Below are 72,089 nucleotides of genomic sequence, written 5' to 3'. Positions count from 1 at the left end.
CAGCAGTAAGGATGTCCAACTGATGACTTAGGCCTGCTCCCTGTCAGTGGGACATCCCCTGAGGGCTCCTGGACTGCAAGAGGGCACAGGTCAGGCTGAGAGACCTCCCCCCCAAGTGCATGAATGTCATGCACCAGGCCTCTAGTATTTAATAAAGTAAAATATATTTATAATGAAAATCAACAGCAAAAATTTCACTTGATGATTCAAAATAATTTTTATATGTTTTCAAAAAACAAGTTGATTAAAGAAAATAATAAGAGGTGTGTATATGGATGGATGAATGGATGAACAAGTAGATGGAGACAGAAAAATAGATGTTTCAGGAATATGATGAAAATTTGAAATTGAGAATAAATATATTTTCTATTGACACAGCTAGAATATTAAAAATTGGAATAGACAAGTAACACAAAGAAATTAAAATCTATAAATAAAAGTATGGTAAGCTAATTAGATCAGACAGCCGAATGACCTTCTGGATGTCATTCCAGACGTCCTTCCAAATGAAACCACAGCGGCAGGGGCCAAGGTAGAGGTGGTTAGGGGCGATCAGGCAGGCAAGCAGGCAGGAGAGCAGTTAATGGTGATCAAGCAGGCAGGCAGAGTGGTTAGGGGTGCTCAGGCAGGCAGGTAAGTGGTTAGAGATGATGAGACAGGCAGGCAGAGTGGTTAGGGGCAATTAGGTAGGCAGGCAGGCGAGTGGTTAGGAGCCAGGGGTCTCGGATTGTGAGAGGGATGTCCCTGCAGGATTGGGCCTAAACTGGCAGTCAGACATCCCCTGAGGGGTCCCAGATTGCGACAGGGTGCAGGCCAGGCTGAGGTACCCCTCCCCCCCATGCATGATTTCATGCACCGGGCCTCTGGTAGTAAATAAAATGCCTCAGCAAACAAAATAATAACCACACAATTTTATCAGAAAGTTTTATCAAACTCTCAAAGAACAATAACTATTTTATATTTTTTCCAGAAAATGGTGCTCATTAGAGGAAAGAAAGAAAGAAAGAAAGAAAGAAAGAAAGAAAGAAAGAAAAGAAGGAAGAAAGAAAATAGAGCTCATTAATAAGAGGCTTGAATAGCCTTGGTACCAAAGTTTGATCAAGGTATTAAATAAATAAATGAATAAATAAATAAATAAATAAAAATTTACTTGTAACGAAGTTGCAAAAAATCTAAATGTAGTCAATCAAATCTTTCGATGTATTAAAACATAATTAATCATGATGAATAGAATTTATTCCAGAAATATAAAGATGGTTTAAGATAATAAAAAAATAAATTAATAAAATTTCTTCTATTTTGACCAAAGAAGAAAATTTTTATCTAACAACCAAATATATGGACAACAGAAAACTTTTGAATCTGTAGGTATGTATGATAACATTTCTTATAATATCAAAATGATGCAAGGGATCTCTTAGCCTGTGAAGAATATTTTACAAAACATTTCAGCAAACATACACTTAATATAATTATAAATTGTTGAAACATTTCCTTAAGATTGTCACTAAAATAAAAATATCTACCATGTGTTAGTTTTTCTCACAGGGGCAACTTCTAAGTACCATTTTTTAAAGCTCTTTTTCACTGAAAATAGTAGAAGTATATTATAGCAATCTACTTCAAATAATAGAGGCTTAAAACAAAGAATATTTTATAGACCTTATATATTTCTTTGTTGTCTTGGATCCACAGGGCAGTTCATTTGCTGGTCTTGCCTAGGGTTTCTCCTGCAACTGCAGACAGATGGCAACAGTGGGACTGAAGTCATTTGGAGTCTCTACTGATATGCTAGAATGGTTGTTCCATATAGTCACAAACCTTCTCCTCCAAGTTTACCACTTGATTGCTTCATATTATTTTCCAGCAGGGTAGTCATATTTCTCACATATCTGTACTCTACAGTCCAAAACAGAAGTTGTTAAGACTATTTTAAAGTTTATATTAGAACTAGAGGCCTGGTGCACGAAATTCATGCACAGGGGTGTGTGTGTCCCTCAGCCCAGTCTTCACCCTCTCTAATCTGGGACCCCACTGGGATCGGGCCTAAACGGGCAGTCGGACATCCCTCTCACAGTCCAGGACTGCTGGCTCCCAACCACTCACCTCCCTGCCTGCCTGATAACCCCCTAACCACTCCTATGCCAGCCTGATCAATACCTAACTGCTCCCCTGCTGGCCTGACTCCCCCTAACTGTCTTCCCTTGCAGGCCCGGTCACCCCCAACTGCCCTCTCCTGCTGGCCCGGTAACTCTTAACTGCCCTCCCTTGCCAGCCTGGTCCCCCCCAACTCTCCTCTCCTGCAGGCCTGGTTCCCCCCAACTGCCCTCCCCTGCTGGCCTGATCACCCATAACTGTCCTCCCCTGCAGGCCTGGGTCCCCCTCAACTGTCCTCCCTTGCAGGCCTGGTCTCCTCCAACTGCCCTCCTCTGCTGACCTGGTCACCCCGAACTGCCCTCCCCTGCTGGCCATCTTGTGGTGGCCATCTTGTGTCAACATGGAGGCAGCCATCTTTGACCACATAGGGGTGGCCATCTTGTGTCTTGGAGTGACAGTCAATTTGCTTATTACTCTTTTATTAGATTGGATGAGTACAGTATCACTTCATAGTCTTCCGTTGACTAGTCACAGGCCAGTCCAGGAAAGTAATAAGCTTTATTTCTTAACTAGAGGCCTGATGCATGAAAATTCATGTAAGAGTAGGCCTTCCTTCCCCCAGCTGCCAGCACCGGCTTCCCTCCAGCACCTGGGACCCAGGCTGCCGGCCTGGCTTCCCTCTGGCACCTGGGACCTGGGTTTACCTCCTCTGGCTGCCTGCGGTTACCTGGGACCCAAGTGGACTTCCCTCGGGCCACCCGCAGGAACCCGGGGCCCAGGCTAGCTTCCCTCTGGTCCCAGCTTCTTCAGGAAGGACATCTGGAATGACGCCCAGAAGATATCCAGTCTAATTAGCATATTACCCTTTTATTATTATAGTGGAGTGAGGCAAAATGTGTGCATATGCTTTTTAAAACATGCTTTATCTCTCAGTTCAATAGAAATTTGTATATTTCAGTGTTAAGCATATTGAGTTTTTGTGGGGGTTTTCTTGGGGGGGAGTTTAAGATTTGGGGTGAAAAGCCTTAGATTCTAGTTCCAACTCTCTCATAAGTTTTTTTTTTTTTTAAAGATTAAAACTGAGCTGTAGTTTTTGTATCTGTAAATCAGAAAAGACTATATATTCCCTATTAAAAGTGGGAAAATGTCTTTAAACAAGTTTTAAAGAGTTTTTATTTTATTTTAATTAAGCTATGGAAAATTCTAATTACTTTCATCAGTTAAGAGTTATTAGAAAGGAATAAAACATTTTTCAAATGATCATCAGTTTCTATTAATATAATAATGTTTCCTCCTTGAATGTATTAATATAATAGTTATAAATGGATACTGTTATATTGAGCCATCCTTGCATTTCTGAATTAAAATTCTACAATCAATGAATAAAATTCTTTGGTGAATTGTGCATTTTAAAAATTGTTAATGTAAGAGTTCTACATCAATAATTAAACATGAGTTCTCTCTGGAATTATGTGGTGAGTGTATGTTATCTTTCTCAAGTTTTGGTAGCACTGTTATTCTAGCTTTGTAAAAAGTATTTTGGAAGTTTCTTTTTTTTTCCTCTGACCTGGGAGAATTTAAATTATGTACTGATTTTTCCTTGAATTGTGGAAGAGATCATCTAGGAACATATCTGAGCCTGCCTAGTATTTTTTACATATTTAGAAGTCTTAAAAAATTCTAGTTTTGTTCCATAGTGATTTCTCTATTTATTTTTGAAAGTATGTACTGGATTGATTTTTCTCATTTTTATAAAAATATCCTATATAATAAAGCCTAATATGCTAAGAATCCGACCATTCATTCAACTGTTAGACCAGACACTATGACGAGCACTGACCACCAGGGGGCAGACGCTCTGACTAGTAGGTTAGCTTGCTGCTGGGGTCTGGCTGATTAGGACTGAGCAAGAAGGGCCAGACATGCCCTGGTGCCCTCCCATGATCCCTCCTGGCTGGCCAACCTCCCACATCCCTCCCTGGCCCAGATCGTGCACCTGTGTAGTACCTCGGCCTGGCCTGTGCCCTCTCACAATCTGGGACCCCTCAGGGGATGTCAGAGAGGTGGTTTCAGTCCAATCCCACAGGCCAGGCTGAGGGGCCTCACCAGTGCATGAATTCATGCACCAGGCCTCTAGTCCCAGATAATAAAGATGTAATATGCAAATTAACCCTCACGCCCTCACAAGAGGGCTGCCTACAACCAGGCTGGCAGGGGGGTTAGTGAGGGATGACCACACGACTGAACGAACAGGCTGTGTGGGGCAACTAGGCCGGCGGGGACCCATGAGGGGTGACCAGGCTGACAAGGGGGCAGTTGGGGGCGAACAGGCCAACAGGGGGGCAGTTAGGGGTGACCCGGCAGGAAGGGGGGGCAGTAAGAGGCAACCAGGCTGGTGGGGGGGGCAGTTAGGGGCAACCAGGCTGGCAGGGGAGGTGCATTTGGGAGCAATGAGGCCAGCAGGGTGGGCAGTTGGGGGTGATTAGGCTGGCCGGGGGGGGCAGTGAGGAGTGACTAGGTTGGTGGTGGGGGGGCAGTTGGGGGCAACCAGGCCAGCAGGGGGGCAGGTAGGGGTGACCAGGCCAGCAGAGGGAGGCAGTTGGGGTGACCAGGCTGGCAGGGGGTCAGTTGGGGGTGATTAGGCTGGCAGGGGGGGCAATGAGGGGTGACTAGGCCAGTGGGGGAGGGAAGTTAGGAGTGACCAGGCCAGCAGGGAGGGGACAGTTGAGGGTAACCTGGCTGGCAGCGGGGGGCAGTTAGGGGCGACCAGGCTGGCAGGGGGTGCAGTTAGGGGCAACCAGGCAGGCAGGCAGTTAAGCAATTAGGACCCAGCAGTCCAGGATTGTGAGAGGGATATCCAACTGCCGGTTTAGGCACAATCCTTGGGATCGGGCCTAAACCAGCAGTCGGACATCCCCTGAGTGGTCCTGGATTAGAGAGAGTGCAGGCTGGGCTGAGGGGACCCCACCCCATGCACGAATTTCATGCTCCGTGCCTCTAGTATAAATATAAAAAGTTTTATAAAAATGTTTATAAAATTGAGCTAAATTCTTCAAATCTCTCTGTCTATTCTAAACTATAATTTTGTATATTTTGGCTTTCTTTTTTTATTAAATTAGGAAGCAGTTTATCTATAAGAGAATCTCATTTGTAATATCATGAAGTAAAAATATGGAATGGAAAAGTTACCCTGGAAAAATACTTTGGGTATGTTTCACTGGAAGCCCCATATATCATTTCTCAATAAATCCAAGAGAGCCAATTTTCCTCAAACATTAGAAGAGATTTCTGTTTCTTTTAGTGCCAGATGAAATATTGGTTTATATTTGAGACCATGTTGTATGAAAAATAAGTACATTTAAAAACTAGAATCATAACTACATGCAATGGACCAAGATGCTCAGTTCATATTATGAAAGACAGAGGGAGGTGTGATTGAGGTAACAAATTTTTCTATCCCATCCCATGTTCATTTCAGAACATATTTATAGAGAAGAGTGTAGAAAGGGTAGAATTTCTTTAGTACTATGACACTTACAAAAGATAATTTAGCCAAATATCTTGTCTGTTGATTCTAGATAATTTTTCTCCTATTAGCCCCAATTCTATATATTTGGAACACATTTCTTATAGTTTAAGATTTGTATATTTCTTTGTTCCATTCAAAACCATATTTATCTCTCTGTTACTTATGTTTGTTTTCTATGGTTTTTAATGAGATTTAGAAGTCAAAAAAATCAAATTAAAAATTTTTTATTCCTTTACATTTAAAGGTAAGTTTGTTATTCAATTTTATTATATTTTAGGAAAATATGACATTTTATTTTATTAGAAAGTACTCTGTATTAATAAACCCAACATTTTGAATTATAGTAGCCTATTATTATGATTATGAATTTTCTAATTGTTTTTTTCTACATTTGACTTCTAAAGTTAAATTTATATCAACTTTAGAATGTCAGCAATTTAATATAATTTTGACTTTTGAAATGTTGGTATGTTAGAATTCTGTCTCAATGTAAAAGTAAATTTTAAGTGTATTATTCACAAATATTAACAACATTTAAAGTATTCAATGAAATATTCACTAAAATAGGTATGATGATTTAAATAAATAAGAGAAATATGAGAAATCCAAAGTTCAAATACCTATATTTATTCTTGAGCTTATCATTATGTGAAAATCTATTGCTGTTGGCTCAGTGGATAGATTGTCAGCCTCCAGACTAAAGGTACTGGGTTTGATTTCAGTCAAAGGCATGTACCTCGGTTGCAGGCTCCATTCTGGCCCTAGTCGGGGCAGGAGGAAACCAATTGATGTGTCTCTCTCAGATCAATGTTTCTCTCCCTGTGTCTTTCCTCTCTTCTACTCTCTCTAAAAATTAATGGAAAAATATCCTCGGGTGAGAATTAACAACAACAACAAATCTATTGCTGGTTTTGTTTAAATTACTATCATATAAACCCTTCCTTCTATCATATGCAGTCATTCTAACTTAGTTTCCTAATTAATTTCTAGATTTACTCATATTTATAATGAGAACAAGAATTTTATTATAAAAAAGATTTTTCAATATTTCCTTAAAAGTATATCTATTTCTCACTTAACATTTTCTATTATTCTCTTAGGATACTTCTCTTTTCATTTTTTTAAAATATATTTTTTATTGATTTCAGAGAGGAAGGGATAAAGAGAGAGAGACAGAAACATCAATGATGAGAATCATTGATCGGCTGCCCCCTACATACCCCACACTGTGGATCAAGCCCAAAACCCAGGCATGCGCTCTGACTTGGATTTGAACTGTAGCCTCCTGGTTCATAGGTCGAGGCTCAACCACTGAGCCAAACTGGCAGGGACTCTTTTCATTTTATAATTCACTCAGATATCCTATATAATAAAGAGGTAATATGCAAATTGACCCTCACGCCCTCACATCCCAAGATGGCCGCCCCCACGTCATCACAAGATGGTCACCCCCACATTGTCACAATATGGCCAACAGGGGAGGGCAGTTTGGGGTGATCTGGCTGGCAGGGAAGCAGTTAGGTGTCAATCATGCCAGCAGGGGAGCAATTAGGCATCAATCAGGTTGGCAGGGGAGCCATTAGGGCGCTATCAGGCTTGCAGGCAGACGAGTTGTTAGGAGCCAGCAGTCCTGGATTGTGAGAGGCAGTTGGGGGTGATCGGGCCTAAACTGGCCGTCAGACATCCCCCAAGGGGTCCCAGATTGGAGAGGGTGCAGGCTGGGCTGAGGGACACCCCCCAGTGTATGAATTTTGTGTACTGGGCCTATAGTTTATGTATAAATGAGAATTTAGTATGTGCCAAAATTTGCATTTATTTGCTATAAAAATAGTGCTGAGCAAGTTGAATACAGTCTATCCCTGTATGGAAATTAGAATAAGAAAGTTATAATAAACTTAAAATTATAATGTAGCTTGATAAATGCTACAGTAGCGGAAGTACAGTTCCTAAGATGTCATACAGAGAGAGCTGGAGTTAGATGATCATAGAAAATAAAAAATAAAGATAAGTTTATGAATAAATTATTATCTTTGCATATGAGCCATGTTAATTTTCTCTGTATAGGTCTACTTTCAGTGTAATTTCTGGCCTTCCAGGGCAGAATGTATGCTTTAATTCTGAAATCTGATGAATTATAAATTCAATAGGTACATTTTCTATTTTTTCCCATTTGCTCTTCTATTTTTTCATTATTGTTGTACCTTAAGACAATTATTTCCTCACAAAATTAGGTTAATATAAGCTGGGGTGGGAAGCATCAGCCTGCAGGATGTATAAGGAGTGTGAAATCATTTGGTCTGGCCCTGCCAAAGCATTAGGGGTGAGTTAATTAAATGTTTGACCAAATATAGCAGGCTAATTTTCAAGTTGGTAATTTTGTATGGCCCGTGAAAGATGTTATAAATATCCAAGTGGCCTTTGGCAGCAAAAGGTTCCCACCCCTGATTATAGAGACAAAGTTTAATCAAGAAACCATAACATTATAGATGGCAAAGTCACTCACTCTTTCCCCAATGGGATCTCAGTTTTAAGGTTCTGTCTTACTCATGGGAGTCTATTAGCTTTTCCAAATACTGAATGGAGAAAAAAACTGATATGCTTTCCAATAATGTGGGAAATATTGACTTTATAGACTCTCTCCAATATTAAATATATGGCTTTCTATATCTGGACCTTTTGCCAAGTTGCCTTTGGAGTTTTGATTAATGGAAAATAAGTTAATTAATTTAAATGATCAAAAATCTATTTATGTGTCACAGTGAGATGCTCAAGATACTAGAAAATATAGAATGTAGGACATTGAAAAGAAATTAATGTGGATGACTCTGGAGGTAAAAAGGTCAAGGACTACATACGAAGACAGGTAAGTCACTTAAGTGTAACCCCAAAAAATGGCAGTGCTTCTGTTCTTAACAAGTTCTGTTAAATATATGTCAAAGTCTTTACCAGATTAGAGTGAATTGTCTGGAAGCCATCACATGACAGCAACAAGGAAGGGTTAGGTAATATATATGAAAGAATAAACCAGGTTCTTGTTTTAATGATCTGGATGGATGGAGCAACATGGAGCAGGAATAACATCAATCACACCTCATGTTTTTGAGCTTTGAAATACAGCCATTTTTGAACATTTTCTGCCAAATAAATTTTCTCATGAGAGTGAGAGTTTCACTTAAGACAAGGATGTTAAAAAAAACAGTCATTGAAGTGTTTGCTAATTGAGGGAAGTTTGATAGTTATGAAGCTGTGATTCTATTGGGCACAGTGAAAAGATTTGTATGATGGAGTTGTACAAATAGGCTGGGGTTGAGTCTGGTTCAGGAACATTAACTAATTAGGTGATGATGTTTTAGAGAATCCATGATGTGAGGATTACACGTTTTTGCTGTCCTAGAAAAACAGAGATGGAGAAAATGTCTGAATTCAGTCTGAAAAGTTACCTGGAGGACAGTGGGCACTAAGCTTAGAAGCTGGTGGGCACATCTCTTCTGGCTGAAATGTTTAGAATCACAGAAGCCATATATTCCTCCTGCTAACATGTGGAGTTAGAGCCAAAATACAGATTCACATTCTGAGGGGGCAGGGGAGTGGGTGTGTTAAATTCAAATGCTACCAGCAGCATCAGTATCAATAATATAGCACATACTACCTACCACAATAATATTCTAAGTGTATTATAAATATTATCTATTTAACCCTCTCACCAACTCTAGGAGTTTGTATCTACCACCATTACTATATTATTGAGGGGAGAATTGGGGAATGAGAGATTATGTCACTTCCCTGGGACCTAAGAACTTTGGTAGGGCTGAGATTTCAAATCTGGAAGTCTGCCTATAGTTATTTTGTTTTAAGATAAAAAAGAAAAAAGAATGTTTACTGAATTTAAATGTTAGTACAAAAGATGAAGTTGTAGAGGCAGAAGAAAGAAGACATGTATATCTGGCAAGGGTGGATAGTTACAACCAATATCCCACTTCCCTTTATTCTTTCAAAGAAGTTAAATTTTATTACAGATTGTGATGTTTCCTATTTCCCAGTCCTCCTTGTCTTAGGCATGGCCATATGACTATATTCTCTCAAGGAGTAGAGTGTGGAGTAAGAAGAAATTGACATAAAGGAGCTGACTTGATTGGAAGGAAGAACACTTTTGTCTTCCCATCTGTCTCCTGCTTCTGGCCATCAATGTAGACATATAGTTGGAGTCTAGTAGCCACATTGGGACAGGAGGTGACCTTGAGAAATGAAACTGAAAAATAAAATCCTGGTTCCTCAATGATATTCTGGAGCTGTCAGACTATCCTGGACTTTTTAATACTGGAACTATTTTATATGCAAAAAAAAAAAAGTACTTCTTGTTTTAGCCATCATTTCAGAATTTTTCTATAAAATGCAATCAATTATCATGAAGCCCAGAAAGCATGGTGTCCAGAAGCCAGTAAAAGAGACTATTTTTAAAATGAGGAAATTACAAATTGGTAATAACAGAATAGTAAGAGATGTCAATTACAGCATAGGGAATATAGTCAATAGTAGCATAGTATCTATTTGTGGGTCCAGGTGGGTGTTTGAAACATTGGGTAACCACTCTTAAAGTACATGATTTTCTGACCACTGTGCTGTACATCTGAAACTGATACAGAATAGTATTGAATGTAAATAAAATGTAATTAAAACTGAAAAGTATTTAAAAAAATAAAGGAGGAAAATGTGAGCTTCTTTCTTAGCAATAAAGTAACTTGATAACTGGACTATGTTAATTAATTAAGCACGGGAGGCCATTAATTAATGAACTTAACAAAAATGCTTCAGGAGCATTGGAGTTTAAAGTGAAGATAGTAGATTGAGTAAAAAAGAGAAAGTGAGAAAAATGAAGATAATCCTATCTAATAAAAGAGTAATATGCAAATTAACCATCACTCCACTACACCCACAAGCCATGCCCACCAGCCAATCAGGAGCAAGTATGCAAATTAACCCCAACCAAGATGGCTGCGGCCATGGAGAGAGCAGGAGGCTTGGGTTTCACCGGCATTGGAGGAAGCCAAGCTTTCCACACACCCTGGCGGGCCCAGGCCTCCAATCAAGGCTACAAAGTTTCAATTATAGAAGATAAATAAATCCCAACAAAAATGGAGGCATCCACGGAGCTGGAGATAGCAGGAGTCTTGAGTTGCCCCGGCGATGGAGGAAGCCAAGTTTCCTCAGCCCTGGACTGCCTTGGCCTCCACTTAAGGCTACAAAGTTTCAATTACAGAAGATAAATAAATCCCAGGAACCAGGGCCTCCGCTTGGGTTGCCGGGGGGCGTGGCCAGCCTGCAAACCACCACAGGCCCCTCACCCAGCCCGGCCCATACCCCAAGGGAACCCCCACCCTGATCTGGGACACCCTTCAGGGCAAACCAGCCAGCCCCCACCCATGCACTAGGCCTCTATCCTATCTAATCCTATCTAATAAAAGAATAATATGCAAATTGACCATCACTCCAACACTCAAGATGGCTGCCCCCATGTGGTCATAGATGACAGCCCCCATGTGGACACAAGATGGCCACCACAAGATGGCCAGCAGGGGAGGGCAGTTGGCCTGCAGGGGAGTGCAGTTGTGGGAAATCAGGCCAGCAGGGGAGGGCAGTTGGGAGGGACCAGGCCTGCAAGGGAGGGCAGTTGGGAGTGATCAAGCCTGCAGGGGAGGGCAGTTAGGGGTGATCAGGCCAGCAGAGGAGGGAAGTTGGGGGTGACCAAGCCTGCAAGGGAGGGCAGTTAGGGGCAAACAGGCTGGCAAGGGAGCAGTTAGGCATCAATCAGGCTGGAAGGGGAGTGGTTAGGGGGTGATCAGGCTGGCAGGCAGAAGTGGTTAGGGGCAATCAGGAAGGCAGGCAGGAGAGCAGTTGGGAGCCAGCAGTCCTGGATTGTGAGAGGGATGTCTGACTGCCCGTTTAGGCCCAATCCTAACTGGATCGGGCCTAAACGGGCAGTCAGACATCCCTCCAGGGGTCCCAGATTGGAGAGGGTGCAGGCTGGGCTGAGGGACACACACCCCCATGCATGAATTTCGTGCACCGGGCCTCTAGTTTATATATATAATGTATTTGAAGCTTGTGTGTAAAGGGCAGAATAGAGGTGGGGTAGCAAATGAAGAGACATAGGGTCTAAAAAGATCACTATTTTTGGTTTGTTGGTTTTTGTTTTGTATTAAGGGGAAAATAAAGTAGAGCATGTTTGACTTGCTTTCCACATTAGAATCTGTGTTTTAGGGGGAGGAGCATCTCCTTCTTCCTCTCCCTCTCCCTTTCCCTCTCCAGAGCAGTCTGGCAGCCCAGAGAAGTATTTTTAAATGATATAAATGTTTATTTATGTGTGATGCTGTAAGTAAAATTTCTAAATAAAGCAAAAGCAACTTTAAGCTCTCTCCAATGAGATAAACATAACAAGAGAGAAAAGTGTCACACCTTATAGTACAGAATATAAAACAAGTTTGCCTCTGCATAGCCTTTATTCTATAAACTCTTCCTAGTGATTACTAATTATATCAGAATATTTATAATAATAAAACATATTTAGCCTATAATAAGACTCACTTTAAAATTTTACTTGACTTCCAACTTTAAATAAGAGTTATTGTAAGGGAATATTTTGGTAGTGAAATGTCTGAAATTGAAGCTGTGAACTTCATGGTGAATTTGAGAAGGAAGATTTCTATTGAAAACTGTTTATGCCAGAAAATTCTGTAATAGACATTTTTTTTTTATCAGACTGCTAAAGTTTCACCCGAAACAAATAGTATAGGAAATGAATTTATTTCATTTTCTGTTTCTTCTCAAAACAGTAATTACATATATATATATATATATATATATATATATATATATATATATATACATACACACACACACTAGAGGCCTGGTGCATGAAATTTTTGCACGGGGGTAGGGTGGTCCCTCAGCCCAGCCTGCACCCTCTCCAATCTGGGACATCCCTCTCACAATCCAGGACTGCTGGCTCCCAACTGCTCTCCTGCCTCTGCCTGATTGTCCCTAACTGCTTCTGCCTGCCAGCCTGATCACCCCCTAACCACTCCCCTGCCAGCCTGATCGATGCCTAACTGCTCTCCTGCCAGCCTGATTGCCCCTAACTGCCCTCCCCTACCAGCCTGGTCATTCCTAACTGCCCTCCCTGCTGGCCTGGGTCCCCCCCAACTGTCCTCCCCTGCAGGCCTGGTCCCCCCAAACTGCCCTCCCCTGCAGGCCTATTACCCCCCAACTGTTCTCCCCTGCAGGCCTGCCTCCCCCCATCTGCCCTCCCCTGCAGTCCTGTTCCCCCCAACTGCCCTCTACTGCTGACCTGGTCTCCTCCAACTGCCCACCTGTGCCAGCCCGGTCACCCCTAACTGCCTTCCCTGCTTGCCTGATTACCCACAACTGCCCTCCCCTACAGGCCTGGTACCCCCAACTGCCCTCCCTTGTAGGCCTGGTCCCCACAACTGCCCTCCCCTGCAGGCCTGTGTACCCCCCAACTGCCCTCCTCTGCTGGCCTGGTCATCCCCAACTGCTCACAACTGCCCTCCCTTACCACCCATCTTGTGGCGGCCACATGGGGGCAGCCATCTTTGACCACATGGGGGAGGCCTTCTTGTGTCTTGGAGAGATGGTCAATTTGCATATTACTCTTTTATTAGATAGGATTTTTTTTTTCATTCAGATGTTCATTAATTTATTCAAGACTTTTAAGTTCTTTTTTTGGACTTCAAAAATTTTCTTGAAAAGCTTCCAAGCTGATGGGGAGGCAGATGAGTAAAAATGTAATTACAGAACAGGAAGGTGAGTTCTAATATAAATTTATACATACATTGAGGTTGGATCAGTTAATCGTTTGGATATATGAAATCAGGAATGTCAGAGCATGTAGTCCAAACTGGAGTCAAATTGCCCTCAAAGGGTCAAATGTTGGTTCTTGGAGGGAAAACCTATCTTAGACATTACAATGGTCTGTGGCCCTCAAAGCTCAACCCTATTTGACAAAATCTTATTCCTTGGTATTTAATTTTTCTGGTTAGATAGACTTTTTTTTTATTTCTTTATTGATTAAGGTATTACAAATGTGTCCTTATTCCCCCATTACCCCCCACTTCCCACCTATATATTTTTTAAAACCTCCATTTATATCATGTGCTTCTCAGAACATATTTATACCTACAACTCTAGAAAAGTATAAAACTTTCATTGAGCAGAGACAAGAAATCTGCATACTAAGCTCTTTGCAAAATTAAATCTATATATTTATGTTTGAAAACATGAAAAATAAATTAAGTATTATATACTGAGATCCTAATAAATGCAATATGAAGGCAATAAAAAAATAACACAGTTGCTTAAAGATTATGACTAAAGTGCTTTATCGTATAAAATAATTTTGGGAAAAATAAAACCACTCTTTTTTATCACTGGTTCTATCAACCTTCCATTAACAAATCCTTCAATAAAGCTCCTAGGGACTCCACTAACCCCTAGGTGTCACTCTTAGACATAAAGCAATGTATGTGAGCATGAGGCATGAGGCCTCTTCTCTGTATGGCCTCACCAGTGCTTTTATATATATAACTAGAGGCCCAGTGCATGAAATTCATGCACTGGGTGGTGGGGGGGGGAGCGGAATCCCTCAGCCCGGCCTGCACCCTCTCTCAGTCCGGGACTCCTCCTCACTCCTTACCTGAGTGCTCGCTGCTCCTTACCACTCAGCTTCCTGCTCCCTAGCACTGCCATGGAGGCAGGAGAGGCTCCCGCCACTGCCACTGCGCTCACCAACCATGAGCCCTATCTTTCTGTGTAGTTGTCTGTGGGCTAACTGCTCTCTTCCATCTCATTTAGGGTGAGCAGCATGTGAGGGCAGAGCATGCCGTCGTGGAAGGCAGAGGGCTTCCCGGAGCTGAGGGGAGTGGCCGGGCCTACGGGGTGAGAGGTGGACACAGAGGACACTATCTCACCCAATTGTGGGGTGGGCTGGCTGGCCTTCATCTGCCTGACCCCACCCAGGGAGGGACCAAGCAGGGTGTCCCCCTCTCCATTCTCTATCCTTCCATCTGTGACACCTATCACCCTTGCCAGGCCTCCCTCAAAGTGAGTTCAGCTCAGTCCCTGAATGTAAAAGGGCATTGGAGGGGAGGGGGGGGGGGCTCAACTCCAGTGCCCCCTGATTCCCAGCAACAAGACCTGGTCTCAGGATGGTGGCCACAGCTGCAGAAAATAGATCTGTTTCAAGAAAAGTTGGGAATGCAGACTTTCGTATGAGCCCCTATTCCAAAAGGTGGCAGTTTATTCACATTGTGGCAAAGACACCTTCAAGAGTAACATAAGTGGGTAAAGTCAGGGCCAAACTGGGCCATTTCCTCATCCAATCTCTCTGAGATGCGTGGGTAGAACCAAGTCTCAGCTCTTCACAGGACACTTCTGGTTTTTTTGTTTGTTTGTTTGTTTTTAAGCCTAAAGGACAGTAGTCTGTCGCCATTCTTGTTCTTTGGGATTTTTTCATCATCAGATAAAAGGATACGTACATTGGGGTAATCCTCTAGAGATACAATATTCCAGTTGCACCCATGTGATGATGACAGCGCCCCTCAGAGGGAGGGATCCAACAGATGGGGAACAGGGAATTCTGAAAACCAAAGTGATGACAGAGATGCTAAGCCTTTCCTTCACATGTCTGACACCCCTCCTCAGGTGGCCTGCAGGCCGGGCATCTGTTGGACCTTTACCACATGATGTCCTTGCAGGCTGCCCTGGCCCTGCTAGGCAGTGTGCAAGGCCGCCTGGGCCCTGGAGGAGTCGTCCTCCCCACCCCAGCCACTCCTGGTACAGCTCCTGTACATGGGCACTGGTCTCCAGGGGCCACACCGGGATGGCAGCATAGATGCCTTCCATCTGCCACAGCAGTGCCCTGTCTGCACACCCGTTGTCCACCTGGGCCTGGCCCCTGCCACTAAGGCATGCCCGGCGCAGTCCAGGACCTCCACGAAGTGGCAGGGGAACTTGTCACCCTACAGCTTCAGGACCACTTCTGGATGTTCCGAAAGCCGTAAGCAGCCTCAAAACGTAGCAGAACCTCTCCGTCCTTTTCAAGAGTGACCTCCTGGAAGTCTTTGTTCCTCAGGGTGCAGTAGGTGAGCACTCCCACATCCTCACTGAACAGCTCCTTGGCCATGGCCTGAAGATGTGTACCAGGTACCTGTCGGAGCGGCCACCCTCTTGGAGCCTCACCTCCTTCTCCTTCATGTCTCTAAACAGAGTGTCCACGGCAGCGTCATTTGAGGCGAGGTCATTTTGCTCCATTATCTGGACAATTTCACCTGAGGTTAACAGGCAGTCAGCACCCTGGGAACTATGTAAAGCTGTGGGAACATCTTCTCAAAGGGCCTCCAGTTTCTTGTCATAACATGGGGCCACAGTGACGTGGAAAATCTTGACTGGGGACAGGTTCTGCCATCTGGTGAAGTAATCCTTCACCAGAGAGCCCATGATCTGCTGGGGAGACTTGGCCATGCAGAGGTGGGGGTGATGGGGTGACCCAGCACACACTCTGCATATTGGGCCCAGACAGGGCAGGCGGAGGTCAGCATGGGTAGCTGGGGCTCTTCCTCACGGTGCTGGCAGTACCGACACACAAATTCCTTCTGACACTCCGAGATGCTGAAGTTCACAGCTATCTTCATGTCAAAGACAGTTTGCCCCAAGGCTTTTGAGGAAGCCGCAGAGCCTTCTGAATGCATCAGTGACACTGAGGCTGAATTTAGCAGCAAAATAAGGCAGAGACTAAGGACACATGGACACTGCCAGCACCTTGTGCTGTGAGGTATCACATTTCTTCCTAAGGTTCAGAACACGGAAGAAGTCCTTGGTGTTCTGTTGAGAAACTTGGACTCCTTCCTCTGCGGTCACACAACTGTCACACGCCAGGCAGTCACTCAGAAATATCTTGGCATCAGCCAACTTATGGAATTCTCCCTTCTCTCTGTTCTCCTGAGCCGGACTCCGGACGTTGACTGCGGCATTCTCTTAGTCATCGGTTTTTGTTTTTTTACTACATTCCTTCCGGTGCAGTGATCACACTTCATCTGGAGCGGGGCGGGCAGGGGCCGGCTCCAGTGACCTGGAGGAAGCACAGGGAGAGCAGTTAGTCACCGCTGGTCGCCCCTGGAGCTGCTGGAGGTATACTTTCTTCCTTGTGGAGTGTCTAGGGAGGGGAAGTGGCCGCAGTGCCTGAGGCTGAGTTCCAGGAGGCCAGCAGCACTGTCAGGATCATGCCAGAGGCGCTGGTCCATTGGTGCCTGGCATGTCCTCTGGAGATTGAACCTACAGGACTACTAAGGAAGCCAGTCCCCAGTTCCTCCCCACCTCTGCCACTGATTGATTGGAGTCTGAGAGCCGGAGGAGGGACCAAGAGGCCTGCCTTCCAGCTGCTCACCAGTCCCTGAACCATTCACTCTGGTTCCCAGTTAACCATCCCCTGATCAATGGGAGCCTGCAGGCTGGGGGTGGGACCAACCAGTCTGCCTTTTGCCCACTCACCAGTCGCTGCTGCGATGGATTCATTGGAGCCTGAGGGACCGAGTTCTGTTAGCCATCCCATGATCAATGGAGCCTGAGGGCCAGGGGATGGACCGGTCATCTGTTCAGTCGTTATGGACTCTGGGTTTTTATATATTAGAATGGACAATGAATATATATACAGTGATTTCCAAACTTAGATTATAATTAAATTTTTGAGATAGTCACATACATTTCCACCTCCAAATAAGATTGCACTCAAACTAGTGTTTCAGTGTGAAGAAATATTTGTTTTTGTTAATCCTCACCCAAGGATATGTTTCCATTTATTTTTTAGTGATAGTGGAAGGGAGGAGGAGAGACAGAGAAAGAGAAGCATGGATGTGAGAGAGGCACATTGATTGGTTGCCTCCCACACATGCCCAGACCAGGGCTGGGGAGCTTGCAACCAAAGTATGTGCCCTTGACCAGCATAGAACCCGACACCTTTCAGACTGCAGGCAGAGTCTATCCAAACCAGCTGAACCAAACCGGCCAGAGTGTGATGAAATATTTTATGTGAAATTATGTCAATGGATTTTTCCAAAAAACGTTTTCGCCTATACCCTAAATATATTATATGAAAGTAGAAAATTTTTAAACTATTCTAATTAATGTAATAATTAAGGTCATGTTAGATTTCTAAAAGGTAGTTGCTATATATTCATTTTAATAGATAATATATGCCATGTGATTTCAAAAATACACAAATATTTTAGATGGGAGTAGAAGCAAAAATTTGTATTTTACACCCCAATCCTTCATTTTCTCAGAGACAAACTCTGTTACCAGGTGATTACTTATCTTCATAGAGTTACTTTGTAAAAATATAAATGAATCAGTATAGATCAAGATAGACATTCTGTCTTTTAATAAATGCAAGAAGTAGCATATTTTCTTACAAATTTCAATTTGTTATACTTAGCCAAAATGTTATTCCAAAGCCTTGGGTAGCTGGGCAGGAGCAGCCCGCCCACGTTTGAAGAGTATATTTTTTAAGCCTTAGATTAAAAAAAAAGTCTGCCCATCTCCACCCCACACCCACCCTCACCAAAGCAGCAACCGTACTTATTTCTGGTCACTTTCCACTGCATTAGCCTGTTTTATTTTTTCTACAGAAATTATTGTTATTTGAGATTATATTTTATGTTTTTCCACTACCTCAAATCTTTTTTTAAAATTTGTATTGAATTTATTGGGCTGACATGGGCTAATACAATTATATAGGTTTCAAGTGTACAATTTATAATACATCATCAGTTTTTGTGTTGCGTGTTCACAACCCCAAGTCAAGTCTTCTGTCACCATTTATCCCCCCTTTATCCTTTACTACCTCCCCCAACCCCTTTCCCTCTGGTAACTCTGGTAATCACCAAATGTTTCTGTGTCCATGAGGTGTTTTTTTTTTTTCCTGTTGTTTTTTATTTCTTAATCCCTTCCCTTTCACCCAACTACCTCCCCCAGCTATCAGTCTGTTCTCTGTATCTATTAGCCATTTCAATTTTGTTTGTTTATTTTGTTCATTAGATTCCACATATAGTGAAATCATATGGCATTTGTCTTGTCTGATAGGCTTGTTTCACTTAGCATAATCCTCTCCAGATCCATCCACGCTGTGGCAAAAGGTAAGATTTCCTTCTTTTTTCCCATTGTGTAAATGTACCACAGCTTTTTTATCTACTCATCTACTGATGAACACTTGGGCTATTAACAGATGTTGGCTATTGTAAATAAGGCTACAATGAGCATAGGGGTGCATATATTCTTTCAAATTAGTGTTATGAGTTTCTTCAGGTATATTCCCTGAAATGGATTCACTCAGTCATAAGGCAGTTCCATTTTTAATTTTTTAAGGACATCCCATACTGATTTTCACAGTGGCTGCACCAGTGTGCATTCCCACCAACAGTGCAGGATAATAACCTTTTCCCCACATCCTCGCCAGCACTTGTTTGTTGATTTATTGATGATAGCCATTCTGACAGGTGTGAGGTGATGTCTCACTGTGGATTTAATTTGCATTTCTCTAATGATTAGTGATGTTAGCATTTAACCATGTGTCTGTTGGCCATCTTTATGTCCTCTTTGGAGAAGTGTCTATTCAGGTCCTTTGCCCATTTTTTAATGAGATTGTTTGTTATTGTTTTTTGGGGGAGGGGTATTGAGTTGTATAAGTTCTTTATAAATTTTGGATATTAACCCCTTGTCAGATGTATCACTAGTGAATATGTTCTCCCATTCAGTAAGTTGTCCTTTTATTTTGTGGATGGTTTTCTTTGTTGTGTTCCTTTTTAGTTTGATGTACTTCCATTTGCTTATTTTTTCTTTTGTTTCAAAAAAAAACAATTACATTGAGAAATGTCCAAGGAGACATATCAGAAATAACAATTACATTGACAAATGTCTGAGATTTTACTGCCTATGTATTCTTCTAAAATGTTTATGGTTTTGAGTCTAACGTTTAAGTCTTTAATCAATTTCAGTTTATTTTTGTGTATGTTGTAAGAAGGTGGTCTAGTTTTTTGTGGGTTTTTTTTTTTTTTTTGGCACATATCTATCCAATTTTTCCAACTCACCCTTTGCCCAATTGTATGTTTATGCCTGCTTTGTCAAATTGACCATAAAGGTATTGATTTACTTCTGGGCTCTCTACTCTGTTCCATTGATCTATATGTCTGTTTTTATGCCAATACCATGATGTTTTTATTAGTATGGCCTTGTAGTATAGTTTGATATCAGAGTGTGATTCCTCTTATTTTGTTCTTATTTCTTAAGATTTCTGTGGGGTATTTTGGGGGTATATGGGGTATTTTGTGTTTCATATAAATTTTTGTAAAAAATTTTGTAGTTCTGTGAAATGTGTCAATGGTATCTTGATAGGAATTACATTGAATCTATAGATTGCTTTGGGTAGTGCAGAAATTTTAATAATATTAATTATTCCTATCCATGAACACGTTATATGCTTCCACTTACTTGTATCTTTGTCAGTTTCTTTCTTCGGTGTCTTACAATTTTCCAAGTGCAGGTCTTTCATATCCTTATTTAAATTTATTCCTAGGTATTTTATGATTTTCAAGCAACTGTGAATGGTATTGTTTTCTTAGTTTCCCTTTCTGACAGTTCACTATTGGTGTATAAGACTGCAAATTGATTTCTGAATATTTATTCTGTATCCTGCTACTTTACTGAAATAATTTATCAGTTCTAGTAGTTTTTGGTGGAATCTTGAGAGATCTCTATATGCAAAATCATGTCATCTGCAAACAACTATAGTTTTACTCTTTTCTTTCCAATTTAGATGCCATTTATTTTTTCCTTCTTGTCTGATTTCTATGACTAGGACTTTCAGTACTGCATTGACTAAGCAGTGAAAGCAGACATCACTCTCTTATTCCTGATCTTAAGGAAAACACTTTTAGATTTTGCCTGTTGAATATGATGTTGGCTATGGGCTTGTCATATATGGCCTTTATTACATTGAGGTATGTTCCCTTTATTCCCACTTTGCTGAGTGAAATAAGCCAGTCAGAGGAAATCAAGTGAAAAAGATACATGATCTCACTCATATATGGAATCTAATCAACAAAATAAACTGATGAGCAAAACAGATCCAAAGACATAGAAGCATGGAACAGACTGATCAAGCTCAGAGGGAAGGTAAGGGTGGGTGGGGAGAGATTAACCAGAGAACCTATATGCATATATGTATAATCCATGGACAGGGAGGGGGGCAGGTGTGGGATGAAGGGGGTCAATGGGGAAAAATGGGGACATCTGTAATACTTTCAATAATAAAGATAAATTTAAAATAAATAAATAAAATAAATGGGTGCTGGATTTTTTCAAATGCTTTTTCTGCATCTATTGATATCATATAATTTTTATCCTTCATTTCATTTATATAATGTATACATTTATTGATTGAAAGATATTTTACTGACCTTGCATCCCTGGAATAAATTCCACTTGATCATGATGTATGATCTTTTTAAATGTATTGCTGGATCTGTTTTGCTAATAGTTTGTTGAGTATTTCAGCATCTATGTTCATCAGGAGTATTGGCCTATAATTTTCTTTCTTTGTTTTGGACTTAGGATAATGCTCACCTTGTAAAATGAGCTTGGGACTAATTCTTCCTCTTGAATATTTTTAGAATAGTTTGAGAAGGATAGGTTTTAGTTCTTCTTGAATGTTTGATGCAATTCCCCTGTGAAGCCCTCTGGTCCAGGAATTTTGTTTGCTGGGAGTTATTTGATTATTGCTATAATTTCATCAGTTGTTATTGGTCTATTCATTTTTTCTTATTCTTCCTAATTCAGTTTTGGAAGATTGTACCTTTCTAAGAATTTATCCTTTTGATACAGATTGTCCAATGTTTTTGGCATATATTTGTTCATAATATTTTTTACAGTTCTTTGTATTTCTGTAGTATCATCAGTTGTTACTTCTCCTCTTTCATTTCTGATTTTATTTCTGAAATATTGGACCTCTTTCTTTTTTCTTGATGAGTGGTTAAAGGTTTGTTGATCTTGCTTGTCTTTACACAGAACCAGCTCTTAGTTTCATTTCCTTCTTAGGACTGCTTTTTCTGTGTCCATAAATTTTGGGTTGTTTTGTTCTCATTTTCTTTTGTTTCAAGGTATCTTTTTATTTCTTTCTTTATCTCATTGTTAACCCATTTATTGTATAGTAACGTGTTATTTAGTCTGTATGTCCTTGTGTGTGTTTTTCCCTTGTGATTGATTTCTAGTTTCATATCATTATGATCAGAGAAGATGCTTTATATGATTTCAATCTCCTTAAAATTACTGAGGCAGATAGAAAGAACAGCTGAAAGGAGTAACATCCAACCCGAATTGGCGAAGGAGACTCAGCGGGTGAGACAGTTTGCAGCCGGGAAGGGCATAGGATCCCTGGAAAAGGGTAAAATCGAGGAGCTGGGCAGGCGAGTCTGCCAGACCCCTGAGCCCGGAGGGTCGGAGGGAACCCACACAGCATCAAGCCCCATCCCTGGGGACAGGCACAGTGTCTGACTGTGGAAAGAGGGCCACAGGACTGTTGGATCGCAAGGGATTCTAGAACTGGGTCCACAGTCACAAAGGGCTGAACCCAGAGGGTGCAGCCTGAAGGGCTGGCCAGACTGCGCAGCGCTGGCAGGAGAGGAGCCTGCAGAGACCCAGTCTCTCCCCTCTCTGTGGCCTGAGCCTTTCTCCATTGAGCCTAGTTCATAGGACCTGTAGGATACAGACACTTACCCATGGCTGGGGTGAGGGAGAAGGTGCGGACCCTTGGAGTCTGGGGAGAGTTGGGGGTCCAGGAGAGGTGGCAGCAAGTCTGGTGCTGAGTCATACCTGAGCCTGGGACCTGGACAGCCATTTTGTCCTGAAGAGATAGCCCCTCCTCCCAGTTTCCAGGCAACCAATACAGCCACACCCAGATCCTGCTCTGAATCGTACAAAGGATTTGAGAAAAAAAAAAACAAATAATCCCCGACAATCCAAAGGGACTGGCCTAAAGACAGTACAGAAGACTGGGATCTTAAGCCAGCCAAAGGAACGACACTTCACTTTTTCATTTTTATTTTTTTATTATTATTTTATCTCTTTTTTCTTCTTTTTTCTTTGTTTTCCTGTTTTTATTTGTTGCTTTATTTTCTATTTCTTTTCGCATTTTTCTATCACTCTATTTTATTTAATTTTTATTTGCTATTTTTTATTTTTATGCCATTTTTGAAATCAATTTTTTGTAAATTTATTATTATTATTATTTTCTTCTCATTCTATTTTTTCTTATCCACCCATCCCCTTTCTACTTCCTCTACACTGAACCAAGGACCTCCCCATATTCATCCAATTCTTAACCTTATTTTCTGTATATAAGCTCAACCTCTACAGATTCTGCCCCCACCCTCTTTGTTGGGTGTTTGGTGTTTGTATTTTTTTGGTTTATCTATTGGTTATGTGGTGTTTTCCATATATATTTTTTTTCTCCTTTTTCTTCCTTTTTCTTTTCTCTCTTATCTTTTTCTCTCTTTGATATAATTTGTGCTCTCTTTTCTCTCCCCTAATTCTCTTTTCTCAGGTGGTTACTTATAGTGGGGACAGTGGTGTCATGAGTATATTTGTGCTTTGTTCCCTTTGTGTTGTGTCTTGTCGAGGTTAATTTTATCCTGTCTGGCCAGGAGCTAGAGAGAAAGCCACATTAACCAGACACCTGGAGAGGAAACTCCATCCACAAACGTGTCAATAACACCCAGACCCAACTACAGAGGCAGGAAGAAGGTGGCAGTGAGGGAGAGAGCGTGATTGAGGGAGAGAGCAAAAGAGGAGTGTGTGGTCATGTGGGATGTGTGTGTGTGTGTGTGTGTGTGTGTGTGTGTGTGTGTGAGTGAGGCACAGTTAGATCCCACAGTACCTTTGGGGGCAGGCTAACTGGGCTTGCCTAACTAGGCAGCCTCTGCTAACATTACAAATGGTACCAGGAGGCCGGTTTGTCCTCAGAGGCCTAGCCTTCTTGAAGGGGAGAGCTGCTGTAACTGGGAGCCTAGCCTCACCTCCCTCCACCCAGGGTGCCCTCAGAGAACACCTGGGACTCTACAGCCACCCCTGCCAGGGTTCTGCTACCTCGGCTGTGGTCCCATGGTAAAGGAGTATCCAGCCACCCTGGGCGCAGGCTCCTGTGAGTTCTGAAGCAAGCTCCCCTCTGACCAGCCCAATGCTTTAGCCCAGGGCAATGCAACCACATGAGCAGCAGCCCTGTGAGCAGCCACCCCAGGCCTAAGAGCAGAAGCCTCACATGGCCTGTCCAAGGATCAGAAGCTGTGTCAATGGCCCGCACCCTGTCCGAGGAGCAGCAGCCCCGTGAGCAGCCTGCCCCAGGCCTAAGAGCAACAGCCTCACGTGACTGGCCCCTGTTCAAGGAGCAGTAGCTGTATATGTGGCCTACTCTCCCATCTGAGGAGCAGCAACGATGTGAGCAGCCCACCCCATCTGAGGAGCAGCAGCCGCAAGAGCACCCCGCCCACGTTTGAGGAGCAGCAGCCCCTTGCAACCCGCCCCCATCAGAGGAGCAGCGGCTGTGCACAACCTGCACCCTGCCCCTGTTCGAGGAGCAGCAGCCGCATGAGTATCCCACCCCCAACTGAGGAGCAGCAGACGCACGTGCAGCTCACTCCCGCCCAAGGAGTAGCAGCCACACAAGCAGCCATTCCCCTGTCCAAGGAGCAGCAGCTGTGTGAGCAGCCCACCCCCGTATGAAGAACAGCAGCCGCCCAAGCAGCCCGCCCCAGACCAAGGAGCAGCAGCAACATGAGCAGACCGCCCACATCCGAAGAGCGGCAGTCCTGCGCAACCTGCACTGGTCCAAGGAGCAACAGCCACACACAGCCTGCACCTAGCTGACAAGCAGCAGCTGGGTGAGTGGCCCGGCCCCATCTGAGGAGCAGCAGTTCACCCCTGTCCGAGGAGCCACAGCCAAGTGAGCAGCCAGCCCCCATCCAAGGAGTAGTGGACACGAGCAACCTGTCCCCATCTGAGGAGCAGCAACCTCATAATCAGCCCACCCCCATCCAAGGAATAGCAGCTATACGAGCAGCCTCCCCCACCAGCCAGAGGAGGCACCACTGCTGTGAACAGCACCCACCAGAGGAGCCGCTGCAACTGAGGAGCAGCCACTTCAATGACAACCTAAGGAGCAACCGCAGCCCGAGGAGCCACTGCCACCCAAGGAGCAGACCCTGCACAGCTCGACACCTAGATCAGTCGGTAAGACCAAAAATGGGTAGACAAAGAAACCCCCAAAGAAAAGAAAAGGAGGTATTGCCAGAAAAGCAGCTAAGCGATACAGAGGCAAGCAATATGTCAGAAAAAGAATTCAGAATAAGGGTCATACAGTTCATAAACCAGATGGAGGAAAAAATCAACAACTTATGTAAGCATCAAGAAGAAATGGATGAAAAAATCAATAATTTATGTAAAAATCAAGATGAAATGAAAAGTGATATAGCTAAAAAAAAAAACATGGAAAGTTTCAACAGTAGACTAGGAGAAGCAGAGGACCAAATTAGCGAATTAGAAGACAGGGAAGCAAAACACACCCAAACTGAACTGCAATTGGAGAAAAAAATTAAAATACAGGAGGAGAGCCTAAGGGAGTTATGGGACAACATGAAACAAAGCAATATACAAATAATAGGGGTGCCAGAACAACAGGAAGAGGGACAAAGGTTAGAAAACCTATTTGAAGAAATAATGTCAGAAAACTTCCCTGATGTGGGGAAGAAAAAAGTCACACAAGTGCAGAGAGTTCCAAACAAGATGAACCCAAAAAGACCCACACCAAGACACATCATAATTATGATGGCAAATGTTCAGGACAAAGAGAGAATCTTAAAGGCTGCAAGAGAGAGACAGAAAGTTACATACAAGGGAGCTCCCATTAGATTATCAAATGATTTCTCAACAAAAACACATCAGGCCAGAAAAGAATGGAAGGAAATTTACAAAGTGATGCAAACCAAGGGACTGAATCCAAGAATACTCTATCCAGCAAGGCTATCATTCAAAATTGAAGGGGAAATAAGGAGCTTCACTGACAAAAAAAAGGCTAAGAGAATTTATCACTACCAAGCCAGTAATGCAAGAAATGCTAAAGGGAATGGTGTGAAAAGAAGAAATAAAAAGGTAAGAAAGAACACAGTCACGAAAAATAAAAATGGCTACAAACAATTACCTCTCAATAATAACTTTAAACGTAAATGGACTGAATGCTCCAATCAAAAGACATCGAGTGAGTGAATGGATAAAAAAACATGACCCATATATATGCTGTCTACAAGAGACCCACCTCAGAACAAGGGACTCACACAGACTGAAAGTGAAGAGATGGAAAAATATCTTTCAGGCAAATGGAAATGAAAAAAACGCTGGGGTAGCAATACTTATATCTGACAAAATAGACCTCAAAGTGAAGGCCATAACAAGAGATATGGAAGGCCATTTCATAATACTAAAGGGATTGATACAAAAAGAAGATATAACCCTGATAAACATATATGCACCCAATGCAGGAGCAGCCAAACACATAAAAAAACTCCTGGAAGATATCAAGGGAGAGATCGACAATAATACAATCATAGTAGGGGACTTTGATACACCATTGACATCCCTGGATAAATCTTCTAGACAAAATATCAGCAAAGAAACAGCAATCCTAAATGACTCACTGATCAGATGGACTTAACTGGTATCTTCAGAACATTTGACCCCAAAGCCATAGAATACATGTTCTTCTCAAGTGCACATGGGACATTTTCAAAAATAGACCATATATTGGATCACAAGCAATGTCTCCCCAAATTCAAGAAGATTGAAATCATATCAAGCATTTTCTCAGACCACAATGGCATAATATTAGAAATAAACTACAATAAAAACAGCCCAAAAAATTTAAATACTTGGAAGCTGAATAACATGTTATTAAACAGTGATTGGGTTACCAAAGAGATCAAAGAAGAAATTTAAAACATCCTGGAAAATAATGACAATAAAAACACAACAATCCAAAATCTATGGGACACAATGAAAGCAGTCCTGAAAAGGAAGTTTATAGCGCTACAGGCCTACCTCAAAAACAAGAAAAAATGGTAATAAATCATCTAACTCTACAACGAAAAGAATTGGAAGCAACAAGAAAAGCCCAGAGTGAGTAGAAGGAAGGAGATAATAAAGATCAGAGCACAAATAAATGACATAGAGACCAAAGAAACAATACAAAAGATCAATGAAACCAAGAGCTGGTTCTTCAAAAGGATAAACAAGATGGATGAACCTCTAGCCAGGCTCACAAAGAAGCAAAGAGAGAGGACCCAAATAAACAAAATCAGAAATGAAAGAGGTGAAATAACAACAGACCCCACAGAAATACAAAGGATTGTGAAAAAATACTATGAACAACTCTATTCTACAAAAAAAAAAAGGCTAAGAGAATTTATCACAACCTTACAAAACTCAATCAGGAAGAATCTAAACATCTCAATAGGCCAATAACTATGGAAGAAATTGAAGCAGTCATCAAAAAGCTTCCAGCAAACAAAAGCCCGGGGCCAGATGGCTTCACAGGGGAGTTTTACCAAACATTCAAGGAAGAACTAAAGCCTATCCTCCTCAGACTATTCCAAAAAATTCAAGAGGAAGAAACACTTCCAAGCTCATTCTATGAAGCCAGCATCACCCTAATACCAAAACCAGATAAAGACAACACAATGAAAGAGAATTACAGGCCAATATCCCTCATGAACATAGATGCCAAAATCCTCAACAAAATTCTAGCAAATAGGATCCAGCAGTACATCAGAAAGATCATACACCATGACCAAGTAGGATTTATCCTGGGGATGCAAGGATGGTACAATATTCGCAAATCAATAAACGTGATACATCACATACATAAATTGAGAGATAAAAATCACATAGTCATATCAATTGATGCAGAAAAAGCATTTGACAAAATCCAATACCCATTTTTGATAAAAACTTTCAACAAGGTGGGAATAGAAGGATCATATTTCAACATACTAGAAGCCATATATGACAAACCCACAGCCAATATTATACTCACTGGGCAAAATCTAAAACCATTTCCCCTAAGAACAGGAACAAGACAGGGATGCCCACTTTCACCACTCCTGTTCAACATAGTACTGGAAGTACTAGCCATTATGATCAGACAAGAAGAAGAAATAAAAGGCATCCAAATTGAAAAAGAAGAAGTATAGCTGTCCTTATTTGCAGATGACATGATATTGTACATAAAAAACCCAAAAGACTCCATCAAAAAACTAATAGACTTAATAAATGATTTCGGCAATTTAGCAGTATACAAAATTAACACCAAGAAATCTATGGCATTTCTATACACCAATACTGAATTTACAGAAAGAGAGACTGAAAAAAAAAATCCCATTTACCATCGCACCAAAAAAATTAAGATACCTAGGAATAAACTTAACTAAGGAGGCAAAAGACCTATACGCGGAAAATTACATGATACTGAAAAAAGAGATAGACGAAGACATAAACAGATGGAAGAACATACCATGTTCATGGATTGGTAGAATCAACATCATTAAAATGTCCATACTACCCAAAGCAATCTATAGATTCAATGTATTCCCCATTAAAATACCAATGGCATATTTCAAAGACCTAGAACAAACTTGCCAAAAATTCATCTGGAATAAAAAAAGACCCCAAATAGCTGCAGCAATCCTGAGAAAGAAGAACAAAGTAGGTGGGATCTCAGTACCAGATATCAAGCTGTATTACAAAGCCACTGTTCTCAAAACTGCCTGGTCCTGGCACAAGAACAGACATATAGATCAATGGAATAGAATAGAGAACCCAGAAATCAACCCAAGCCACTATGCTCAATTAATATTTGACAAAGGAGGCATGAACATACAATGGAGTCAAGACAGTCTCTTCAATAAATGGTGTTGGGAAAATTGGACAGATACATGCAAAAAAATGAAACTAGACCACCAACTTACACCATACACAAAAATAAACTCAAAATGGATAAAGGACTTAAACATAAGACGGGAAAACCATAAAAATACTAGAGGAATTCATAGGCAGCAAAATCTAAGACATATGCCGAAGCAATTTCTTCACTGATACCGCTCCAAGGCAATGGAAACTAAAGAGAAAATAAACAAATGGGACTACATCAAAATAAAAAGCTTTTGCACAGCAAAAGAAACCATCAACAAAGCAACAAGAAAGCCCACTGCATGGGAGAACATATTTGCCAATGTTATCACCGATAAGGGCTTAATCTCCAACATTTACAGGGAACTCATACAACTTAACAAAAGGAAGATAAACAACCCAATCAAAAAATGGGCAATGGACCTAAATAGATACTTTTCAAAAGAAGACAGAAGGAAGGCCAAGAGACATATGAAAACATGCTCAAAGTTACTAATCATCCAAGAGATGCAAATCAAAATGACAATGAGGTACCATCTCACACCTGTTAGAATGGCTATCATCACCAAATCAACAAACGACAAGTGCTGTCGAGGATGCGGAGAAAAAGGAACCCTTGTGCACTGCTGGTGGGAATGCAGACTGGTGCATCCACTGTGAAGAACAGTATGGAGTTTCCTCAAAATACTAAAAATGGAACTCCCATTTGACCCAGTGATCCCACTTCTAGGAATATATCCCAAGAAACTAGAAACACCAATTAGAAAGGTCATATGCACCCCTATGTTCATAGCAGCACAATTTACAATAGCCAAGATTTAGAAACAGCCTAAGTGCCCATCAGCAGATGAGTGGATTAAAAAACAGCGGTACATCTACACAATGGAATACTATGCTGCGGTAAGAGGAGTTCTTACCATTTGCAACAGCATGGATGGAACTGGAGAGCATTATGCCAAGTGAAATAAGCCAGTCAGAGAAAGATAAATATCACATGATCTTACTCATTTATGGAATATAATGAACAACATAAACTGATGAACAAAAATAGATCCAGAGACAGAGAAACATTGATCAGACCATTAAACCTCATAGGGAAGGTAGGGGACGGTGGGGGTAAGGGGGAGAGATCAACCAAAGGACTTGTATGCATGCATATAAGCCTAACCAATGGACACAGATAACGGGGGGGGGGGGGGCGGGGGGGGGGGAGGGTGAGGGCATGAGGGGTGGGGTCGGGGGTAATGGGTAATGGGGGAATAAGGACACATATATAACACTGTAATCAATAAAGAAATTTAAAATAAATAAATAAATTTACTGAGACCTGTTTTGTGTCTTAACATGTGGCCTATCCTTGAAAATATTCCAGGAATATACATTCTATCCATTAAATCCATCTATTCTCGTATTTCATTTAAGGACACCATTTTCTTGTTGATTTTCTGTCTGAAATATCTGTGCATTGATTTCAGTGGTGTGTTAAAATCCCCTACTATGATTCTTCTACTGTTATATCTCCCTTTATTTCCATCAAGATTTGCTTTATATATTTAGTTGTTCCAACGTTGTGAGTATAAATGTTTACCAGTGTTATATCCTCTGGTATTTCTCCTTTTATCATTAGGTAATGTTCTTCTTTGTCTCTTCCTATAGTCTTTGAAAGTCTATTGTGTCAGATATAATGATTACTACCCCATCTTTTCTTTTTCACTTCTTTGCAATAAACTTCTTTTTCTATCCTTTTACTTTTAGTCTGTGTGTAGCTTTAATTCTCAGGTGGGTCTCCTATAGACAGCATATGTATTGGTCTTGTTTTCTTATCTATTCAGCTATCCTACTCTTGATTGGTACATTTAAGCCATTTTCATTTAAAGTGATTATTTATAGGTATGTATTTATTGCCATTATATGCTATATAATTATGTTCTTCTGTTTTTGTTTTTTTGTTTTTCTTCTTCTTAAGGAAGATCCTACGCCTCCCGCGTCAGCTTGCCTGTGCCTTGGGCCAGCCCTAGGCGGCTGGGCAGCCAACAACTGAGGCTTGTCTGTGTGTGGGGCGTTGACTAGGTAGCCAACATCCAAGGCTTCCCCCCCCCACTCCGCCCCGCCCGGCCGGCCCCTGCCCCAGAGCAGCCCACACCACCCTGATTGGCCTGCAGTCCCTCCCCCTGGATGGCCCCACCCCTGATAACCCCCCACCTCAATAGGGGGTAGTGCTGGTCGGCCAACCTCCTGCAGCCCCTCTCCCCAGCCTGCCCCACCCTTGATGGGCCCCCACCACTCCAATAAGCCTGCAGTCCCTCCCCCCAGCCAGCCCTGCCCCTGATCACCCCCTTCTACCACAATAAGGGGTGAGGCTTGCCAGCCAACCTCCTGCAGCCCCTCCCCCAACTAAGCCCCACCCCAGATCAGCCCCCAATAAGGAGCAGGGCTGGCTGGCCAACTGCCTGCGGCCTCTCCCCCCGCCTAGACCCACCCTTGATGGGCCCCCACCACCTGATCAGCCCATGGCCCCTCCTAACATCAATCAGGGGTGGGGCTGGATGGCCAACCTCCACCAGTCCCTCACCCAGCTACTGACCCCCGATTGGCCCCCCAAGCCCATTTGGCCCCCCAGCCCAGCCCTGATCGGCCCCAATCGGGGTGGGCTGGCTGGCCAACCTCCCATCATCTCCTCCTCCCAACAGGCCCGGCCCCAATCCTCTGATTGGGACTGGACCAGCCAGACCCCACCTGTGCAAGAATTTGTGCACTGGGCCTCTAGTATAATTATAAAATTCCAAAGATTTAAATATTGATTGCAAACTTAATTCATTACTCTCCTTATAACCCTAACTTGTGTAAATCTCGTAATGCTTTAAACACTTTAAAAATGCAGATAAAATCATCATGCATCATTAGGATGCTTACAAATAAATTATTATATAACTCATAATACCATGGGATTAATTAATTTTTTTATTTTGTTTTTTTCTTACTGTTATTTTTTTTTCTGCAATTACAATTTTACTTACCCAACCTAAAGAATTAGGGTTACCTTCTCAGAGTAGCTGAGCTACCACATAAAAAATATGGACAATACATGACCAGAGATAGTTTTGTCTGTGCTTTTCATGATGATTCTACCCTAGTCTGGCATCCCTTTGGACAGTCCTTTCTAATAGACTAAATAAGAACTGTCTAAATATTTGAATTTTTTAACTTTGGTTTGAGACTTTAATCTTATTATTTCTGACTTGGATTTGCTCAGTAGCACTTAAATATAGACTTTCAGTAACAATATAAAGTTTACTGAAGCTAGCCTTTTTTACCTTTGATCAACCAATTAGACCTACAATATCAATACCTTTATAATTTTGTTTTGGTGACTTGTTCAAGAAATATTTAATTATTTTGACCTTATAAAAATATTAGGTTCTAATTTATTCTAAAATTCAATTTTAAGATCTAACTTTTTATAATTGGTTTTTAATGATATTTATGTTGCATATAAGTCAGGAATCTCATTTAATTTTTATCCATCTAGAGAGCCAGTTGTCCAGCAACATTTATCAAAGTCTTTCATTATTTAACAGTTTATCTGTTTTCATATCTCTATTGTTTGCTAAATTGTCATGTATGTATCAATTTGTGTTATGCATATTCTTGCAATAATAGTAAACTAAACACTATTATTAAATTAATAAATTATTAAGTCAACACTAGTACTAAACATGACAAAAACACTGTTCTTCAATAATTATAACTTTAAAAAATTGATATTTCATATCAATTGATATTTCCTACAATTTCTTATTTTCTTCAAAATTGTTTGGGTTATTGTTGGTTATCATTATTGTATATAAATTTATTAAATTATCAATTCTTATGAAACCCTGAAATTAAAGTGAATTTGTAAAACCACATTTTATATCTATATAAAATACTTCCAACATTTCATCATTTAAGAGTATGAATTCGTCATCATAAGAGTATGATGTTATCTTAGATATCTTTTATAAAATTAAGAAGGTCCTCTCTATTCCTAGTTTTAAGGGTTTATACTATAAATTTTCTTTATGATTTCAATTTTTTTTCCTCTAAACCCATCAGTTCTTGTTTTATTGCTAAATCTTTTATTTCATGGATTCTTGTTCTATTTTATGGCTTTTATTTCTTCAGTTATCACTTTGAATTCAAAATACATTTATTCTAAAGACTGTTTCAGATTTCTTGATGTTTTCATCCCTGCTAGAGTGAATTCGTGTTTTTACAATTGGTTTTTACTTGTATTTTATAAGATTTATTCTTATGTTTTAGAATTAGGATGGCATACACACCTTGAATAGCACGATTTTAGCTTTTCTTTGACCTAGTTACAACTGCCTTTTGCTGTTAGAAAAAAATCAAGCAATAGCTTGAACAAATGAAGAAGGATTTGTTTTTCTCACATAACAAGGTATATAGAGGAAAGAAATTATGGCTGGTATAGAACCCTAGGATAACATCTGGTTCTATCTATCTTCATACTCTGTCATCCATAATGTATGCTTTTATCCTTATGTTCTGAATACAATAGTTACACCTCCAGATATTTCAGGCAGAAATAATAAAAATGGCCCAAGGATTTTCTTCAAATAAGATTATATTTGGGCCAAGACATTTTTATACAAAACTAACACTCATCTCAATGACTAGAAAGGCATCATAATTTAGTTTTAAAGGAAGTTGAGAATGCAAATACTTTTATTTATATAAGCTAAGGAGAAAAGGTTTGTAGTGATTGTTGAATAATTCAATTTGTAATCTCTCTTTCTCTTTCCTCTCCCTGGTTCCTTGTTTCAACAAGAGTGGATTCATTGCCTTACTTCATATGAAGCATTTTTCCTTCCCATTATCCTGTTTTAGTCACAGAGGCCTGTTTCTAAACCCAGAGCTGACTAGGCCTGTGGCTTCAACCCTCTTAACCACTGCTTTGTTCTATATTTGATCCATGACAAGATGTTTATATTTCAGAAACTTGGTATTATCTTTTATAATTTTACTTTTTATTTTTACCTGTTATCTTTGTAGGTTTAGAGTAAGGAGAGGGATTGTTGAACATCTCTTTATAGTACAACCTTGACTAGAAGCAGACAAAGTTTTGTGTGTTGCTTTTTTTACATAATTTTCTTACATAATATTTTCAAAAACAGTATACCTCTTATCCCTCTTTCCCTTTTATTAAGATCACCCATAACCATAGAACAATTTTCATAAATAATTAACCTTAAAGCAAGACCATTCAACTACAGAATTTATTTGGATTTCATCTTTTTTCTACTAAGTATTTTTTTTTCTGTCCCAGGTTACAATTCATTGCATTGTCATATCTCTTTAATGTCCTCCAAATTTTAACAGTTCTTCAATATTTCCTTATCTTTCACAAGGATACTTATCAGTTATTTGGTGGAATGGCTTTCAAATAGGTCTTGCCTATGTGCTTTCCTTGGTGCATAATTTCAAGACATACAATGCCCGTGAGTATTACTGGTCATGTTAATCTTAATCACATGATCAAAGTGGCCAGGATTTTTCTCTGTAAAGTTACTATTTTTTCCTTAGTAAATACTAAACATTTGGGGAAAGATAATTTTAGACTATACAAATATCATGTTTCTGTTTAACTCTTGCCCCTTAATTTTACATCTCTTAGTGAATCTTGCCTGGAGGTTTAGTGGTGATTTACTATTTCCTTTATTCTATCTACACTTACTGAAATTTTTCCTTCAGGAAGAATTTTCTCGACTCCCCAGTTGTTCACTTATTTATTTGTATCTGTACTGGTTCTTTAAAAAAAAAAAAAACAACTTTGAAATATAATTTAAAAATGTAATTATTTCTTCTGTTGCTCAAGTTGTTTCAATTTCAGCCACTGAGAGCTCTTCCATGTGGGGTCATGCGCCCTCTCCTGTGTTGTTGTTGTTTTTGTACTTTTTTACTTTTTGGAACTACAAAATGCTCCAGAAAAGTTTTATATTTTTCCTGCCTTAGGCCTGTAGAGCTTCTAGATCTCCAAGAAGCCTTGTGTACTTTCACTAGAGAAAGATACTTAGAAACCATGTTCAGGGTACTAGTATGCGAATTGCTATCTGGGTTTCACTGCTTCCACTCCCTCTGAGTTGATAGGCCTGGAATATATATGTCTGTAGATTACCCCATGCATACATGCACTCACAAATGCACACATTTGTAATTATCTCTGTATCTATCTATCTATCCATATATATAATTTTTTAAAGATCACATTAATAATCATGATTCCATATACTTAATGTTAGTCGTCTCCCTTTCCTTATTTGTAACTTCTTTCTCAGACCATAAGAAAAACTGGTTCTCATTATCTACCTGTAGGTTTAATCAATATAGATGATCTCAGATTTACTATAGTTTGACTTACAATTTTTCAACTTTTGGATGATACAAAAGTGATATTTATTCAGCATAACTCATATGTCATTGAATTTTGTGGGTTCGGGCCTAAACGGGCAGTAGGACATCCCTCTCACAATCCAGAACTCCTGGCTCCCAACCACTCACCTGCCTGCCCGCCTGATTGCCCCTAACTGCTTCTGCCTGCCAGCCTGATCACCCCCTAACCACTACCCTGCCAGCCTGATTGACGCCTAACTGCTCCCCTGCTGGCACAATTGCCCCTAACTGCCCTCCCCTGCCGGCCTGGTCACCCCTAACTGTTCTCCTCTGCAGGCCTGGTCACCCCCAACTGCCCTCCCCTGCTGGCCCGGTCACCCCTAACTGCCCTCCCCTGTCAGCCTGGTCACCCCCAACTGCCCTCCCTTGCAGGCCTGGTCACCCCTAACTGCTCTCTCCTGCAGGCCTGGTCACCCCCAACTGCCCTCCCCTGCAGGGCTGGTCCTCTGCTACTGCCGTCCCCTGCAGGCCTGGGTCACCCCCCCCCCTGCAAATGCCCTCCCCTACCGGCCTGATCTCCCCCAACTTCCCTCCCCTACTGGCCTGATCACCCACAACTGCCCTCCCCTGCCGGCCATCTTGTGGTGGCCATCTTGTGTCCACATGGGGGTGGCCATCTTGTGTGTTGGAGTGATGGTCAATTTGCATATTATCTCTTTATTATATAGGATTAACAAAACTTTTTTATCTTTTATAGAAGATTTTTATTTTGAATATTGGTTTCAACACTATGTCTGTCCAAGTCAAGTATAGTTCTTAACTCTTGTGTCAACTCAGCTTAGTGTCCTTCAAATTTTTCATTTATGTTTAGAGAAAAATTTATAGAATGCTGTCAAATATAATTAAAATCCGCATATGAATTCATGTTGGAAAATGTGTAATCATTATTATTGACTTGTACTATGAAAAGTTTTTATTTCAACATAAATTCTTATACCTGTTTAGCCAGATCACAAATAAGACTTTCCTTTCTTTGGTACCACAAATTTCACTTGTTCATATGCAATGTCATATTGATGAAATATATAATTCACACTGCCATTTCTTTGGCTTAAACTATTGAATATTTGGCAAGCATCCCTTTTGTTTCAAGAAATTTTTGAATTAACAGCACAGTAAATTTTCTTTTGTCCAAACTCCAACTCACAAGAACTGGCACAAAACACAAGATCATTAAATTCATAGTCTCTTCTCTATTTCATCAGTTTCCATAAATTGGCAGTGATATATAACACTTGCATCATATCATGAATGATTTTAACAACTGTATGCATTATATCTTTAATTTAATTTCCTCAGAAACTGAGCACAGATATATTTAATATAACTATACAGTGGAATAAAACAATAAAGGAAACATCAGTTTTAATTCCAATAAATATGGAATTTTGACCTAACATAAATAGCTGGAGAACTGTACATCAGGACAGAAATTAATTTTTCTTTATCTAGCTGAAATTCATTTGTTAGCAGATGGAAAAGATTCAAAAACACCTAAGCTACAAGTTGCATTTTTCTGCTGCTAAATGACATGTCTTTGTCAACTTGAATGTTCTCTGAAGAAAAGTGCTCCCAAAATATTTATTGGACAGCGTCTCTCATAATGTATGACTCATCTAAAGCTACGAAAAGTATTTGCAATGTTTCAAATTTTGAATTAAGCATATTTTTATATTGATTGAAAATTTTCATATTCTAAGAGTCATTGTCTGATGGCTTATTTGAAGATTTCACTTTTGTAAAATGTCATTTTTAGTCTTTCCTCTTAATTTTATAACAGGTCCCATAATAAAAATAATTTCTTCATCACTCCATATAAAAATAATTTCTTTATTGTGTGAGAATACAAAACACAGTAGAGCCTGTCAAAATTAAAAATTTATATACTGTTTAAAAATGAAATAAAATTAGGAAATACTAATTTTTTCATTAATTTTGTTGCTTTTACATTTTAGTCAGATAACCTAAATTATTAAATTCTTTGTTTTAGATTGTTAAATTCTAATTTGAATATATTTAGAGTTGGCAAATTTATTTCATGTACTGTTTTTCAATGATTGGGTTGTTAGGATTTAGATTGATCCTCTTATTTTGTTTTCTCATTCCTGTTTTTAAAAAACTACTTTAAACATTTTTGCTCATACTGCTTTTAATTGGATATGTTTTTTTGTTTGTTTGTTTTTCCTTTTCAGTTATTTGAAACATCTGCCATTCTGTCCCTATGATAGTTGGTCATGTAATTTTAATGTCACACATTATATCTCAGAGAAACTAACACAATATCTTTACTTTCCTTTTAAAGGTTGTAAGACTATTAAAATGTTTTAAAGTTTGTTAATTCCATCTTTTAGTTTAGATATTATTAATGGTCAATAGCTTAAATCTACTTTATTCTTATGCTTCCAAGTCTTTATTAATTTGTGTGTGTGTGTTTTTTAATGAAGTCAATACTGACTTAGAAAAAAAAACTGTTAAGAAAAAAACTAGAGAGGATCCAAGATGGCGGCATAGGTAAACACCTAAACTGCTGCCTCGCACAACAATTTCAAAACTACAACTAAAAGACAAAACGTCTATCACCCAGAACCACAGGAAAGCTGGCTGAGTGGAAGTTCAAAAATAAGACATCCTCTGAAAATAAGACCTACTTACAGGTTTCCTTCTGAGTGAAATATAAGGCATCCCCTGAAAATAAGGCCCCCAGGCTATGTCTCAGAATGAAAATTAATTTACCGTAAACTGGTCGCTAGGGCCGCCCCGACTGGCGTCTAGCAACCAGTGAGGTTACGCGAGTCCTGATGTCACTGCTGTGTGGAGGCGGAGCGGAGGTCGGAGTGAGCGGTGAGCGTGGGGCGGGAGAGAGGAGGAGATTTTCGCAGATGCGTGTAGAAGAACAGGAGGATTAGAGCACGGACTGGACTCGACGAAGGTGGTGAGTGCTAGTCTGTCTCTGGTGACACTACCTGATGCTCGCAGCCGCCTTCATGATGACTGAAGGTTCTCAGTCAGTGGCAGACCTTGCTCCAGCCCAGATCCTGGCCCCAGCAAGCCCAGTGACAGTCCCCAGGCAGGCCCCAGGGGGTAAATATCTGATAAAGGGGTAGAGGGGATGTCTGGTGAAGGTGTTCAGTGGCACAGGGGTGGGGGGAGCAGGATCACTTAAAATGACATAGGAGGATCAGAGGGGGCAATCAAAATGACACAGGAGGATCAGAGGGGACAATCAAAATGACACAGGAGGATCAAAAGGGGTTACTAAAATGGTAATCTCCCCTCTGATTCTCCTGTGCCATTTTGACTTCCCCCTCTGATCCCCCCTGTGTCATTTTGAGTGATCCCCCTCCCTCCACCTTGATACCCCAATTCCTTTTTTTTTTACCCCTGGAAATGAGCGCAAAAAGAAAAAGCTACTCAGTGGAGTACAAGAAAGGAATCGTGGAAGACTCTTGGGGCCAAAATCTTACTGCTTTCTGCAAAGAGAAGATGTTGAGTATCCGATTGGTCCGAAAATGGCGAGCAGAGTATGGTAACCTCACTGAACAAGTGGACAAGGGAAATGCTAAAAAGCACAAGTGTGGATCACGTCGGCAACCATTATTTTCCAAGCTGGAAGACCTGATCTGTGAATGGGCTGTTGACAGGAGAGCAAAGGCTTTGGTTGTGAATACAGCTCAGATTCAAGAATTTGCCCTTGCAATGGCACCACAGTTTGACATAGCCCCCGAAGACTTCAAAGCATCACAACACTGGCTGGATAATTTCCTTCAGCGAAGTGAACTGTCTTTAAGAAGATCTACAACATTGTTTAGGTTGGAAGACACTCAAGTTATTAAGCGAGCACTTGCATTCAAGTCCTTTATTGATGATGCTGACTTCTCTAAAGACAATCTTTCCAACATGATTGCTATGGATGAAACTGCAGTGTTTATGGGCCAATCATCTCAAACAACAATTGAACAGCGGGGTGCCTCCTTGGCGTACATTCCCTCCACTGCTTACGAAAATGCACGTGTTTCCTGTATTTTGGCAATTCGTCTGGATGGCACTAAAATCCCACCTTTAATCATTTCTAAGGGCAAGAAGGAAAAGATTGAACATGTTTTGGGCATTTTTATTCTTGAAACTGAAAAAGCCTGGGCCACACAAGCAGTTATAAGGAAGTGGGTCCATTTAATGCTGCCGCTTATTATGCGAGGGAGCCAAAGAGGTCTGCTAGTCTGGGATGCAGCCAGCACTCACCGCGCTAAAGACATGAAGACATTTCTTCACGAAAGAAAAATAGATCAGATAATGATTCCCGCAGGAATGATGGCCTATCTCCAGACTCTTGATATTGCAATAAACAAGCCATTCAAAGACAATTTGCGCATGGAAATTAATGACTACATTGAAAACAGAATGGAGAGAAATCAGCGTGGAAACTTTGTGAAACTTAAACTGCAAGAAGTTGTGACTTGGGTGAAGAATTCATGGGAGGAAATCACTGACAGTTGCATTACAAATGCACTGCGAGCAGGCTACCTTGACAAGAAGTACTCATTTAAAGACAGTGCTATTGCTAAACATGAGAGATTTGGTCCACTGATTCTGAAAGAAATGGAGTCACAAGAAATTCACCAGGAAATTCAGGAATTGGATTGTTATGATGATGTTCCAGAAGATGATGTTCCAGAAGATGATGACATGATTGTCATTGAATAAATGAGTAAATTCTTGATACTGTAGGATTCACAGTTTGTCTGGTTTGTGTTGACAACTACCGTACTACCGTACCGTATACAGGTAATAAATTTCCTTTATTTTCATTTAACAATAAATGTGTACCGTATTCTTCTTCATGGAAAAATAAGACATCCCCTGAAAATAAGACCTAGCGTGTCTTTGGGGGCAAAAATTAATATAAGACACTGTCTTATTTTCAGGGAAACACGGTAGAAGGAAAGAGCAAACCGCATTGAGAGGTGCACAAGCCCTGAAAAGCTGAGGTACGGAGGCACGTGAATCGGACTGGCGACGGGCATCTGGGAGCGCTGCTTTTTTCAACCCGAAGGGAGACAAGCTCCCAATTACTCCGAACTCCAGTTTCTGGGGAGACACGGGGGACCCAAACTCCTACGGGGAGAAGCTGGACTGTCTGCCATGGGTTCGGAAAGTGAGGGAGGCTTGCTTGCAGGGCTGCACGCAGGAATAATTGTTTCCTGTGCTGGGGCGCAGGACACGGGGACAGGGTCCGAGACGCAGAGCCAGCTAACTGGCAGCCATCACTGATTGCCACGCCCTAGCCTAGTCACGCCCTGAGACTCTGCCCTGCACAATCTACAAACCCACCCAAGCTCCAAGCAGGGGCTTTAGCATATGAATGACCTGCCCTATTGCAGCTTAACCTGGCAAACTTGCAGCCCAGGTCAGACAGCTCCAAAACCTCCAAACCCCAAGCAAAAAGGAGAAAACTGTAGTTCTCACTGTAGCGCCTGCTGGGTGGCCTCAGACAGTAGCTGACCTGCACCCCATTGGAGATCCAGAAGCCAGTGTACCTATTGGTCAGAGTGAGACACCAGATTTCAACTCCTCACATCCATAAGTGACACATTCAAGAGGCAGACTCAGTGAGCACCAAAGCCCCACTGAAACAAGTCCTGCACCATAAGCGTGTCTCCAGCGCAGCAGTTCTTCCATTATTGACACAGCGGGTCCTCACAGCCAATTGGCCTGGAGGTCAATTCCTCCCAGTGTACCAACAGCAATCAAGGCTTAACTACACCAAGACTTTGCACTCAGCCCACAAAGGGGTGTATCAAAGGTGTCCACCTTAGGTTATTGGGGAGGCTGAGCTACTGGCCCCTATAGGTCACCTACCACACAAAGCCACTCCATCAACACAGGGAAGCAGCAAAATGAGGAGACAAAGAAACATGTCACAAATAAGAGAAATGGAGGAAACCAAACTACTGGATGACATAGAGTTCAGAACCACATTTATAAGGTTAGTCAAGAATCTTCTAAAAACCGCTGAGGAACTTAGTGAGACCTTTAAGGATCTTAATAAGAATGCCAAAAAAATGGAAAAGGACCAGTCAGAAATTAAGCATACACTGTATGAAATAAAGAATATACAGAAACTCAACTGTAGATCAACGTACCCCAAGAATCAAACCAAAGATCTGAAATATGAGGAAACAAAAAACACCCAACCAGAAAAACAAAAAGAAAAAAGAATCCAAAAATATGAAGATAGTGTAAGGAGCCGCTGGGACAACTTTAAGTGTACCAACATCCGAATTTTTGGGGTGCCAGAAGAAGAGAGAGAGCAAAATATTGAAAACCTATTAGAAGAAATAATGACCGAAAACTTTCCCTACCTGGTGAAAGAAATAGACTTACAAGTTCAGGAAGCTCACAGAACCCCATACAAGAGGAATCCAAAGAGGACCACACCAAGACACATCATAATTAAAATGCCAAGGGCAAAAGACAAAGAGAGAATCTTGAAAGCAGCAAGAGAAAAACAGTTAGTTACCTACAAGGGAGCACCCATATGACTGTCAGCTGATTTCTCAGCAGAAACTATGCAGGCCAGAAGGGAGTGGCAAGAAATATTCAAAGTGATGAACAGCAAGAACCTACAACCAAGATTACTCTACCCAGCAAAGCTATCATTCAGAGTTGAAGGTCAGATAAAGAGCTTCACAGACAAGAAAAAGCTAAAGGAGTTCATCACCACCAAAACAGGATTACATGAAATGCTGAAGGGTATTCTTTAAGAAGAGGAAGAAGAAGAAAAAGGTAAAGATAAAAATTATGAATAACAAAATGACAACAAATACATACCTACCAACAAGTGAATCCAAAAATCAAGTGAATAAAAAATCTGATGAACAGAATGGACTGGTGAATATAATAGAATCAGGGACATAGAAAGGGAGTGGACTGACAATTCTCAGGGGTAAGGGGGTGTGAGGGGTGTGGGAAGAGATTGGACAAAAATCTTACACCTATGGATGAAGACAGTGGCAGGATGTAAGGGCATGGGGTGGGGTGGGAATCAGGTGGAGGGGAGCTATGGGGGGGGAAAAAGAGGAACACCTGTAATAATCTGAATAAAGATTTATTTTAAAAAATTAAAAAAATAATAATTTTTATATATTTTGTTAGACATTTAATTCTGATTTCAGGCAACTAATAGTGTTGATACATTTTGACTGTTAATAATGTATTTGCTCGCCCTAACCAGTTTTGTTCAGTGGATAGAGCATCGGCCTGCAGACTGAAGGGTCCCAGGTTCGATTCCAGTCAAGGGCATGTACCTTGGTTGTGGGCACATCCTCAGTGGGGAGTGTGCAGGAGGCAGCTGATCGATGTTTCTAACTCTCTATCCCTCTCCCTTCCTCTATGTAAAAAATCAATAAAATATATTTTAAAAATAATAATGTATTTACTCAAAGTGTTTCCAAATATTGTTCACTATATTATATTTAATTTTAACACAATGAACAAATAAGCATTTTTGTGTTGCTCTAATACAACATATTTCAAGTGCCATACATCATAAAACTTTGGCAAACCTTCTTCCACTCTTTTTCTATTGGTTTAGTCCTAGTGTTGTGGGCACTTCTCACTGACACCAGAGATGTGTTACTGGGCAGCCAGCCCCCTGAGCCAGTGAGAGAGGGCTCTTCCTAACCGCGATCCTTGTCTGCTCATATAAATGAATTTATATGAGACACCTTGACTGCGTTATGAAAAGCTAATTCATTAAAGCAATTAAAGCATGCAACTTTATTGAAAACCAAAGCAAGCAAACCTATACATCTGGCTTATGAAGCACAGACAGGCTCTCAGCTAATAGGAAGAGCGAGTTAGGTGGGGTCTTGAGGTGTTACATACTATCTTCTCTATAGGGCTCAAAATTCCTCTGCTGACTATTTTGGTACAGATTAATTATCAAGGTCCTTTTTTTTTTTACTTTGTTGTGGCTTTCCCAAAATTCATGAGAAGCACCCAGCAATTTTATCTTGCCAGGCCTTGAGACTCCTGGCTTCTCTGCTTAGGGAGTAAAACTGTCCCTTTTTCCTTTCCCTATTCCCGCTTCCTTTCTGCATTCTCTCATTAGGGAGGTTTTTTAACCATTTGCTCTGGTATCCTTGGCTGGGGAAGATAATAGCTTGTTACTTACAAGCTGGCTGTAAATTGCCCACAATGTTTGGCCTTGTTTTAACTTTCCTGTCTCAGTTTCCCTATTTTGCCTGCCCTGGAATCCTATAACAATAGTACCAGCTTCCATGTCGCCATTTCATTCTGCACAGTAGTGTGTTCATTTTAAATTAAAAATGTGTCCATACTTATTTGTAAACTAAAAATAGTTTAATTATATCATAACTACAACCTTTATGTATTTTATTTAATTATCAATTACAAGTTATTTACATGTTACTGTTAAAATATTCATATAAACATTAAAATATTACATCAGCTTGTAAAAAGTTCATTTGAACTAACTGAATGTTGATATCAACTAGATTTTTTATGTGTAATACTGGAAATAATGAACATGTCCAACATACACAATTAAATGAAACAATAAAAGCTTAAAGTGGAATAATAATTAAAGTGAAGTCTTACCCAAACTATAAGGATATTTACTGAAAATTATCCACATGTCTTCAGCTTTAAAATTTTTAAACGTGCCACTAACCACATTCCAAGTGCTCAATAGTTAGATGTGGCTAAAGGCCACTGTATTGTAGAGTGCAGTTTTAGACATTAGAAAAAAACATTTCCTTGACCATTATGTACATGATGGTATTATACTAAGCCCTTCTCTGGACCTCCATTTCTTCTTCAATACAATTGAGATAACATGCTTCAAATTTCATAAAAGTATTATAGAGCTCTAGTGGAGATGTCACATTGGAGGTGTGTGGGAACCATGCCGAGGTCCCCAGATAGTCACGGTCAATAGGAGCACAGAGGCCTTGTTGTCAATACACCAGAATGGCCAAGGCCACTCTGAACATGAGCCTAATCAGGGTGCCCAAGGCCAAGATACCATGAGTGGGTGCAAGGACACATGGCACACTGTGCCCTTCTGTAACCCAAATGATGGATGTCACTCTTGGCAGATAGTCTAAGGAGTAATATACAGATTACTGACCAGAGAGAGGGTAGAGAGAGCTCAGAGAAGCAGAGGCAGTAGGGAAAGATAATGTAGCTCCTATGTGTGCAGGAGAGAGGAGAGCTTAGAGAGAGCTGAGAGCTGGTACTGCTATGATGGAAGGCTAAGAGCTCATAGAGAGCTCAGATATAGTTGCCATGTTAACCAGCCAGTGTGCTGGGCAGGGGAGACAGGAGGAGCTGCTGAGCTGGACAGGCTGCTAGAGAAGCTGATGAGGCAGAGAGCTCAGGTACCACTACGATGAGAGGCTGTGAGTCTAGGAGGCAGCGTGCAGCTGCTCAGATCATAGCTGGGGGTATAGAGACTGATGCTGCTTTGTGGGAAAGATGTGTCCAAATGCCTGGACATTCCAGGAAGACCCTATCCTTCCTTCATACCACATCTGTTCCCTACTCTAGAGAATTGCATGTGATTTGCAAGAGATGTATGTGAGATACCTGCTATTTATAGTATAGGTATACTTCCTATTTCAGACCACTTTCTCACAATTCTTATACTGTGAAGCTCATTTAAGTTATGTAATATCCTTGTTTTATACCCAGAAAATTGTATAGCTTATTTGACATTCTGTACTGTCATACATTATGAATTCATAATTTACTATAAGTAATTATAATAGTATACATGGGGTATTTTGCAGAAAGCATTCTACAAATAAGGATTATTCCTTATAGCAAATGCCATACGTTTGCTTAAAGAATTTGATAAAAAGATTAGACTGAGTCAGCTGACTTTTCCTTCCTAGAGGTGGGTGGTTGGGTGTGGTGGTAGGTTTTCTTTCCCAAGAAAAAGAAATAGATTACGAATCTCAGGCAGGCTGTTTTAAATATTTCCCCCCAGCACTTAAGAATATTTGGTGAGTGATGAACATCTAAAAGAAAGATCAGATGAATCCTCATAAACCCCCTGCAAATGTGTTTCAATTCTGACACCTGAAGAATCTATCAGCTAAAAAATTGGTGATCCACCAATGTATTTGGTTATCATTTGATATAGTTAGAGCACTTCTGCTACCAAATACAAACATACAGAAAATTACTGTTGGAAGAAGGGGGATGAGAAAAGAAGTAGAGAAGGGAGCTTCTCTTCTTAAAGAGAAATAGAGAGAGAAATAGAAAGAATGGAGCTGGAAATGTCTGCAGGACTCTGGATCCTGGGAATCTAGTTTCTCCAACTGTGTGCAGAGAAAAGAAGAGATGTGATAGCAATGCCTGTAAGGATTGTGATTTTTATGTATTTCAATTTTATGTTTTTTCAAATGACAAATATCTTAATAACTATTCCATGGGCAAAAGTGTATAAAGAGATTTTCTAAAGGATCTGTAATATTCTGTAAAACATATAAAAGAAAAATCAATCTAAAAACTCAGAGCCATAAAGAACTATATATTGGTGATGGTGATGTTTAAAAGTAATACAAGGAGAGTTTGGATGGACCTGGAGAGCATTATGTTACATAAAATAAGCCAGTCAGAGAAAGATAAGTATCACATGATCTCACCCATTTTTAGAATATAACAAACAAGATAAACTGATGAACAAAAATAGATACAGAGACAGAGAAGCATCGAACAAATCATTCAACCTAAGAGGGAAGGCAGGAGAGGAGGGAGCGTGGGGTAAGAGATCAACCAAAGGACTTGTGTGCATGCATATGAGCATAACCAATGGACACCAACAGTGGCGGGGGGCAGGGAGTGGTGAGGGCATGTGCTGGGGAGTGGGAGCGGCTGGGGAGAGGTCACTGGGGGAAAAATGAGACTTATGTAATACTTTAAACAATAAAGAACTTAACTAACTAACTAACTAACTAACTAAATAAATAAATAAATAAATAAATAAAACACTAAAAAAAGAAATACAAGGGACTAAAATTATATAAGAAAAGAATTAAAACTCCAGAGAGGACAGTCAGAAACCCAAATGATAATGCATAATTACTGATCTAAAAAACAACTTGAGAGCCTGGCCGGTGTGGCTCAGTGGCTGAGCATCGACCTATGAACCTGGAGGTCACAGTTCGATTCCCTGTCAGAGCACATGTCTGGGTTGTGGGCTTGATCCCTAGTGTAGGGCATGCAGGAGGCAGCTGATTGATTCTTTCTCATCATGTATGTTTTTATCTCTCTCTCCCTCTCCATTCCTCTCTGAAATCAATAAAAAAATATTTTAAAAAACAACAACTTGAGATGATATCTCAGAATTCAGAGAAAATTTATAATGATATAATGAGATAAAAGATATTAAGAACAGAGACATAATTGTCTAGTGACCATAAAAATATACGACAGATTAAAGAAATCAATTGTCAAAGTTATAGAAGAAAAATAATCAAATTTTAAAAGTACTATATATTCATATTTTGAAAGCACTTCCCAAAAAGCACATCCCAAAAAGCACTTGCTGACAACATTGTTAAGGTAAAATGTCAAAGGAGAAAAATCATTAAGAGTCCAAGCAGAGAAAAATATATCTACAAAATATCAAATATCAGAGTAATCTAGATTACTAAATACCAGAAAATAATCTAGATATTTCTAAGAGTAATAAAAGAAAACCAAACAAAAATTACTATCAAAATCTGGGATAAAAAGTGTTTAAGGGAGTAAAAATATTTTAAAAAGCTGTCAAATTCATTTATAATTCAATAACAAAAATATCAAGGGCAGTATAAGAAAAGTAAAGGCACATCATACCGTGAGACTGCATATAGAGAGAGACGATGGCCAGACCATATGTAAACACAGAACACTGACCTGCAACCTGCAACAAGCAGCCCAGGAAACCAACCCATCATATGCAGTAACCAGCCCAGGAAGCCAGCCTGCTACTACATGTCAGATTTATAGGAGGCCAGACCACCATCTCCAGTAACAATCCTGGAAGCCAAATAACCTCTGTAACAATTGGCTCAAACTGGCCAGGACAAGATTAATAACTAACAACTCCCCTAATTTTTGTCCCAATTTCCAATTTAGGACTATCAGAGAAAGCCAAATATGTACCCCTTTAACAAATCACATAGGGTGCCCCTCTTCTAGTTAGTCTGCCTACAGCTTCTCCATGCCAACAGTTTCTAATCAGGGCATACCTGAAGCTTTCCCTTTTATACACTACTAGTAGCCCTGCGCACAAATCCGTGCACCAGTAGCTCTCTGCAGGGCCTGGCCGCTCTGCCCCCGCTGCCCAGAGGCTCTCTGTGGCCCAGAAGCCCATCATCAGCCCAGAGGCACATCTGTTTTACCTGTGTTATACAGTCTTGGTTCTGGCTTTTGCATGCTCCGTGTAGCAGGAACAGGAAGGAAACACCCCATTCATTTGTGAAGTGCCCAGAGTGGCTGTGCCTCCATGAGTCATGTCTTTTGGATTTCCCCAAGTGGAGTTCTGCACATCTCCTTGGGCCTCCAGCACTGCTAGCTTGCACACATCTTTCCCTCCAATTAAAATGAGTAAGTCACAAGGATGACATGCTCCTGTCAGCACTCACTCAGGTAAATTGAGTGAGTGCTGACAGGAGCCCATCCACTGCCGGGCGCGGAACGCTTGCCTCATCGCCACGACGACGAAGCAAGCATTCCACCAAGCTGCTCATGCTGCCCACTCTCAGCAGCCGCTCCCCCGGGACTGGGGGACTCCAGCGGGGCTGAGAGGACTAGGCGCCGCCATCTTGTGGCTATGGGCACCGCCATCTTTGTGACCGAGTGATGGTTAATTTGCATATTACCCTTTTATTAGATAAGATAAAGCTGTCCTATTCCTCTCCTTGCCTTTGAGTTTTTTGCCAAATGCAAGTAATGGTGACTGGCTTCCTTGCTATATAATAAGCTCTGAAAAAATAGCCTTTGCCTATTATTTGGTTGGTCTTCATTTATTTCTATGATACTTTTGAACATGAATGTGTAATTATAAGTCAGTATTAGGGAACTGAATTCAGTAGGATTAATAACAACATATTATGACCAAGTACAATTTTTTTGAGATAGTGGAAGAATAGTTTAATATCAAGACTAGCCAGTCCTGGCCAGTGTTGTTCAGTGGTTAAAGTGTCGGCCCAAGTGCGCATGCTGAAGCGTTGAGAGTTTGATTCCTGGTCAAGGGCATGTACCTGGGTTGTATGTTTGATCCCTGGTCTCAGTCGGGCCATGTGTGGAAGGCAACCAATTGATCTCTCTCGTCCTCCCCTCCCTCTCTAAAAATCAATGGAAAAAATAAAAATATCCTTGTGTGAGGATTAACAACAACAAAAAAAAGACATGCCAAAGAATTTATGTTTGGAATATATATATACATACATATATATATATATTCCTAATATGCAAATAGAACGAATGGCCAAACAATCAAACTACTGGTCGCTATGACGTGCGCTGACCATCAGGGGGCACACATGGAATGTGGCAGGCGTTGGCAGCAGGTGGCAGAGCACAAAACATGGTGGGCATTGGCCATGGTGGGATAGTGGAGCAGGTGAGTGGGGGCACCAGACCAAGGCGGGGTGCCGGCCACTGTCATTAGGGCAAGCCTCTGGTGGTTACTGAAAATTCTTTGCTCCCACACTCCGCGGTCCCACTGGGTGCTCACACCTGCTGCCAGCAACGGCCCTGCTCGCACCCGCTGCCGGCACCCAGCACCAGCCCTGTTTTCTCTATGCCATCAGTGGGTGCAAGCAGGGCTGGTGCCATCAGCACATGGGAGCAGCGGTGGCGGGAACGAGACTGCTGGCAGACAGGATGGGGGGCGAGGCAGGAGGGGCTGGGCAGGGGTGCAGAGGATGGACCAAGACCCGCCCCTGTGCCCACCGCAGCCTCGTGGCCCACAGTTCCTTTCAAGGTGCACGAATTCGTGCACTGGGCCCCTAGTACACATATAAAATTTTTCTATAAATTAATAAGAAACAGAGCACACAATAGACCAATAAACAAAGATTATGAAAGACAAATCACAGAGAAAGAAACCCAGGATGTCAATAAACATGAACAAATGTCTAAGGTAGCTAGCAATAAAGATGTGAAAATTAAAGATATAATAAAAGATCATTTTATTAGTACAAACCATATTATTAGTATAAGCCAAGAAGTAAAAGTCTGAAAATTACCTAGTGTTAGTGAGATTACAGAGCAGTGAGAACTCTCATACACTATCTTGGGCATGTATATTAATTAATGTAAATATTTGGAGGAGCAATTTGGCAGAATAATAAATTTTAAAATTCACACATTATAACCCTGTACTATTTAATGTGGCTGTTGAATATGTGAAAATGTGACTAGCCTGAATTCTGATGTGTTCTAAGTGTTAAATTAAACAGATTTTGAAGATTTAGGGCAAAAAAGCCTCACTAATATTTGTTAACATTAATTCAAGATGTCTCAATCTTGACCATATTAACATTTAAGAGGGGATAGATAATTTTTTTGTCAGGGGTTATCCTTTGCATTGTATGATATAATCCTGGCCTCTACTTAGTCATGACCTAGAACATCTAAAACATCTTCCTAGTCATGACAATCCAAAATGTGTGCAGACATTGCCAAATATCTCCTGGGGACAAAAGCCACCCTGGGCAACAACAATTCTAATTACTTGTTGAAATGGAAAACTTTTTGATATGTGATATTAAATAAAATACAGTATTAAAATTAATTTTACTTATTTCTTTTGATTTTCTAATATAATTACAAAAATTTAAAATTATATATGACATGCTATTTTTTTATTCGAAGGCACTGTTATAATCATCAATTTCACTGTTAGATACTCTAATGCAGTGTTTCTCTAATGCTTAATGTACATAGAACTTACCTGATGATCTTATAAAATTCAGATTATGATTCAGGATATTTGAGATGGGGTGAGATTCTATATTTCTAACAAGATCCTAGGTGATACCTATACAGCTAATCAACAGACCAAATGTTGCACAGCGTGTCTCTTGAGATCTTCTCACACAGGTGCAAAATAGGAAATGAAAACTAATGTTCCTGGTGACTATAGTTAATCATACCGTATTCCATATTTGAAAGCTCTAAGGAGTAAATCTTAAAAGTCCTCATCACAAGAAAAAACGTTTGTAACTATGTATGAGGATGGATGTTAGACTTATTGTGGTGATCATTTTGCAATATATACAAATAGCAAGTCATTATGTTATACACTTGAAAATAACATAAAGTTACATCAATTATACCTCAATAATTTTTAAAAGAATAACAATGCAATATTGTATATGATAATAAAAATTAACTATTAAACCCAAAACTGAATACATAAATTGTAATAAATTCACACTATGCAGTTATATAATATACATGTATGTGTGTATATGTTTTATATATACATATTTCATGTATATGAAAATAAACTATCTATATGTTAAAATAAAAATATCTCAAAACACATTCTATATAAAACATACATTATTAACATGTTAAATACATACAAAGCTTTAAAACATACAAAAGACTATGTTGTTGTGGCCCCATAAATATTTAATAAATTTCTAAAAAAGGCGAATATGATTTACAGCAAATTTATGTCAGCAATCACTGCTGGGGAGTGCAAGATACGCTTAGGATCCTGGATGGTTGTATACATAGGGGTGAGCACAAAAACATACAGACACATACATATATGCATAATTTCAATGGTGGAATCATATAAAAACTGCATGTGATTTGTTTTATAATTTGAGTAGGCTTTCACTTAAAACAAATCATAAATGATATATTTTCTCTCTATTTCTAACTCTCATTAAATCTTAAATACAGTTTAGCTGTGTCCTCTTTACTCCATTTTCTTCTTCCAACATATGCTCAAGATCATTATCCATGCCCAATGGTTGTTAACAAGATATCTTCCTAAAGAAGGTAGTTCTAGTCCTAACATAAATATAGGTGAAATAAAAGAAGCAACAATTTTTTCACTAGGAAAAACATAACATGCATGGATCCTAGTATATCATGTAGGCATCATGTATGTATAAAAAACTTTCAATAAATGAACATCTAGGTGTTTTCCAATCCTTTTGTAGCATAAACACAATGCTTACTTGTTTATATAACTCTACACAGTCATGATAATTTAAAAACAATAAATTCCAAGGAAAATGACCATAAGATTAGTAGTTATGTATATTTTTAAAATTTTGATGTTATTGTCAAATTATCATCCAGCTATGTCATACAACTTTACATCAATTGGCCACATCAAAATGTAACAACTCATAGGATCCACTTTCTATTTCCCAATTGATATGTATTATATTCTCATGGTCAGCTCTTTCTATTTAATATTTTTTTTGCTACTTTTCAGATGATCTTTTTCTTTAAATGAAGTAGTGATTTTTGAATACTCCTGCCTATCTTACATGTGATCTCATCTGTACAAGATCTGACAGAAATTTCTTGATCTTTCTGGCATGTTATTTCCTATTCTTAATAATCTTTTGGTATCCATACAAGGTGGAAGAGAATTAGATATTTGTTACTCATGCATTTTCCCATAGGTTTCAAGTGGTTTTATTTCCAAATTAGAAAATTAAAAAATATTGATTAAAGAATTCTTTTGAAAAATTTTTGAAAGTAGACACTGTTGTAATTAGGAATATGATAAATAACTGCCAATACAGTAGAAAAGTTAATAACAACTAAATCATAGACCAAAAAAATAATTTTAAAAATCAATAAAAACTAAAAATATCAACTTTAGAAAATAGCCTAAAAGATAGAAAATTAAATAAAAATCAGTTGAATTCTTCAGTTTAATTCCATAGATATTTATTGAATACTTGGTATGTGTCATTTACCACTAGGTTCTGAGGACCTAGTGGTAAGCAAGATAGACAAAGGACCTCCATCCATATTTAATCTAGTACAGAATATATTAAACTAATAATTATAAAAATGATATATGCCACAAAAGGGAAGTTCGGGATGAATAAGGCGCATTTCAAAGATTTCTTAAAGAAGTTGGAGAAAGCCTTAAAAATATTATCACATATATGTGTTCTTCCTTATCATCACTGATCAGCTATGCATCAGCCAATATCATATTGAATATTGAATATTAAGAAGGAACACATTTAATGTAAGAAATATGACAAGGATGACTGTTGCCATCAGTAATATTTTTATGTATACTCTCACTAAGACAAAAGGTGCAAAGAACAATTCAACATTAATCTTATGGGAAAGAAGCAGATTGATGAAATAACACTTATTTCAGAGAATTAAAAAAGATGAAGAGCTTCAATAGTACTGATTCAATATCAACACACATATTTTAGGGTATTACTCTATTCAGAAGACTATGTTAAAAAAAAACAGAAATAGTGAACAAGGAGTTTTCAGTCTGGTGAATGAAAATAAACAATAAATGACTGCTTTATAATGTTATTGAGAAGTACAAAGAGTGAACATAGAGTTCATGGTAATAGGAAAGCCAACTAACCGCTTTGTAAGTGGATCAGAACAAGGCTTCCCAGAAGATGTCAAGAAAGACAAAATAGAACCACAAAGGATAAAAATGAATAGATGGAAAGATCTTTCTGGACAGCAGAACTATTGATTTAAAAGTACAATGTAAGAGAGGCCTTAGTATATTTTATACATTGTAAAGAAATTAGTATGGCTGAAGTATCCAGTAGGAGACTGGAAAATAAGAAATCAGTTTTGCGAGTCAATAATAGTTCAATCACAAAAAGAATTTAGACATTCCTACAGAAAACAATGTGCAATAATAAAAGGATTATAAGAAGTGGAGAGACATTATCAAATCAGTGTCTTAGAAATGCATTCAAAAATTACAGTGCATGTTTAAGGGTTATTGTAGTAATTCCAGGTTATAAATGGCTGTGACCACAACTAGTATAGTGACAATGGGGTTGAAAAGGAAAGACTAAAGTCTAGAGATAATAGGAACATAGAACTCATGGACTTGGAGAGGAGCTGGCAATGATTCCCTGATGGGTGATGATACACAAACTGAATTTGAGAACATAGGGGCAAAGAACTGTAAACTTAAAGATGTAAATTGTAAATATAAAGATGATAAATTTCGTTTTGGCCATGTTGAGTTTGAAAGGCCTGTGTAGGGTTCCAATTGGAAATGCCCACTATGTAGTCCAGTGACCAGAAAGATGTGGAGTGGAGAGGCAGAAATGTGAGTTTTAATTGTATGCAGGAAATCCTAATTCCAGCCATTGGAGATGCAGATAATAAGGTGAGTAGGTAAGACAACTTCCTTCTCTTCCCAGTAGACCCAGTGAAACAAAGACATTTTTTAAACGTTTTTATTAACCCACTTTGTAAGTGATGAACTTTAGAGCTTATTATTTAAATATTGGCACAGTCAGCATGAGCTAGGATTATCTGTACCAGTTAGCTATTCTCTCCTGAAATTTGTTAACTAAGATTGAATAAGTCATTGGATTTCAGAGTATGGGATCTTAGCATAGAAGAACTTTTCCTAGTAACATATAACTGAAAAGATTACATTCTCCATATATTATTACCTGTAAAAATGATCTGAAATTTCTTTAGAGATATGGAAACAGATTAGCATAAATGGCTTAAGGAAACTGTCATCATATCTTATGGGGAAAGAGAATAACAACGAGCTAGAGACTATTCTGAGCAATAAATGGTTATAAATAAGTACCTCTCAATAATAACTCTAAGTGTAAATTGATTAATTGCTCCAAACAAAAGGTGTAGGGTAGCTGAATGGATTCAAAAACGTGACCCAAATATGTGCTGTCTACAACAGACCCACCTCAAAACAAAAGACACACACAGGATGAAAGTGAAGGGATGGAAAAAAATTTTCCATGCAAATAGAAAAGAAAAAAAAGCAGGAGAAGCAATCCTCATATCCGACAAAATAGACTTTAAAAGCATCCTGCTAAGCAAAATAAGCAAGTTGGAGGAAGATAAATATCATATGATCTCACTCATTTGTGGCATATAATGGACAACATAAACTGATGAACAAAAAAAGAACCAGAGGAGAAAAACTATTCTAGAATATAATAAAAGTAATCCTTTTATTTGCAGATTTTTAATATTTCCTACAACTTTTGTGATATACTATGTTAGTATAGTTTTGGTAATATTATCATAATTAAAATCCTTTTATTTTTAAAATTTAATGTTTATTGCATGTAATATTATTTTTGTAAGATAATTTTTCTTGAATAGTTGGTGTTTATTGAATGTAACATTATCATATTTAAAATCATTTTTCTTGAAATATTAAGGTTTATTGCATGTAACATATTTAAAACCTTTTTTTCTTGAAATTAAAAAAACTGAAAAAAAAACACAAAACATTAAGGTAATTATTTAAATTTAGAGTTTAGATTTGTGTGGATTACTAAACTCAGGATTCTGGATGTCAATAATAGTCTGGAAAATTGATTTAAAACTATAACTAGCAATAAATGAGAAATTTGTAAAAAAAAAAAAATTGCAGATGAGAAAACCAGGAGGCACAGAAAAAAAAAAAAAAAGACCAATAAGGTATTTCTCCTCAATAGCCAATTATGATTAATTTAACAATAATTATATAGTAGCTACTATAAGCTAAGCATTTGGTTACAAACAAGAGATTCAGTTTTGATTTCTAGGGATTGTAGTTTATTACTTAACTAGGAAATAGACTTGAGAGTAATAGTTCCCTTAACTGGGTGCATTATCAACTGAAATATTGAGTCCCATTCAGTCATTACCAAGAATTTTAATAAGCCTGATAAGAAATCAAACTCTAATCTCAAAGAACTAAAGGTCAATTGCTTTCAAAGATACAAAACATTAATTTAATCAAGATTTCTCTCATTTACTGTGCCTGGAAAATTTTGAACAGTATCTTTTACCCCTTTGGCCCTTTCACTATGGTGCTATTCCTCATAGGATTTGTGTTGGTAGATGGTGGGTGACTTTGTTGTCTTTTTCCAGAAAGTAGCTGGTAATTTTTGCTACATATAAACTCAAGCCAGGAGACCCCTGGAGGCAAACGGTGGTAACTAACTAACTTAGTGAACATACAACCTGAGGGGGTAGATGTCATAGACTCTTCGTAAGGAAAGGGTAAGGAGGGTGCAATCAAAGAGGAAGAGGAGGAAGAAGATGAAGAGGAGGATGAAGAGAAAGATATGGAGGAGGAAGATGATGGGAGCATCGTCTGTGGCTGAGAATTACTTTTCTTAACATAAAGCAACCAGTCAATAGCCTGGGGCTGTTGGCTTACAACTTTGTTTTCAGAGACTACTGTCAGCCCATGGATGTTATCAGTTTTAGTAGGAAAAAACTCTGATATCTTCTCCATTTTTTCAAGGTTGTCTTCAAGGGCTTCATCAGGTTGATTTTTTTTCACAGGGAATAGGAGACAAGATGAGAAAGAAGTCTCTGGTACTGAAAGAATAAAAACTAATTTCACCTCTATTTTCCCCTCAGAACTGGGCTCAAGTGTTGGTATGACAGATAGCATTGCACCACGAGGATCTTTTTTTCCTGTAAGATGATTACAATGAGTTTTTATGCAGGAAGCACAAGCTAAACAAACCACGTAATTTGATGAAAGACGGGGACCAGGATGAGGATTTGGCCTTCCCCTCATTCTTCGAAAGATAATTTGCCTACTGAGATCTCTTTGGATTCTTGTCTTAGAGAGAGAATTGATAACTTTATTTACAACATTATCGGGGACAGTCCCACCTTTAACAATGCAAGGATAAATATAATCTAAAGTCCATGGAATTTCTTTATTAGAATATTTCTTTGCATAATGATCAAAGTTGCTTTTGCTCTGGATTCTGGAGACCCGTGTTGTAGCAGCTGTGTTCCTAATGCAGTGTTTAGGTCTTGATAATGATTGACCTGAGATATTTCGTTTGAGATGGGGTGAAGACACATCTGTGACTCCGTGTTTGTCATTTGGTGAAGTGGTGCTTTGAAACTTGGAGTCACTAACTGGTGAACCCAGGGTCCTGAAGGTATGATCCAGTGTAAGCACTGTTTGGGATTTGGGCTGGAACAATGGCAAGCTCTGAGTCTGGTGGACAGAATGTGGTAAAGGTGATTTCCTTGGTTTTGAGTTAGACGGTGGTAAGCTCAGAACACAAGAATTAGGGCTCAATACAGGTGATGTCTGAGGTTTGGAACCAGGTAAAGGTGAGATAAAAGCCATTTGATTAGGCTGCAATGAAGGTGATAACTGAAGCAAGTCATTTGTTTGAGGTGTAGAGGTAAGTGATGGTGAGCTCAAAGATCTTTGTTGGTTATCTAATGAAGACATACAAAGGCTGTCCGATGAAGATAATTTCTGAGGCTTGGACTGAGGTAATGTTGAGCTAAGGGCTCGTTGATTAGATTTCAAAGATGATGATGTCCAGAGGATGTCTTGGAAAGAAGTTTCTTGATACTTGAAGGGGAATAATGATGAACTTGAGACTCTTTTATTAGACTTCAGTGCAGGTGCTGTCCAGCAAAGGTCTAAGGAAGTTGCATTCTGAGGTTTGGGGAGAGATAATTGTGAGCTCAAGGTTGTTTGATTGGATTCCAGTGATGATAATGATGTCTTGTTGAGATCAAGTGAAGAGGTCTGAGGTTTGGGGAGGGGTAAAGGTGAGCTCAGAGTTGTCCAATTAGACTGCAATGAAGTTCTCTGGTGGAGGTCCACTAAGGGTGGATCCTGATGTTTGGACTGGGGTACTGGTGATTTCAGAACTCCGTTACAGAAGCCCTGTGAAATTGTGTCCTGAGCCTTGGCAAAAGATCTCTGTATCTTCTGGTTAGAGCTTAGTGGAGGTGCTGCAAGGTAATTATTATCAGATTGTACTATAACCACAGATTGATTATTGGGTTGATTTAGATTTTCTCCTATGTACTGATGTGTTAATGAGTTGGTTGAGGCCAGTTGGTAAGAGTGTTCTAAAGATACAAAGTGTTGATCATAATATGTTAGTGGCACCATTTTGTGACAATAGTAGGTCTTTTTTAAGGCAGTTGGTCGGTCTGTAGGGATGTTTTAGTAACTGGTAGAGACTTTTAGCTGGATTCCATGGACAATAGATACTTTAAATAAAGCCTTTGATAGTTTCTAACTTCTATCTTTTTAAGCTCTCTGTTAATTCCCAAATATCGTTGTGTTTCAAAATTGACTTGTAGATGTGGTTTGGAAAAAAAAAGTCACAATTTGAAATTTTTCCTGTCTTCTTTGTAGTTTCCTAGAGGTTTTCTTTCTATCTTCTTTTTATTTTCCTAGATTTTATTTTTCTCTTGAGGAAATAACTCCTATTAGAAAAAATAGTAAAAGAGGATTCAGAATTGCTCCTGAGAGGGATATTAATTTTCTCAAACAATTTGTTATAGTGACCAGAGCCCAGGTTTTATGTTAACTTACAGTCACTTACTCTATGTGAAACTTTTGAATTAAGCTTTCTAAACCCAGTTGCCCATCTATAAAATAGATAAATATAATATTTAATTTATTGTGCTAAATTCTAATTAAGATTATAAATATATATATAACATGTAACAGCACCCAGGATATAAGATGCCCAATAAAAAGTAATAGCTATTTCTGATACTCTTTTAATAACCGCTTGAGTAATAAAAAAATAACACACGATAAGTTCTTTTGCATAAAATAAGAGAATCTTAGAGAAAAGTGAAATGAAATTTCTTCTGAAATGTTGGTTTTCAATTTAAAAATCAATTGTCCATCATTATCATCTGTTAGCTTACTTCTAAAAGTCCAAAATTCTAGTTGAAAATCTATTGCATTTTAGTCTTGTTCTTATTTGTCACCATGGTGGCTTTTGAAACTGTTGACTACTTACTACCTTTTAAAATTAGTGTCTTCATTCATGGCCATTATTTCTTTCTACTCTGATTATCTCCATTTATTTTCTTATTTCTCTGTAATACTTCACTGAATTATTTTGCTCTCACCTCAATGGACTTCTCAGAGTTATATCACCAGCTATCTTCTATTTTCATTGTATTCCTAAGTATCACCTTAGTTATGTTTAGGATTTAAAAATTAACTTTATAAAAAATAGAACCTTGCCACTGGCCAAAAGTAATGCAAACATTTTCCACTCAGAAAAGATAGATATGCTGCTTCTTAAAAAGCAATACAGAATATAACACTATTTTTTGTGTATTTATCTTCTGGTTTTAAGGCTAAAACACAAAATATGACCAAAACAAACAAAAGAACTAAGACTAATTACAATAGACCCTGGTATTAGTGAATTAAATTATTGAATTTAAGAGCCCTAAAGAGTGAAAACTACCAGAATTTGCTTTCATGATTTTTTTCTACACTTCCATGACTTTCCAACCCAATTTCTGATGGATAAATTTATTCCTCATGTGTGCCAACTTATCCAAATAATTTATTATAACTTATATTACTGCTAGAATATTTTACTTATATCAGTTTGTGTTTTTACATATTTAATCTTATTTACATTTTAAAATTCATCCTACTGATATCTCAATTCACTTTTTTTAAAGTCTTGAGTCATACTTTGTGGAATTCTCCAAGTACCGACAATATTATTTATACACTATGACTTTCTAATCCATAGTCTCTAGTCCCGGTTTTCTTTTTGCTTAAAAATTATATTTCCAACTAATCATCAGACTTACCTATCCAATGTCCCAAAGAAAATTTAAACACAAGACATTCAATAAAGTTATTTTCCCCTCTAGAGAAATTTTCTTTTACTGTACCTTTTATCTCAGTTCCTAAAACTTAGTCATCTAATTCAGAATCTTTGAAATTATCCTGGACAGCTTAATCCTCCAAAACCATTTAGATACCAGGACCTGCTGCTTTTACCTCTTCCATATCTTAATCCACCTTTTTCTATTCCAATTATACTCTTTCAGTGTATACTATAGGCTTATCTAATCTAGGTTAATATATTAGTGTATTAACCTACATTATCTTTTCCTCATAATCTCACTCACTCTCTTCCTTCTCTTCTATTAGAGATTCAAGAGTAAACTCTTGCTGGTGAGATACAGCCTCTGCTCACTCAGGGATTTCCTTTGTTTTGCTTATTTCTGCATCAGTTATAAACACTGAAGTTACTTGTGATTGCTGGATTTTATGTGATGTGATTTGACATCTAATGCTTTAAAGAGGAAAGTGGTCATCACAGCCCACTCTATACTGTGTGGCACCTTACCACCTTCTAAATGATAATATGGAATAACTTCATGACCTTGAGATATGAAAAGATTTCATGAACAAATTATAAAAAACAATAACCATTAAAAATGGGTCATTTAAAATTAAGGACTCCCAATCATCAAAAGGTACCATTATTTAGAAAAACTAAAGGCAAATAAAAATGTGAAATAATAGTTATAATACGTATATCCAAAAAGAGACTCATATCCATGGTAACCTTTGCATGGCACTAAGAAAAAAGACAACAGTATAATTAGAATAATGGGAAAAACACTCGAACAAGCACTTCAGAAATGAGGATATCCAAATACTAATATATATGTGAAAAAAAAAAAAAAAGGTTAACCTCATTGCAAACCACTGAAGTGCATATTTGAACCACGGAGAGATACTACTACACATCATCAGAGTGTAACTAAATAAAACTAAAACTAACAAAGGCAAGAATTGTGATTATGGAGATTAATTAGTATTTTATATTGCATACAGACATAAAACTGTTTTATATAATTCTGATGTAAAAATTTGACAAATAGTTCAAAGTTAAAAGAAAACTAATCAAGTATTATCACTTTTTCCATATGCAAAATCCTAAATAAAATAAAACATTTAATTTAATATTAAGGTGAAACAATAAACTGTCACCAATTTGATCTTATTCGAGTAATGCGATGATTTATTATTAAGAAGCTATAATTTATGTGCATAGCTTACAAATACATTTTAATGATTGCTCAAAAATCATTTTACTATCGAACCACTATGTCTCATAAAATTCAATAAACTACTAAGAAAAAACTATTTAATGAAAACAAACATGAATCTAAAAGCAAAATAAAATCTTTCAGTTGATATTGAAAACTGAGCTATTCCCATTATAAACTGATAATAGACAAGCATATCCACTATCAGTACTACATTTTACCATTGCTTAGAAATATTTGGCCAATTCATTAAAGAAAAAAATAAAGGAAAAATGCATTAACTATTGAAAAACTAATTCAGAATACAGAAAACTAAAAAATCAGTGATATAATTCAGAAAGTTCAGTGAAGTCACACTTTACTAAGTCACTATAAATGTGTCAAAAAATTTCCTACCCTACCCAGTTTGGCTCAGTGGCTAGAACCTCGGCCTGCAGACTGAAGGGTCCCAGGTTCGATTCCAACATGCAGGAGGCAGCCGATCAATGATTCTCTCTCATCATTAATGTTTCTATCTCTCTCCTTCTCCCTTTCTCTCTGAAATCAATAAAAATATTTTTAAAAATTTTCTAAATATCAACATTTAACACAATATATGACTATAAATACTCTATAAAAATAGTTTTAACAATTCAAAAAAACACACTTTATTAGAAAAATGAGCAATTAATAAAAATTTTACAGAAAAACAATACAAGTGCCTAGTTACCAAAGAAACAAAACAGTTTGCTATGTCTGCTTCTTTTATAACTTTAATTGACCTTTTCAATTCACAGTTGCTCATTGCTGCTAGATTCCACTTACTTTTTTAAAACATATTTCTAATAAATAGAAAAATTATAATTGGAAATTGCAATAGTTTTTCCACTAATGGATAGAAACAAGCTGAAAATTAGTAATGGTATATAATATTTAAAAAATACTATCAAACTAATTTGACCTAATTGATATTCACAGAACACTTCACTCTAAAACATTCTTTTCAAGTATACATGGAATATTCACCAAAATATTATAGACCATACACTAGGTATCAATAAATTTAAATGGGTTCAAATCATACATAGTATGTCCTTGAATTTGTCAATGAAATTAAATTATAAAGTCAATAACAGAAATAACTATGAAAAATAACCAAATATATAAAATTAAATAATATACTTCTAAATAACCAATGAAGTTTCTCCTATCTCAAAGTAGAAGAAAATTAGAAATTCTGCTGCAATAAATGAAAATACATGTATAAAAATGTGTGGGATCCTACCAAAGCAAAATTTAGAAGGAAAGAATATTTGTAGAAATAAATGACAATATTAAAAATAAAGAAGTTCTCAAATCAATGACATTAGCTTCTCTTCAATCAAGTAGAAAAAAGAGCCGGAACTGGTTTGGCTCAGTGGATAGAGCGTCGGCCTGCGGACTGAAGGGTCCCGGGTTCGATTCCGGTCAAGGGCATGTACCTTGGTTGCGGGCACATCCCCGGTGGGGGGTGTGCAGGAGGCAGCTGATCGATGTATCTCTCTCATCGATGTTTCTAGCTATCTATCCTCTCCCTTTCCTCTCTGTAAAAAATCAATAAAATATATTAAAAAAAAAATTTAAAAAAAAAAAAAGAAAAAAGAGATTATACTAAACCAAAATTAAGTAGCAGAAAGAAAAAAATACAGCTGGGAACAGAAATCAATAAGATAGAAATCAGAAAAACAAGTATACCAAAAGCTAGTTCTTAGAGATCAATGAAATTGAAAACATTTAGCCAGACATATCAGGAAAAAAAAAGACATAAATTACAAATGTCAGGAAGGAGAGGGCTGACATTATTACAGAATCTACCAATATTAAAAATTATAATAAAATAATATTGTGGATATTATTATGCCAATATGTTAGACAACCCACATGAAAAGGACAATACTACTTGAAAGATACAAACTGCCAAAGTTTATTCAGAAATAAATAGAAAACCTGAAGATCCCTATATCTATTAAGTAACTTGAATTTGAGTTTAATACCTTCCCATAAACACACACACACACACACACACACACACACCAAAAACAAACAAACAAACAAAACACTGAGAGGGTTAACTTGAAACGCGGCAGCTAGGACGGGGGGGAGGGGGGGGGGTGGTCCAGGGGAAAACAAAGGCAGGTGGAACCTAGGCAGGGGCCGACACAGCAGTCTGAGCAGCCTAACCACGGGAACCACCCATGAAGAAATAATAAAATGTTTCTGGACTCTAAGCGGGAGGCCTGGGAAGGCAAGGGAGGGCCTGCAACAAAGTGTGTACTGACACATAGAAACAGAGAAAGCTCAGCACAGGAACAGAGAAAGAACACATAGAGACCGGGGAAGTTCAGGTCCGTTGCTGGGCAAGAACAATTGAGGGAATCAATCAGGTGACAACACGGATAGATAGAGAAGCAGGCTTGTAGCAAACATATACCCGTGGGCTACAAGGCTTCACCGGGCAGCCCATTATTGGGCCCGCCTCCCTGTGAGGGGAGTCTGAATCTGCTTGTAACAAGTTTTCCATAGTTTTGCTTAAATCTTCTGGTCCGCGGAGCTCACTCTTTGGCATGGCGAGACACGACCCCGGGAATAACCCTCGACTCACTTTTCAGGTTATCAACACCAGACTCTGGTAGCTTCACTGGTGCATTCTACCAAACTTTCAAGAAATAAAATCCATTTCCACACGCACTCTTGCAGAAAATGAAAATGGAAGAATTTCCTCCTAACTCATCCTATGAATCAAGCATTACACTTTGATAACAAATTGAAACAAAAACATTAATAGATTATAAAAAAAACTATAGACCAACATTCCTTTATAACTTTCAAAGTTTTAGCCAGTCAAATCCAATAATATATAAAAAGGATAATTAAATGCATTTTCCCAAATCCATAAACCCAATCTTATGCAAAAACATCAAACAAGCCCAATATGAAGAAAAATCTACATAATACTTCAACAGTACTCTTTTTTTCTTTTTTTTTCTTTTATATATATTTTTCTCTCTCTTTTTTTAAATCTTCACCTGAGAATATGTTGTTTTTTTAAAATCTTAATTGTTGACAGTATTTTATATATCCTCTTTTTTTCCTCCATTGCCCATTCTAGGCCACCCCCACCCCGAGCCCCAGACCTTCACTACCCTATTGTCTGTGACCATGGTTATGTATATATACATACAAACTCTTTGATTGATCTCTTCACACTCACCCACTCACCCCCACCTTCCCTCTGAGATTTGAAAGAGGATATGTTTCTATTGAGTTAGAGAGACAAGAAGTGATAGAGAGTGAGAGGGAGAAACATCAATATGTGAGAGAGAAACATTGATTGGTTGCCTCCCCTATGTGCCCAAACAGGATCAAACCTGCAATCTGGGTATGTGTTCTGACCAGGGATCAAACTGCAACCTAGGTATGTGCCCTGACTGGGACTTGACCCACAACTCTTTGGTGCATGGGACAATACCCCAACCAACTGAGCCACAACAGCCAGGGACACCAGTACTCTTTAAAGGTGTCAAAAAAATGAAAAACAAGAAAAGACAGAGAAACTGTCACAAATTGGAGAAATCTAAACATAATGACTAAAGGCAATGTGGTATGCTGGATTGGCTCTGTATCAGCAGAAAGGCATCAGTGAAAGACTTGTGAAATTCCTCAATGTCACTAATCAGCAGAGAAATGCAAATTAAAACCACAAAGAAATATCACCTCACAACTGTCAGAATGGCCATCATCAATATAACAAAAAACAAGTATTGGCAAGCAAGTGGAGAAAAGGGACCCCTTGTGCACTGTTGGAAGAAATGAAGATTTGTGCAGTCACTGTGGAAAGCAGTAAAAATTGGCCCTGGCTGGTATGGCTCAGTTGGTTCCCACCCCAAAGTCAGACACTCAGTCACTGATACCTCCTGAGTCCACTCAGACTTCTAAACCCCAGCCAAGGCATCTGATTCCTCAGCAGGGCCTAAACTCCACAGGGTGGGGTGAGAAGGAGTCCAGTATATGGGGCAATTGTTTTCCCCCATGCTAATGCCCCTTGGAGGGGAGTGCTGAATCCACCCAAGACTGCAATATTGGGGAATGAATCAGGGTGGGGATCCTGTCAGCTTTCCCCCAACCCCGTCCCCAGAGCCAAAAAACCCAGACATTCCTCAGGTGACTCTAGTCTACTCTTCTCTCCCTCCAGATTCCCTCTGCCAGAGCCCAGGGTGAGTGGCTGCAAAAGAAATTTTGTGTATAGGTGCCTTAAGAGTGTGCCTGCTTCTCCATCAGATTCCATCTCTCCCTGGCAGACAGAAACCCTCCTGCTTCTCACGGTTGGATGTTATGTGGGCACCTCTTCCCAGATCTGGTGCTCTGGGCTGGGGAGCCCAGCCTGGGATTTAGACACCACGGTTCTCAGTAGGAACCCTCTGCAGCTGAGAGGTCCCTTTGAAACCTCAACCATCTTCTGGTCAAGTGGGGTCAGCCCCTTTCGTATCTCTGCCCTTCCTACCAGTCTTAATGTGGCTTCTACTGTAAATCCTTGGTTATATGACTTCTCAACAGTTCATCATTCAAGATGATTGTTCTTTAATTTAGTTCTATTTCCAGTTTGGTCCTGGAATGAGGTGATTACTGCTTCCATTTACTCCACCGCCACCTGGAAAAGTCCCTAGATTACTTCCTAGATTAGAATTTGAGGATAAAATTTTATATTTTAAGACTGAAATATATTGCTAAATTTTCCACCAGTTAATTTGTAAAAAATAACAAATAATACATTCACATCAGTAATACAGAAGTGATATTTAGCTACATGCAAACTCTGGCTCTAGAATATTTACATCTTTATCTTTTTCTTGCCTTCCATCCATGGCCACTTGTTTTAATATTTATATCTTAAATATCAGCTAAATCTTGGTTACCTACATTTCTCTACTTGTTAAGTCCTTGGTCAATTTATGTACCTATTCTTCAGTAAGTGTGTTCATTTTTTTGTCATTGAGTATAAGATTTTTTATATAATGTTTTCCTTTTGTCAAAAATATTGCAAATATTTTCCCTAGGTCATTTGCTTCAAATTTTCATTATATCTGTCAGATTTGCTCTGGTCCACCCAATATTATTATTTTATTCCAGATTTATATTTTTGACTGTTACTTTTGATGTTTGTAAGAACATAACCAAGAGTTCCAACAAAGTTGATACAATGAATTACCAAGATGACTGACACCAAACAAATAGAACTGATGTCTGATAATATAAATGTATAATATTATTATATTACTAGAGGCACAGTGCACAAATTCGTGCACAAATGGGCCCCTCGGCCTGGCCTGCGGGATCGGACCAAAACTGGCTCTCCGATATCCCCCAAGGGATCCCAGATTGCGAGAGGTCACAGGCCAGGCTGAGAGACCCCACTGGTGCACAATCAGGGCTGGGGAAGGACGCGGGAGGTTGGCCAGCTGGGGAGGGACTGCAGGAGAGCTCCAGGGTGTGTCCAGCCCATCTTGCTCAGTCCCGATAGGCTGGACCCCAACAGCAAGCTAACCTATGGGTCGGAGCATCTGCCCCCTGGTGGTCAGTGCATGTTATAGTGAGTGGTTCAGCGGCCTTAGCATATCATTAGCTTATTACGCTTTGATTGGTTGAATGGCTGATTAGTTGACCAGACACTTAGCATATTAGGCTTTTACTGTTCTAGCTAATAAAAGAGTAATATGCAAATTGACCATCACTCCAACACACAAGATGGCTGCCCCAATGTGGTCAAAGATGGCTGCCCCCATGTGGACACAAGATGGCTGCCACAAGATGGCCAGCAGGGGAGGGCAGTTGGGAGGGACCAGGCCTCAAAGGAGGGCAGTTGGGGGCGATCAAGCCTGCAGGGGAAAGCAGTTAGGGGTGACCAGGCTTGTAGGGAAGGGCAGTTGGGGGGGACCCAGGCCTGCAGGGGAGAGCAGTTGGGGGGGGACCAGGCTGGCAGGTGAGCAGTTAGGCATCAATCAGGCTGGCAGGGGAGTGGTTATGGGGTGATCAGGCTGGCAGGCAGAAGCGGTCAGGGGTAATCAGGAAGGCCCTAAAGGTAGGATCGGTCTTAAACGGGCAGTCAGACATCCCTTGAGAGGTCCCAGATTGGAGAGGGTGCAGGCTGGGCTGAGGGACACACACCCCTGTGCACGAATTCCGTGCACCGGGCCTCTAGTATAGGATAATTATAATAATTATAATGTTAATTATAAGGACCATTAATTTATTCAACATAAAAACTAAGCTGAAAAAGCTTTGAGGATCCTTCTATGTTACTCTCAAGAGAAACATGTGTGTTGTCAAATCAAGAATGCTTCACTTTTGTAGTCATGGTTTTCTGGAATATGTGAACATCTTTGTCAGATGGGAAGTCCAGGAAGGCTTCAGAGACAAAGTAACATATGAATTGGATTTTTAATGATCATTGCACCATTGAAAATCAAGGAAAAGTCATCTTATGAAAAGGCACAAAAGAATGAAAGAACCTGAAATATTTAGGAACAGTGAGGAAATATATTTAGGAAATATTTAATTCACTGTGGTGGTAACAAGATACTGGAGCAGTAGGGGCAGGTGATTACCCTTGGAAAGATGAGGTTGGACACAGATGCAGAAGGGCCTTGTTGTTTTTAAAAACATATACCTTATCCTGGTGGTAACTTATGAGCAGGAGAAACAGTCAGCTAGGTAAGTGAAATGTTCAGATGAATGTGAAAATTTAGCCCTGGCTGGTGGGTTCAGTGGTTAGAGCATCAGCCCGCACACCAAAGGGTCATGCGTTTGATTCCCACTCAAGGGCACATAACTGGGTTGCAGGTTCAATCCCATGGCCCAGGTCAGGACACATGTGGGAGGCAACCAATTGATTTTTCTCTCATACATCAATTCTCTCTCTCTCTCTCTCTCTCTCTCTCTCTCTCTCTCTATCTACCTATCTCTATCTATCTCTATCTCTCTCTCTGGCACACACTCTCTCTCCTCCCCCTCCTTCCCTCCCTTCCACTCTCTCTAAAAATCAATGGAAAAAATATCCTCTGGTGAGGATTCACAACAACAATGTGAAAATTCAGACTGTGAATTCTCTAGGTAAGAACCAAGTAGCACTGGGTCTTGCTAATTGGGTGCTTGTTGCTAATACAGAGTTTATTAACTTCAGTGTCTTTTATTAAAAGTGCATATGCTTCAAAATGAATCATGTAATTTGGTATTAAGTTCATATCATTATTGACCTATCAATTTCATTTTGGAGCCAATATAACCTTTGAGATTGTGATTTTAGATATCTCTTCAAAGCCAATAAATCAATCTGTACATCAATTACTTCATGACATAATATTTCTAATAAAATGATTTAATGACACTAATGTGCTCTACTAGATTCTCTGGGCTAAAATTTGCATAAACATTTCTTCCTTTTTAATTGAAGTCACCATTTAACAGTATAGTGAATAATCCAAATATCTTGACTATATGAAAGTTGAAACTAACAATGATAATGAAAGAATAGATCAAGTTTTCATAAGATCAAACATTTGTGCAAGCTACTTTCTTCCTGGAAATGGTCACTAGGTTTAAAACAGCAGTGACAGTAATCTAAGGGAAATGTGATCTACAGGTCTGTAGAACAGCTGTGCAAACAAAGGGAAGAGCCTTATGGAAAGCCAGGCCACATTAAGAGACCTGTTGATTACACTGCATGTCTGATTCAGGATATTTTGCTTATACAAACTCAAGAACATAACCTCCAATGGATAATATGGTAGGTTACACATTGCCTTCATAATATGGTTTATGTTTTTCACTTGACAGAAAACCCCTTGCAGTCTGAATCTAAATGATAAATTTCAGTAATGCAGATTTTGTTCCAAATGCATTAAACTAGTTAATGGATATACATGTTATTTCTATATCTTCATGTAATTGTTAATGACATAATGCTAATAATGAAATGAGATATTTTAAAATATCATATTTGGCAAATAGCTAGCAATATTAGTCTTCTTTTCCAAATCCATGACATTAGTTTTCTCATCATGACAAAAACTAAAATATTGTCATGATGACAGGTAACACTTTAATTACTGTAATTTACTTTGTATAATAACTGCATGACTGCTTTTGGGAATATAAGTTTATAGGACTTTTTGAAATAACTATTATTAATGCTTTCACCTAAAATTTCACTACTTTAGATCATTTTATAAGATCTTTTAAGACATGTATCTAATTCTTCTATGCCCTTGATTTTAGAATTTAAAAAAAATTTTTAATATATTTTATTGATTTTTTTTTTTTCAGAGAAGAAGGGAGAGGGATAGAGAGTTAGGAACATCGATTCAGCTGCCTCTTACACACTCCCTACTGAGGATGTGCCCGCAACCACGGTACATGCCCTTGACCGGAATCGAACCTGGGCCCCTCAGACCACAGGCCGACGTTCTATCCACTGAGCCAAACCGGTTAGGGCGAAATTAAAAACTTTTTATCTGAGCTCCAGTGTTGCTCATTTTTCAATATTTTTTCAAATAATCATTCAAAAAAGTAAACTAATTATAAACAAAGATAAATCAACTTTTGATTATCTTATTTACCTAGTTAAGTGATGTCTTTTTTAAAATTTACATATTTTAAAATCTTCTAATCAGAGACAATCTTGTAATATTTTATCTTGAAAACATTATCTGTGATACAATAAAAGGAATTTTACTATATCTTTTTCCTAAAACACTGCATTGAAAGTATAAAAAAATAAAAACTTTATTTAGACATCACAAATATCTGAAATCAGGATGGCTCCATTATCCCTTTACTATTTCCTTATCCCTTTACTACTCAAATATGTTTATGCATAGAAAACCAGGGAATGACCATTGAAGTAATATTGAAAAATTTTGATGGTAATAAGACAATAATAATTTCCACCACTTAGTCCGTCCTTGGTATATGCATTAACTTTTTAAATGCTCTACAACAACCATTTTTAGTAGCTATTCATATTAATTTCATTATTATGAAGAACAATGACCGGGCCCTGTAGTCCACACTATGTTTGGCTTCATTATTTTTCTGTTCAAAATTGTTAAGAAATATTTTGGTTTTTGTATTTTCTGCTGGTTAGAAAAGGCCATTTAATTTCTGTTTCCCTATCATTAAAGGATAAATAACCTTCAGAATCATCATCTCGTCTCTCTACTTCTGCCAGCATCTGTTTTCAGTCATCCTCTACAGACCTTCCAAGACTTCATCTTTCTGACCTTTTCTCTCTGACCCAGATCTATGCACCTCTTTTCTCAATTTGCACTAATTTTTCCTAACTCCTATTCCTAAACGTTTCCTCTATTTTATATCAGGTTCATTGTTTTTATATGCTCTCTCACTTACAATACTATCAAAAATTGCTGTGTCAACAATTTTAAGTTTTTGAGGTAAATGTCTGGTGTTTGGAACAGCAGTGCCAAACACCAGACATTTAATATAAACTGTATGTTTACAAACCCTCTTAAACTGAGTAAAATATTTTTTAACTCATAAGCTAGTCCATGTATTGAAATGTGTATAAGAAAAAAAATTGAAATAATTTAAATTGAAAAATCATGCTTCTATATTATTTTCACAACTTCTTTAGGCTGAATTTGCCATAGTATGGAATTTGTATCTTAGCATCACTGTTAAAAGCAAACACATGTATTTACTTCTATTTTTATACCAGTTGAAGGATTGATTAGGAATGCAATTAGAGTAGAATATGAGGCTTATTTATATTATAAAAATTTCAGTGAATTGTATTCTTCACAGAACTAGAACAAATACTCCAAAAATTTATATGGAACCATAAAAGACCTGAATAACGGCAGCAGTCCTGAAAAAGAAGAACAAAGTTGGAGGATCACAGTACTAGATAGCAAGCTATACCGCAAAGCCACTGCAATAAAAACAGCCTGGTACTGGGACAAGAACGGGCATATAGACCAATGGAACAGAACAGAGACCCCAGAAATTGACCCCCATCATTATGGTCAGTTAATATTTGACAAAAGAGGCAAGAACATACAATGGATTCAAGACAGTCTCTTCAAAAAATGGTGTTATAAAAACTAACAGACACATGTAAAAAGATGAAACTAGACCACCAACTTGCAAAAATAAATTCAAAATGGATAAAAGACTTAAATGTACACCATGAAACCATAAAAACCCTAGATGAAACTACCGGCAGTAAAATCTCAGACACCTCACAAAGCAGAATTTTTGTCACTATATCACAGTGGTCGGCAAACTGCAGCTCACGAGCCGCGGTTTGCCGCTCTGTTGACTAATGAGTTTGCCAACCACTGACCTAGACTCTCGATTCCAATAATTACAGGCTGTTGTTGTTCCTTGTGATTAAGCCCCTATCCCAGTGGTCAGCAAACTCATTAGTCAACAGAGCGGCAAACCATGGCTCATGAGTCGCATGTGGCTCGCGAGCCGCAGTTTGCCGACCACTGTCCTAGGACAAGAGAAACAAAGGGAAAAAATGGGACTACACCAAAATAAAAAGCTTCTGCACAACAAAATAAATCACCATCAAAATGAAAAGGGAATCCTTTGTATGGGAGAATATAATTGCCAATGATACATCTGATAAGGGGTTAATCTCCAAAATATATAAAGTTCTCATACAACTCAACAAAAGGAAGACAAACAATCCAATTAAAAAGTGGGCAGAAACCAAAATAAACAATACAAAAGATCAACAAAACCAAGAGCTGGTTCTTTGAAAGGATAAACAAGATTGATGAATCTCTAGCCAGGCTCACCAAGAAGCAAAGAGAGAGGACGCGAATAAACAAAATCAGAAAAGAAAGAGGTGAAATAACAACAGACCCCACAGAAATACAAAGGATTGTTAAAAAATACTACGAACAGCCAAAACCGGTTTGGCTCAGTGGATAGAGCGTCAGCCTGCAGACTGAAAGGTCCCAGGTTCGATTCCGGTCAAGGGCATGTAACTTGGTTGTGGGCACATCCCCAGTAGGAGGTGTGCAAGAGGCAGCTGATCGATGTTTCTGACTATCTATCCCTCTTCCTTCCTCTCTGTAAAAAATCAATAAAATATATTTTTAAAAAATACTATGAACAACTCTATTCTAACAAACTACACAACCTGGAGGAAATGGACACATTCCTAGAAAAATACAACCTTCCAAAACTCACTCAGGAAGATTCTAAAAATCTCAATAGGCTGATAACTATGGAAGAAATTGAAGCAGTAATCAAAAAGCTTCCAGCAAACAAAAGCCCGGGGCCAGATGGCTTCACAGGGGAGTTTTACCAAACTTAAAGGAAGAACTAAAACCTATCCTCCTCAGACTATTGCAGAAAATTCAATAGGAAGGAACACTTCCAAGTTCATTCTATGAAGCAAGCATCACCCTAATACCAAAACCAGATAAAGACAACACAATAAAAGAGAATTACAGGCCAATATCCCTCATGAACATAAATGCCAAAATCCTCAACAAAATGCTAGCAAATAGGATCCAGCAGTACATCAGAAAGATCATACACCATGACCAAGTAGGATTTATCCAGGAATGCAAGGATGGTACAATATCTGCAAATCAATAAACGTGATACATCACATAAACAAATTGAGAGATAAAAATCACATAGTCATATCAATTGATGCAGAAAAAGCATTTGACAAAATCCAATACCCTTTCTTGATAAAAACACTCAACAAGGTGGGAAGAGAAGGATCATACCTCAACATAATAAAAGCTATATATGATAAACCCACAGTCAACATCATACTTAATGGGCAAAAACTAAAACC

The 72,089-nt window shown here is 39.0% G+C and overlaps 1 protein-coding gene and 1 pseudogene across 2 annotated transcripts; both read right to left on the bottom strand.

The window, feature by feature from the left end:
* Window positions 1-14,467: 14,467 nt before the first annotated feature.
* LOC308241214 (nuclear prelamin A recognition factor-like) lies at window positions 14,468-16,734 on the bottom strand (annotated as a pseudogene). Its single transcript has 2 exons — window positions 15,379-16,734; window positions 14,468-14,571 (listed from the first exon to the last, which is right to left on the bottom strand). The product of its transcript is annotated as a nuclear prelamin A recognition factor-like (transcript).
* A 38,456-nt stretch (window positions 16,735-55,190) lies between these two features.
* Window positions 55,191-57,293, bottom strand: CSNK2A2IP (casein kinase 2 subunit alpha' interacting protein; the record flags this gene model as incomplete). Its single annotated transcript, XM_080654298.1, has 1 exon — window positions 55,191-57,293. The coding sequence occupies one exon, from the start codon at window positions 57,291-57,293 to the stop codon at window positions 55,191-55,193; it is 2,103 nt and encodes a 700-aa protein (XP_080510424.1).
* Between the last annotated feature and the right edge of the window lie 14,796 nt (window positions 57,294-72,089).

Source organism: Plecotus auritus (genome assembly GCF_963455305.1).
Source record: "Plecotus auritus genome assembly, chromosome: 2".
In the NCBI taxonomy this organism is placed as follows: Eukaryota; Metazoa; Chordata; class Mammalia; order Chiroptera; family Vespertilionidae; genus Plecotus; species Plecotus auritus.
Note: the sequence above shows the minus strand (reverse complement) of the source record. Positions and strands in the feature narration are given on the sequence as shown.